Source organism: Sceloporus undulatus, chromosome 2 (assembly GCF_019175285.1).
Source record: "Sceloporus undulatus isolate JIND9_A2432 ecotype Alabama chromosome 2, SceUnd_v1.1, whole genome shotgun sequence".
Taxonomy (NCBI): Eukaryota; Metazoa; Chordata; class Lepidosauria; order Squamata; family Phrynosomatidae; genus Sceloporus; species Sceloporus undulatus.
The window spans coordinates 49,566,955-49,639,043 of NC_056523.1; the positions used below are offsets into that span (position 1 = coordinate 49,566,955).

The following is a 72,089-nucleotide window of genomic DNA, read 5'->3' on the forward strand; positions in this document are numbered from 1 at the left end:
AGTAAGCCATGATTGTACAATGGATGTGGCAACTGTCATCTCGGCCTCAGAGGAAGCCATCAAGCAGACCCAGCAACATCGAGGACTGCCTGAGGAGGAGGGCCCCTCCTCTTCAACTGTCATCTCGGGCCTCAGAGGGGCGCCATCGGCAGACCCCCAGCAACATCGGGGACTGTCTGAAGGAAGGGCCCCTCCCTCTTCAAACTGTCATCTCGGCCTCAGATGGAGCCATCGGGCAGACCAGCAACATCGGGGACTGTCTGAAGGAAGAGGCCCCTCCCTCTTCAACTGTCATCTCGGCCTCAGACGGGAGCCATCAGGCAGAGACCCAGCAACATCAAGGACTGCCTGAAGGAAGAGGCCCCTCCCTCTTCAACTGTCATCTCGGCCTCAGAGGAGCCATCAGGCAGAACCCAGCAAACATCAAGGTTCTGCCTGAAGGAAGAGGCCCCTCCCTCTTCAACTGTCATCTCGGCCTCAGAGGGAGCCATCAGGCCGCCCAGCCAACATCAGGGAATGCCCTGAAGGACAGACTTCTCCCTCCTTTAACTGTATTTTGTATTATATTCTGATTTTACTGTACACCGCTATGATCATCGCGGAAATAGCGGTCTTAAATAAAACGTATTATTATATTTATTAATAAGATACAATAAGCACAATAGATGTAACTATATAATTACATTAATGAGCACGCAAAAAAAAAAAAAACAAAAGACAGTTCCAGAGTGAGAGGAAAATTTACTTATTATTTTGCCCTCACTCATACGGTGCTGGGGGGTGGGAAAGTGGGAATTGCTCTCTCAGCTGCCACAGACTATTGCTATTCTCTGTTGCTGGAATTGATGATCTCAATATGAATTATGATAAACTGTATTGCCCCTCTTTTGAACTTCTCCATAACAGGCTCCATAGACTTAATGAAAAATTACCTTCTCTACATTTGTACCTCAAAAATGATCTGATTCTGAAGGTTTGCCTTGGTCAGACAATACAGCTTGTAGTCTACACACATTATAAATGCACACATAGTCGCAGATTTCTTCTGAAACTGTACACACATCCGTTGATAAGTCCTGAAACCTGCCAATACTCATATGATATGCTTCTGTAAACATATGCGCATTCCACAACAGCAACCCACTACTTTTTTCGGGTTCTAGATGTAGTGATTACTGCATACACCTGCATGTCCACTGCAGATGAGTGTGTATTGTCTTCCACCATTTCATACCCAAGGGAGGATAACACCTTTTGCTGTTTCAGTTCAGGATTTCCACATATCCCATATATCTAAGCAAGCATACTTAGGTGATCTCACCAGCAACTGCATCAATCATTTCTTCATCTTCACTTTCGGCAATTCAGTCAAGAGATGAACTGATCGTTTTTGGAACTTGAGGAGCATCTGATGATTTCAAATGAAGGGGTACAATAGTTTGGCCTTTGGCATGAGGCAGGGGGGGCCACTTTTGAGCTCTGGAAGCAGGCAGTGGAAGAAAAGTCCGCCTCATCGAAAGGAAGGAATTTGGAGCAATGGGCAATATAAACCAGTGAAGGATTTCCTTTTGGTGATACCCTGAGCTATCCCATGTGAACTAAAAATATTCTTGACACCCCGTGGCACATGGAAGCCCATTTCTGCCATCTGAGCGCATATGTACCATCTCAGCCAAAATTCTTGGTGCTTTGGCTTTAATGTGTTCATATCAAGGTTTTTCTTTGTATCATCCTTTTGTTCATCCTTTTGCTCAGCTTTTGCTCGATTTTGGGGCATCCTTTTGTTCACTCTTTGGTTTACTCTTTTGTGTCACCCTTAGAGTCAGCCTTGTTGGTCACTCATGGGTTGTAGTTGATGCAAGGAGATCTAAAGAAGGAGGCAGAATGTTGAAAGAAAAGAAATCTCTGCAATTCTTTAAAATATTTTTCCGAGAGATAATTATGTTAAGTTTGTTTCACTATTAAAAAGAGGGATTCTTGTTGCATCTTAAAGATAACCCAATTGTATGTGACATATCCGGGGTAGCCATGTCTGGCATATAGCAAAGTACAGTAACATACAAAATCCACAAAACCGTTATACCATTTTTAGGCCTACCCAAATGCATAAAATATACATTGCAAGCTTTCAAATCTCTACTGGCTTCTTCATCAGCCAAATGTGTTAATAATAATAAAGGAAGAAACAAAATTGATGATGTTAGTCACAACTGTATGTTGAGAGGGCGATGTGGAATGTAACAGAAATGCAAACAGACTGGCATTGGTAACTGAGTGAACCGCACAGTTACCATTGGTCTTAGCCACAACATAGTTTTAAACGGACAAAGGAGGATGACACATTTACATCTGAGTATAGATGAACCGATGAATACATGTTGGCAGAGAGAAAATCTGTATATTGTTATCTGCTAATTGGTAGAGGTCAGAATAGAAAAAATAGTCAGACATAGCCACAACAAAGAAGAGAGTTTCTTGGAGATGGAAGAGAGGGGAATATACCAGTTATACACATCCTTGAATGAAAATCAGCATATTACTGTTGCTCTACAAGAGTTTTAGAGTCCTTAAAAAGTCCCTATCTCTGTTTAAAACCTATGTTTGAGAGACTGGAATTCTTAGTGCTACCCCTATTTATCTTCCTCCTTTTAACTTCCTTTGTTCCACCGCCCTAACATGTTTTGGCATTTCTAATCTATTCCACATTCTTCCCCCCATTTGCATTTGTATAAATGACTCTCTGTGTTCTATTAGGCTGTACTCCATGCATTGCGGATGGGATTATAGTCCACCAGATATTATGATGAAATAAACTGATTAATGTGCAGTTTGTTGTCACATGTTAAGCTGTCCTTGATCTTTCTTCATTTTTTAAAATCATAACTGGGCTTCAGCAGAGATACAATGTATTTTATTGGACTAACTAGAAAATTACATCTGTGCAAGTTTATGCATTGTCTTCTTAGATGACAGATGTATAGGAGCTGAGCTCTATATTATGATTTGGAGATTGCAGTATGCGATTAATGGTCCAGCTGCCAAAAAAAAAAAGAATAAAATGGTTGGGAAGAAAAGTGGGCTTTACATGCAGAGAGAGAAAGAAAACTTACATTCATTATTCTACCTCTTAAAATTCAGTATATAGACATATATGGATCGCCTCACTTTCTTAAAATTTCTTATATAGTACATTAATGGATTATGAGACCCAATTCTAGTAAGCCAGTAGCTCCTCTGAGTTTCACACTTATTACTTCTGATATTCTTTAAATAGGTTAAAAAAGAAGAGAAGCAAATTGAACCCTCATAAATTATTGCAAAGACTATGAGCATTCATAACATGAGATTTAGGGGGCCCATCTACTTCCCAGCACAGAAGCCCATGCCTGTTTTTATTGTCCCACATTCACAATGAGAGTATTAAAAACCGTCTAAGCATTCCAAGTGTAATCGGATAAATTACTTTGATTTACTTAGAACAGGCAACTGAACGCACTTTTAATTACAAAGTAAACTTTCAGATGGACTAATAAACTGCCAGTCTTAAGTTTTATGTACCGACTATTAGTTAAGAACTGTATGCCCCAAAATTGACCCTAAAATTTTGAGTAGACTTATATAAGGGCCAATACATCAGTCGTGCTTAGAAAGATTCCTAAAGCAAGGCAAGTCTGATCACCAATGCTTTCCCCCTCCAGCCCATTTTGCAAGCCTTTGCTTCCTGTTGGAAAAAACTTTCCATTAAATCCACTTGCTTTTTCTCTGCGTCCTTGCAACGACCTGGCTTCCTATGCAAAAACCTCTCCTTCAAATCCAGTAGCTTCTCTTCTGGTCCCTTTTGAGAGGACTGGCTTCCTATCAAAAAAACAACTCTCCATTTAAAACCATCTTCCAGTCCCTTTTGCAAGACCTTGCTTCTATGAAAAACCTCTTCATTTAAAACCCACTTACTTCTGTCTCCACCTTTGCTTCCAGGAAACAATGCTCCATTTAAATCCACTTGCTTCCTTGTTCAACACCGATGTTAAAAACCTCTCCTGCAGCACCTGGGAACGGTTGGGAAAGGTCCAGAGAAGGAGGCGGAGGGACGTAAGTGGATTTCCCCCTTTCCATCCTTCTCTAGCCCCCTAAGTTTTACCCTTTTGACTTATTGACAGGGTCATACCAAAATCTAGGATTTTGACCCTGAAACCTTCCCTTGCCTATACACGACATCGACTTGTACATGAGTATCTAGGGTAACGTTCAGTTTTTCTATGACAGGCTAGGGGCTGATATCGAGGAATGACAAATTAAGTTCAGCCTCCTCACATAAGTCGCTTGGGGAGAAACTGTTGCTTGTGCAGGCCTACCTTTGTTCAAGTTATTCATTGCTATTTCCATTCTCCTTCTTCCCTTCTTCATACCATACAAAACTGCTACCAAGAAAGCCAGCAACCTCCCATATGAATCAGTGTTTCAAAAAGATGTTCTCCAGATGACAGAGGCAGAGGGGATATTTTTTTTGGTCCTGACAAATGACTTCATGACTTTTTCTGGAAAGGAAAGTGTTCTTAGAGGTTGATAGCACTCCCTCTTTATTAGAAATACTCACCCCTTAAGTGAAGAGTTAAGTTGTGGAACCATAGAATAGTGGTAGAGTCCCAGCAGATTCCAGGTTCAGTCCCTGGCATCTTCAAATAGGGTTATAACACTTTCAGCCTGAAACCCTGGAGAACTGATGCCAGTCAGTGCTAGGGAATACTGACTAAAGGGACTAGAGATTTGACTCAGCTATAAAGCATCTGTTTCTAATAACTAGAATTATTCACTGTGTTGCAAATATCATAAAAACAATCATCCAAAACCAGCTCAGCTCAATTTCAGCAGTATGTTCCAAAACATTGCGGCCTATTGTTATTCAGCCTAATACACGAACTGTGCTATAACATTCTAAAGAGTAGAATATATGGTTAACTGTTCTTATTTACTCTATTCCTTGACTGCATTTTTTAAAATTTGGTTGGGGGGTGAGGGGGAATTTGTTTCAATGGTAAACTGATATTTTACTCTATTCCCAATGTATGGTTTTCAAGATGATTGTAACCTGCCTTGATTCCTTGAGAAAGGCCGCATCCCAGACTATACACTAAATCATATTATTATTATTATTATTATTATTATTATTATTATTAAGAGTTACTGGTAAGGGCTATGGGAGGACCCCATTTCAAATCCTCACCCAGCCATGGAAAGCACTGAGTGACCTTGGAGTTCGTTACTACTTCACAGTTTACCCTACCTTGCAAGAAATTAGAACCCAACAAACACTCTGGATTAGTATTTGTTAGTTATCCTGAGACGACATTGATGTGTTTTTGGATGGTGGAAATCTCTTAGATAAGAAATCCCATCGACACACAACCATTGTCCACAACACCTGACAGGCCAACATTTAATGGTTCTCTTCCACTTAGGAATAATAACATGGACGATGTCTGAATATACATGCTCATGCCCATGCACACACACACTCAAACCTATCTGCACTAGGGTGATTTTTTTTTTAAAAAAAGCTAAAGTAAATAACCCCTGTATCAACGATGCTTTTATTGGAAAAGATGTAGATATCTCACTATCACCACAGATGCTGTTTCACACATTAGCAGATGGAAGTTGTGTTGGCAATGTGGCATGTCTCTAGATACTGACCATTCTTCTGTCATAACAGGAGAAAACCTTCTAACTTGGATCCTTTCGGGGACAGAACTTTGTTCATTGGGAGATTCAGTCAGACCTCTGAAGGGCTTTAGCAGCTGGAAAAGGGAGCATCTGAAGCCTGAGAAGTTCTAAAAAGCAATTTCCCCCAATTCTTGAAAACTGACTTAACAAAACTGAAATTTACACCGGAATACTAAGGAAACATGCAATGATTATCTCAGGAGATTGTTGAGGGGCTGCAATTCAGTGGTTAAAGCATTATTTTGCACACTGATTATGAAAGGTCATATCCACATACAGCTGTTTCAGTGAATACTGAAAGCTATGGTCTGATCTGGTATGAGAGAACCTGTCCTGATGGATTTTTTTTTTTGAGGGGGGGGGCAGCTGTTTAGTTTGGCAGTTCCCATATTCATTCCCTAGCACCTCCAGGAAAGTTTGCATAAAAACCCACCTCTGAAACATTGAAGACTTCTCCCAGTTAATACAGACCAGGGGTTACCAACATGCAATCCCGGGGCGCAAGAGTTCATAGGTCCGTTTCATGCAGCCTAATTTCTAAAGCACCTTGACTCAGCTAACAAACAATCCGTTCAAACCTAATGCCTCCCACCCACTCTCATAATGTTTGGACAGGACACAGTAGCAGCATTACAATCCTGTACCAAGCTTACTCTAAAGTCTTATTCTTCAGATTGTGAGTGGTATTCCATCCCCACTAGTCACAGGCCTCAAATGACTTTCATGAGCGGTCAACAACCATTTGTACCAAAAGGAATCCCTACCCCTCCTATACGAGATTCCATTGAAAAATATGCTTCCTCACATAGAAGCTTCCTAGCTTCTGTGACTGTGTTCTCTCTTCTTACCCGGACATGACAAAGAGAGGTCTTAAAAAATCAATTTCAATTTCATGACTGTTTTCCATTTGATGCTCTTATCAACTGAATGCAGCTACTCTTTACATGAGTGTCAAACTCAAAACCCCACGACATAAAACTGTATTCCCATTTGTGCATAACATTAGTCACACCATCTGCTGCCATCTACTGGACGTAACTTTAGTACAGTTTTAGGACCAAATGCCCACAAGGACAGCCTTTCTATTATATTAATATAATAATAATAATAATAAATAGTAATAATAATATAATAATAACCTTTATTTCTAAAGCGCTGTAAATTTACACAGCGCTTGTACATACATCTAATTAATTGATGGTTCCCCGCCCTCAGGCTACCACTCTAAAAAGACACGACCAAAAGGAGAGCGGCAGTGGTGGTGGGGAAGGGGCCTGCTACGTAGATAATACCATATAAAATACATAGCCATTACCGGAAATGATTCAATTAAAAACAGACAACAAAAGAACATCAAATAGCAAGTGACAATTATGCAATGCCTGGTGGGAACGCTTCTCTGAACAGGAGGATGTCTTCAGCTCCATTTGAAAGCTGGTTTTTAAGGAAGTGATGGCTCTTGTTCGCAGGGGAAGATGGTTCCAGGAGTAGGGGGCAGCAAGTGAAAGTGGGCAAATCCCGAGCTGGGGCCAGAGGAATCCTGGGCTGGGACCGCAGACCTTGACCTACCAGAACAGAGGGCCCCTAGTGAAGGTGAGGGGAAATAAGGTCTGATAAGTAGGGAGGGCGCCAGCCTGGAGGGCTTTAAACGTTGACAGCAGGAACTTATTACTGAATGTGGAAAGGGAGGGGGGGAGAGCCAGTGAAGGGATTACCAACCAGGACGATGTGGCAGAGCAGTGGTGGATGTGATAATGCGTACAGCTGAATGCTGAACAGAGATTAAAGGACGGAGGTTGAGAGAAGAGGAAGCCATCCAGAGGAGACGTTACAGTAATCAAGTCGTGAGACCCATAGGGCTGGACCAGGATCTTGGCAGTAGAGGCAGAGAGATATGGTCGGATTTTGGCAATATTGTATAAAAAGAATCGCCTTCGCTGTGGTCGGATCTGAGGGATTACACGACAGAGACGAATCAAGATAAAACCAAGACTGCGGGCTTGCTGGACTGGTTGACATAGAAATGTTGTCCACAGAGACAGAAAAGGAGTGTTGAAGGGTGGGCCTAGGAGGAAAGACAAGAAGCTCCTCTTGGACATGTTGAGCTTCACACGCCGATGGCGCATCCACTGCGAGACAGCTGTGAGACATGACGAAACTTGCTGTTCAAGCCTGGAGAAGAGGTTCGGGTGGAAAGATACAACTGGGTTTCATCGGCATACAGATGGTAGGAAAACCAAAAGAGCTAATGAGTTTTCATAAGGACCAGTGTGTGAGAGAGAAACACAGAAGGGGACCCGAACAGTAGCACTGGGGAACTCCTACAGATAAGGGAACGGAGATGAAGTCTGACCACCTGCAACTACTGCAAAAGATCTGCAGTCAGTAAGATTAAACCAGTCGAGAACAGAGTCTGAGAACCCAGGTCAGAAAGTATATCCAATTAGAAGCAGTGATCACAACGGTGTCAAAGGCTGCAGACAGATCAAGAAGGATGAGAACAGAGTAAAGGCCATTAGCCTTGGCCTGTAAAAGGTCATTGGAGATCTTAGTGAGAGCTGTCTCTGTGGAATGCCTTGGGCGGAAACCAGACTGAAAGGGATCGAGGATGGAGTTTGCTTCAAGAAACTCTTTCTCTCATCTCTTGCGCTAATCTGGCCAAAATTTTTAGTGTATTCCTATTGGACAGTTTTAAATGTGGATGTTTAATCTCTTTTTATGGGTTGATCACTGTTTTTATGATTGGGAGAGGGTTGGGATTTTGGGGGTTTTGAACTGTAATTTTTAATTGTTTGATGTTTTATGTTGGAATCCACTTTGATTCCTTTGGGGAAAAGTGGAATACAACCACCACCACCACCACCACCACCACCACCACCACCACCACCACCATAATAATAATAATAATAATTTCTCAAACATTTTATTTGGGGTGGGGGGAACCCTTGACATACTTTTCAGGTTTCACTGAACTCCTGCATAAGAGTATTATATTTACAGTTAAAAAAATTTTTTTTTCAATCCCAATCTCTCAGAGAACTAGTGACAACTTGCGGAATCATGCTTGGAAAACCCTGGAGTAGAGCAAGTGTTTAGGGAGTGTTTGGGGATTAATTCTTGAGCAGAAATGTACTCTTGACCAAAGGTCCCCTGACCTGCTAAAACTTTGCAGGCTAAAATCAACCTTATCGACATAGTTCACTCTAGACCTATGAAACAAAATGAGTTCCTGCACATAAACTCCAAAGCAGTAAGATGTGACTTATGGTGACCCTAAGGTGAGCCTACCATGGGGTTTTCTTGGCACTATAGCCCACCACTCGTTGCTGTTGTTTGAGATCAAGAAGAGCACTCAACACTGTTCCCTCGTCCCCACTCTCCCTCACTATTCTGAAGTGCCATAATTACCTTTTTCTAAACAGAGTTACTTTTAAAAAATGAATTTGGGGCTGCAGAGCTCCAGAGATGTACAGAAAAAAGGAGAGGAACCAAAACAGAAGCGCTAAAGGCATGCTAGTTAGGGCATAAGGCAGGGAGGTGGATTCAGGAAGATAGGGTAGTTGCCCCGATCATGAAACTTCATGAGGTGCAGTGTTGGCTGCCTAGAAAACAATTAAGTTCCCATTTTTTATTACAAGCACAACAGCTGTGAGAATGAGTCTGTGTGCAGTAATGCAGTCACTATCTTTTGTCTAATGAACAGAGGCCCTGGTAATCCAGGAGTCACCAAAGCAGCTCTGATGGCAAAAGCAGAAGACTCATGAGACCTGTGCAATATTTTTTTTCCAGTCCCTTAACCAACCTCTGGTCTCTTTAAGCATGGATAAGATGCAGCTTTAATGTCATCACTTCATCCGGCAACAAATACAATCTGGAGCTGTCCCTTACCACAGCAGGAGGAGCCCATTCCCCTTCCATAACATCTGCAAATACTTCATGGAAAGGTGCAATTGAATGCTCTGGCTTACCCTTAGCGCTGATTTCTGGAACCTCTTCCACATTAATATCAGAAACGTTGCTGATAGAAGTCAACCCAAAAGATTTCCCCATCTTTCAAAGAAGGACAAAATACTGTTTAGATTCAAACAAACAGGGAAAAACATGCTCAGGACGAGAATTTCCCATATCCAGAGATAATTCTTCTTCCCCGTCTCTGGGGAGACAGAAGACTTTGCATCTACCAGAAAGAGGCTTCGTTTTTCTTTTCATTTAGTGAGATGGGAGGGAAATCATCAAAGGTGTCCTCTTTACACATTCTCAGCTTCCCTCCTGAGAGGAAGACCAAAAGAATCTGAGGCATGATGCTTTCAGGAACATTTTTCACTTTGGGCCACTGGAGGGCCTGCAAGAGTTGGAGAACTCTTCTTTAATGAGCTTGGATCTTTTTTTCTGTAGTTTTAAAATGCCACTAAGTTAAGACTTGCTGCCACTTCCCCCCAACACTGACACCCTGAGTCCCACAGCCTACCTGGCTATGGGGAAAAACCAATTACATATCTTATGGGGGAACTCTTAACTATTGATAAGCATTGAGGTAGGAGGTGAATGAGATCATCCAGCACTTACCAGCATGGCCCAAGCCAAACTTGATAGCTCTCCAGCATGGTCAGATCTGCAGTTCAAACTGATGCCCTGCTCTCCAATTGCCTCCATGGTACAAACAGGGACTGGGCCATGCCTCCCAGTATGGGCGGATTGATTTGTTCCTTCTGCGTTCCCCAAAGGTACTTTCTTCATCATACAATCAACTACTGACTCCTCATTAGAGGAGAACTTGTGACTGTGATCCATCTCTATAAAGGTGAGACTGTCTCTGTTGGGGTGGTACAGCTCAATACAAATCAACGTCTCCTGACCAACAAACCAAATAAATTCTCCTCAGAAACTAGTCCCCAAAGCCAAAGTCACAGGAGTGCAAAAAGCCATATCCTGAGTCAAGCTGAGGCAGGATGGAATTGGGAAGATGGGAATGGCTGTCCCTCTTATAATGGTAAGGATGGTTGACAGATTAGAAGCCCTGTCTGTGAAGCACGAGGAAGGAGCCAGACCCAACATGGAGAATTAGCTAAAACTGCAGGAAAACAGAAACTCTTTAACACATTTCAATTAATAGTCCCCAGATGCCAGCATGGCATAGTTGTTTGAGTGTTGGACTAGACATTGAGAGACCACGGTTCAAATCCTGAATATTATGTTAATACACTAGTTCTAACTTTTACAAGCTCTGCCTGAGGGACAAGGGGATGGATGCAATGTGTTTCTAAGCAACACCCTCAGACGGTGTGGATTTTTCCTTCCCAAATTATTAAATACAGTACGAACAAAGGATTAATAGTGGTCATGTCCAAGAGACTGGGTGTTCTTAATACAGGTACTTAGATCTTGGCCAATGTATTTATGGTGACACAAACCGCAAGGGTAATGAACCTCATTTCAAGAATGACAGAAACATAATATCACCTTTAAAACAGAAACTTTTAATAGCAGTATTGACAGAAGTAGCATGGTTTTTGCAGTAAGACTAAAAGTATCTCAGAGCAAAGACATTTTATATCCGTCTGAGCAAGGCAAGCATTTAATGAGAGCAAGTAGTCAGAACCCTAAAGAAAGTTCTCTACTTCATCTATACACTATTGGTATGATTTATATCATATGTAAGGCTCATGTCACTTGTTTATAGTAGGACAGCATATCATCTAAACTTTGGTAAGTTGGCTTTTGATTTTGCGGGCTGCTCTCATATGCCTGTGTGGGCTGGAACTGATTGCTCTGTGAGTTATTGTTGAGAGTTTCTGTTGAGGAGGATGGCAAATTTCTTGTCAGATTTTGTTCTATTGTTTCATATGAAGATCCAGGTTTGTTCCAATTCTGGGTTTTAAAGTCACAAGCTCTTTTCTGGCCCACAAAGTAAGCAGAAGGTGGTGCAAATTCTGGGTCTCGTTCATTCCTTAGTTCTGTCTGCTTTTTTGACCACATTCCAAAAGTGAATTCTGTTAGTAGAAAGGAAGAGAGATCAAATTCAGTTGTGTTGTTGTTGTAATTATTATTGATTTATATTTCACTGTTCTCCCAAAATGAAGTTTGCATCTTCATATTTGACTCAAATCAAAGACAAAGGCAGAACTCGAGTAATCCAAATTTTAGAAACATGCATTTGTTAGCATACATATTCATTTTTATTGTGGCCTCTAGCAGTCTTAGAGCAGAAACATCAGAGAACAGCCACAAGTGGAAATAAATTCTTACAGTAAGCAATCATTTTTCATCAAGTCCTCGTGGATTTCAAGCAAGAGCTATCACAACATGCTCACGCTAAGTTTATTACCTTTGCCTTTATCCCATTCTCGAACATAGGGTACTCCAGGCTTAGTATCTTTTCTTTCCTGAATGACAACTTCCACCTTTCTACTTTCTGTAGAAACCCTTGGCACTTCAACAGGCTTGGCCTCAGCTGGGACTGGATCAACAACATCTTCTGCTTTAATAGAAAAACAGATTGTACTTGAATCACAGCATGAGATGAAGACAAACTATTACTAAGACAAGATCAAAGCCTCAAGTATTATCTTCTCAGAGTACGTTACATTTTACTGGGGATGTTAAGGACCCTCAAAAGTAATTTGATTAAGACAGCAAGAAAAATAATACTCCTTCCCTGATATCTTAGCTGCTTAGCGAGACTTTATAATGAAGGTATTGATGTGTACTGTTTGCTGACTATCCATTCTGTTGACTAAGTAATGCATTTTATTGTTAACTTATATAAAATAATATCAATAACAAAATCTCAAAACCTGCAACGCAATAATTTTGGATTGAAAGTATGACTTTGGATTCTGAACACTGGAAATGAAGTGCAATATGGCATATGATACAGTCACATTCTGGTTCTGTTCAATGTAACTGAGTCTCTATCCACATTTCATTTTTATTAATAGGAATGTATATCTTCTGTTTCTTACATTTTAAGTATCTACAGAACCATTACCTCCATTTTCCTTTGTGTCGCCATCTCTTAGTCGCTTCTTTGCTCTAATTTTGGACAGCCTAGCCTCCAGAACAGCCTTCCGTTTCTCCTTTAAATGTTCACGTTTTGTTCTCTGGTCTGTAGTCTTAGAAAGTACATACAAGAGCAATTCACTCCAGTTGCTATTCCAAAGTTTCACTCCTTATATCACACAGAATGTGATTTATTTTTATGATTTATATCCCTCCTTTCTTCCAAAATGGGACTAAAAGCAGCTCACAATATAAGTTATATAGAAATATTTATTGATTAGCCCTTAGGCCATTTCAAAATAACACAAAATAACACTAAAACAAGTAAAACACACTATAAAATCCTATAGAAATTCTATAGCAATTAGAAAAGAGCTAAAATGTAACAACAAAGAATCTGAAATACACAAATTAAGTTGAAACAAAACAGCTAAAACAGTCTAGCCACAGCAATAATCCAATTAAAACACTAACTTTAAGATATTAACTATTTAAAAAATGAAAATATGAAACACATATTACATATTAAACCAGAACACCTATTACATGTCTCTTTACCCATATCAGTTAGACGGAAGTCTTGTTTAAATAAGGTCTTTGCTTGCCAGAAAAAGAGGGCTCAGAGGGAGTCAATTGAACCTCCAGGGAGGGGGGAATTCCATAGCCTAGGCACAGCCACTGAGGCTTTTTCGCAGGCCATTCCCAGATGAGCTTGGGAGGGTGGTGAGATGGACAGAAAGCCCTCCCAAAGATTGTAAGAACTCAGGCAGGCTGAAATGGGGAGACAGGGTTGTAGATAGTTTGGATCTAAGCCATATAGGTCTTTCTAGGTCATAATCAGGAGTTTGAATTGTGCTTGAAAACAGATCAGTAACCAGTGAAGCTGTTTCAACAAGGGAATTGTGTATCTTCCCTCTAAACATCCATAGTCAGCAGTCCAGCCATAACATTTGGGACCAGCTGAGGTTTCTCAACAGAAGATGAATTTGTATCTCAGTGATTACTGGGAAGTCTAAATTGTCATTACTTGTTTTACTTGCCACTAACATTATACATTTTTTAAATTTTATTATCATACTTTGGTAGACCAAGGAGACTATAAAGTTGCATTGAGAAGAGGAAGGAGGGGTGAGGTCAAGATTACAGCAAAGCAGAGGATGAAGCATTGTTACTTGGTGCTTCAGACAAATTGCTGATGACATCACCACAGCCAAAGAGATCTAGCTTGTGAAGGATGGGAGGATTCCACCCCACCCACCCACAACTAGTTCCCTATCTCAAGACAGTCTAGACAACATCTAAGGAGAAGTTGCAATTGCAAAGTATTTCTCGGTACAAATTTAGACTGATTAACATCTTACCTGTTCTCTTAGCATTTCTAAAGTTTCCATTTGTTTTTTCCTCAAAGCTTGATCACGGGCAAAGGCAAAGTAACCAACACCAAGCTGTCTGGCCTCTGAAGGAAAAAAAAATACCCTATGAATTATAACTACAGAATCATAAGGCACTGCCTTGCACATTATCCTACCACTCACCCATCTGGCTCAGTATTGTCTACATTGAAGTGCACAACTATAAAGGAGTTGGAAACAAATTCTGCCTGGGTCCCATGGGACACCCACACACACATACACACAAACAGAACTCTGCCAGCAGCATCTCAGCCAAAATGGTGATTGGAAGTAAGGTTGTGTCATTTCCAGTCACCATTTAGGCCATGATACAGCTGAAGGAGGTATTGGGGGTCTGGGGGCTTTGGTTTGAGGTTTTTTTTGTTGGTTTGTTTGCGTTTTTTTTCCTTTTGTTCTTTGGTGCAGGGGTTTCTTTTAGTGTGCCTGGAGTTGTTCTGACATGGTTTTCAGTCAAAAATCACTTCAAAATCACACAAAAACAAGAAAATGAAATTTGGGGAATTCAGGGAGCTTCAGGGGAGTGGGAAGGGCTTCAGGGCCAACATTTTACTACCTCTAGTCTACGCAATCTGGAAGCAGCTCCCTATATTTTGAACAGGGATCTTTCTCTGCCCTCCTGGACATGCCAGAAACTGAATCTAAGGCATTCTGCATGCAAAAACTGTGTTTTGATAGTGAACTATAGCTTTTCTCAAAGTATATATATTAGTGAGGAGGACATATCTCTCATGTTGTTCTTCCAAATTAATTTAAGATGCTTTCTGATTTTAGTACTATAAAAATACTAAGATAGGTTTTACAGTAAACCAGAATATATAATAATCTATCACACTTGTAACTATCACTTACATCACAACATTTTAAACCACTTTTACTGGATACTTAGGGATAAGATTTGGAATTTGTGCTGTGATTCAATATGGGAAACAATGGGATACATGACATAAGATTAATTGGCTTCCCAATTTATTTCCCCATTAACTCAATGTTTTATTACAGCAGACTGGGAATTCTACATGGCCATGATCATCGTGTCAGAAAGGGAGAATTAAAGTTCAAAATATAACCTTTGGTAATGATGTAAAAGAAACTATTTCTGCACTGGGAATAAAACTGCACTGCATTTCAAAAGGCAAATCTATGTATTGTACTGTGATTACATACCATTTTCTCGAATGTCTTCATAGTGTATTGGTCCCATTGGTCTCCTTAGGGCTTCTTCTTCCTCTTTTTCCCATTCCTGACGTTGAAGCTCCCTTCTCATGTCTTCAGACAACAAAGTCTTCCCTTCAGTCATTTGCCTTAAGTGAAACAGAGAAGAGCATCACTTTAAGAGCTGGAAAGTAATAAATGATAGAAAACCCCAACTCTACAACCATTCTACCATGAAAAGGCTATTTCAACTAAAAGTATAAAAGCAGTGTAAGACCAGCACCTAGAAAACCAATCTGACCAGAAAAGCATTACAATGTTTCTGCTGAGCTACCAAGGCAATCACAGGGCAGCCACCATGTCTCTTGATTTAGCTGTTTTATATGGGCTTGGAATAGTAAAAACACATTCATATGATCTTAGATAAGGGGCATACGGAAGACACATGCAAAACTTCTGGTTATCCTGAGCACTCCCCAACACAGATACATAGAGAAGGTTTTGAAATAAATTGAAAGGGTTGTGGTGGTCACACTTCATGCCATACTTACTTTCTCTTAAGAGAATACTTGATTTTTTGCCATTTAAAAAATGGGGTGAGGTCAGGAGTTAGTTTAGACACAAAATAAAATGTAGAAAAAAAATAATTTCATAATTCCTCTCTAAATCCAGCATTTGTCTGGAAACCAATCAAAAACATACATGATCACAAGACTACAGAGGGACGAGTGTACTATAATCAACCAGTAATGCTTCTTTCAAATGCTTTCAAACTGACATTGAAAGTAGGAACATTATGTTAGAGAGAACCAGAACTGTATTTGAGTTGTTCCCAATACTGTAGTATTTTACATAGTTGTTACAAAGTATTTGGATAGCATTTTGAATGTAGCTAAGTTCAGCTATTACAACAATGGCATGAACACTACAGACAATGGGGAAAGCTCATGGAAGGAAAATTCTGTATCCTGGCCTCTCACCTGAAGCCATATGTGCCCATAAAAAAACCTGTTGAGGGAGAAAAGTCCCTTCTGAAGAAAGTGGGATGGGGCCCAAGGGGTTAATGAAGGGAGAGACTTGCTTTCCACAAACTCTAAGTTATCATAGCATCCAAGCCAACACTGTAGAACCCTGGCTTAAAAACATTTTTTATTCATTACACAAACTATTCACAAGAAGTTTTTCAGTGAAAAAATAGGAGTAAGTAAGCTTAAAAAAACAGCGGAATTATGTTTTATTCTAAAACATTGGCTATGCTGAAAGCAATATTCTGATAGGAAGGGAAGATGGAACAGAATAAAAATTAGCCAATAATCTATTGGGAATGATAAATTTACATTTCACAGTGCTTTATTTCTCCTGTTAGCTTACAAAAATGTAATCAATGAGCCAATTACTCAAGTACTACTCTTTGTGACTATTTTACCTAAAACATCCATTTTGCCAGGCTTATTACAAACTTTAATGACTGGGAAAGAAACCAAGTGTTACCTAACAGAACACTGTGTCCCTGACTTTTGTCAAAAAGCTTTAAAATCCATTCATCTAAGATATTTGGGGGGGGGGGGTTACTGGCTTCATTAGTATATATTAAAATGCAGTTCTACAAGAGAAGGGCCATTTCTTAGAGCACTGTCAAGCTTTCACTAAATTGCTAAGTTAATTGGTCTGCAAATAATACATTGGCCTGTTACAGACAGGCCAAAATAAAGCTGCTTCGAGTTACTTTTCAGGTATGGTATTTCAACGATGCATGCATCCTAAGAGTCCAAAAGTCACACCAAAGCCACGCTCTGGTCCTAAGGACTGGAGTGCAGCTTTGGTGTGGCTTTTGGACTCTTAGGATTCATGCATCATTGAAATACCATACCTCCAAAGTGACTCGAAGCAGCTTTATTTTGGCCTGTCTGTAACAGGCCTACAAGAGCCTTTTCCCTACACTGAACTATTCAAATTTTGCCAGCATATTCCTCCCATTCTTGTGTAAGTGTGTTTTAAGACATAATGGTAATTTTCAAAATGAAGTGTGGGCAGCCATTTTGTACGCTCTGTTGAAAGATTGCTTCTTTTACAAATTACTTTCTTTTCTTTTTAAAATGCCAGCATGTAAAATCTAGTATCTGCACCAAGATGACATCCTGTACTACAAAGTTATTTATTTTACTGATGAGAAATTACTTATGAGAACAAGATGAAAGCCATTTCAGCCAATAAAGTTTTGACATAGATGATTTTACTTAAGCCACTATCAGTACCTAAGTAAAATGCATTATCTGAAGAAGAATCAAGTGCCCTCTTACCTCCATGTTACAAGACTTTTCAAGAACTTTTGCAGGCCCTTTCACATGGGAACTAAGCATGGAAACTGAACAAACTCTCCTGTGACTAGCTGTACATATTCAGTCAAAACTGGCTAAACATTCATTCCTTCCAGTTGGTCCAACACTCTGCTTCACTCTCCTAAAAACACCCTCTTATACCCACAAGGGCAACCATTTTCTTTAGAAATAAGCATCACCTCTTCCCCTGGAGCTCTTTATCCATTTGAAGTAGATGTGGCAAATCTTTCTTCATACAACGTCTAGATCGACCTAGGGAATCCACATAGTCAACCCTAAAATTAAAAGTACAATCAGCTTTATGGAGAAGAGAGGCTCTCATTTATATCAAACCAAAAAATAAAATTAAATATGTAAATATTGCTTATACAGACCAATCTGTTAGTTATCCCATCCTAAATACCAACTGTGAGACATTTTTTAAAAGAGAAAAAGGGAACAGTACTGTATTCAACATTCATTTAATGATTAATCAAATGTTAAAACGCTCATTCTGATACAGCCATTTGCTTTTGTTATAAATCAGACAGAGAACGAGTAAAGATCTACAATAGTAGAGAACTAAATAATTTCTGATTCCTTGGCACAATAATGTACCATTGAGTTCCCATACAAATATTAAATTGAAAAATAATATACCGGTATCTCTATCACACTGAGACTCATTTAGTGACAGCCTTTACATTTCTTATGCTATTTTAATGAAAGCTGAAGACAAACGCCAAGCAGGACTTCTGCCAAAGTTATTTTTTAATTAAATGACATTTCTTACTTCTACCAAAAACTGTTCAAGATCCAGATAAATAGCAGTTGGTGCTGCTCATTAATAGTGAAAAAATATTCTTCACAATGAGCTTCAATTATTTATTTTCCAGAGACATAGTTATCTAAAGTGCTGGTGGTATCAGCATGTGGTGCTAATTATTAACCAATAACTTATGCTTCCACTAAGTTATTTTTAAACAAGATTGTTAAAGACACAGAATTGGATGTTTTGTAATTGATTTTTTTCCAAGGGATCCTACTGTTGGATACACAGTTCACACATTGATTAATTCTGTTCTTATTTTTCTTCAAGATCTAAGAACAAAGTTTAGATGTTTTTCATTTTTCCCTACAAAACTTTTATTCTTATTACAATTATTGATTGTACAAAAACTGACTGTATAAAAAAAAAAGCTGTGAACTGTTTGTTGTTCTCAAATTATTGGGTTTATAAGATGTATGTTTTTACCATTCTGAAAAGAATCATTTTTAGAAAAATTCAAGAAAAGCCAGCAAGAGACTAATTGTGGTTTTGGATTATCAAGGAATCATCATTAAGACAGACTGAAGGGAATTCTAATTATAGAATTATAGAAATATGGAACTTTTTTTAAAACATGAATTGCACTAATGACACAGGTAATTGTCTGGTTAGTTTAGAAGTTTGGTATGAAACAAGCAGGAGAGTACTGCACAGAATCCCAGCTGGCTGATATGTGATTCCTGCACACATTAGCTAGTTGTTTTGAAAAATATTACCAGCAAATTGAATCAAGAGCAACTCCTAAAACATGTAAGCCAATAATTCAAATTATCCTTAACATGAAAAAGCATATTCTATTGGTGAAAAGGCAAGCATCATGAATGTTTCCTGATGAGAGAGTTAGACATTGCAAAATAGCAAGTTTCTCAATACAGGCTGCATGCATGCATATGTCTGTGCACCCTTGTACCATAGTTAAAACTGCATGTGTCATCTCATCACCATACTCACAAGTTTTGACTTTATATGACCAGATACAGTCTGACTATAAAGGTTCTTCCTGGCAACACTTCACTCCACTCATATTTGCAAGCTTATACCCCAAATTCTTTCACACAGTCTCAAAGGTGCTACAAAATCCCTTTGCATATGGATATCTCAGACTAACATGGCTATATCTCTGAGTTCTACTCCCTGTTATTTAGGTTATACAAGATTGCATAATAAAGATTGTATTATTGTAGTACCATTCCTCAGTGGGATCCTGTGGAGGTGGAATCTCTACTTCTGAGACTCTTTCTTCTTCCTCTTTGTCCTTTTCTGCAGCCTGCCTAGCAGCTTCATTTGCACACAGTTCTTGTACTTCTCGATGTTTGTCTATGATCTTCTGAGTGAAATCCACAAGGTACAAATCCTCAGTTTCTTCATCTACGACAGAAAGTCAATTTCTAAATAACAGACATCAAGAGTACCCAGCTGAGGTAGGAGTCAATGTAAAATTGCAGCAATCAGCACTACTGCTGCCAACAGTGTCCTTGACTACCCTACATGACAACGTACAGTAAATAAATCCACTCAAGTAATCTTGGAGCATTTTTCAGCTTTAAGCATAATTGTCGGTTTTGTTGTACATAAAAGAAAAGTCAGAAACTTTTTCTCGCCTACACCCTACATCTTGTAACTCTTTCCCTAATTGCAACAAGCAACCAGATATGCCTCGAGGTCAGACTGAGATGTTATGGGAGATGTACAGCTGCTGTCAAGATTAGTTCACATCTCTTCCCCTTTTCCTTTCATGCAACATTTATAAAACACAGACAAGGCTATGAATTTCTCTGTACCTAGAGCCAATCAGGTTCAGCTGGGACAGGCAAGCTTGCAACATGTCATGATTCTTCATGCACTAGATGTTATAGGAAGAGGGCTGGTAATGGTAAGAGAACAGGTTTGGAGCTGCTGTTTTCAATAGCAACCAAACCCTTCCCATCTTGTGTTTTTGCCTCAGCTACCTCTTCCAGGAAAAGGAAAAGACACGTGCCATAAATAAGAGTAGAATCTTTCCCAGAGAGTTATATGTTGTTATATCTCGTTTTGAATCAAGGTTCATTAGGCAATATTTTTTAATTAGATGCAACTTTCATCTCAACAGTGTCTAAATAATATTTTCTGAATTACTTTTTCCCTCAACACTCTCGTGTAGATTCACAGAACTATAGTACAATTTGAATCACTATTAACTGGCACACAATGTAATGTCCATAAACACTGTTACTCTTTTCTTTATTGCCCCCAGCACATTAAATGCAATGGCATTTCTTCTAAAAATGAATGCTGACAGTGTGAGAGAGCAAATGGTGCTACAGAGAGGTATTTATCAGCATGCTGACTCAAACCTCTAAGCATACAGACAGACTAGACATTAATGAAAAAAGAAAAGAAAAAAAAAGAAAAGAACTCAAAAGAGAAAACCAACAGGAAGGGGAATGAACTGCCATGCTTAACCTCTGAACAGCTTGTGGTATCCTGAGGGACAAAATAGTTGGCAGAAAGAGAATCTGATCGTTTAGAAAAATAAGGTCAATTCAATCTAGGACAGTGCTTTAAACAATAATTGTTCAGCATCCCTTTTCCTATAGAGGAGATAAAATCCCAGTTTTTAAATTGTATTTCCTGCAGTGGCAATCAGTTGTCAAGCTGGTGGAAAATGTCATTTGGCTTTGGAATAGAGAATACACTGAAAATACTTTATCACATTTAGCTAAATCAGTGCTTTCTTTCATGTCAGTTTATGTCCTAACCAGTTTTGGCTGCCTAGTAATATTCCATCAGAGATGGAAGATCTGTGCCTTCAACCAATGGAAGGTACTGTGGAATTTGTTCTGAGCTTTTGAAACAAATGCAGACATACAGTGGGTCCTTGTTATACGTGGAGGAATTTGTTTTGGACCCCTCCCCCACATATGGAAAAAAAAACGCAAGAATCACTTGATTTTAATGGTGGTATGAGCCATTTTGTCCCTCCCAGGCTTGCCTTCTGAGTGAGCTTAAGTCCATGGATGGCAAGTCCATGTATGGCACAAGCGGACTGTACATAACCTGTGTTACATAAATAGTAAAGTGTGTGTCTGTGTGTGCATATTTTAAAGCAACAGTTAAAGCAGGTAGAAACCAGAATAATGAACTTTATGGTACTTGACTGGCAAGAGTCCCCTATCTCAAAATTAAAATTAACAAAAGTATTTTACTTCATAGAATTGGAAGAGACCACAAAGGCCGTCCAGTCCAACCCCTGCCATATAGGAATACACAATCAAAGCACTCCTGACAGATGACCATCCAGCCTCTGTTTAAAGACCTCCAAAGAAGAAGACTCCACCATCCTCGGAGAAAGTATGTTCCAGTGTCGAACGGGTCTTACTGTCAGGAAGTTCCTCCTAATGTTGAGCTGACATCTCTTTTCCTGTAGTCTGAATCTATTGCTCTATGTCTGCTCTGGAGCAGCAGAAAATAAGCTTGCTCCATCATCAATATTCAGCTTGGAAAGTGTTCCTCACAAATAAATTAGCACTTCTCCATTAATAAAGATAGAAAGATATCCAAGTAAAATCGGGGGGGGGGGGGGGGACAATGCTAGTATATCCTGTGAACCATCTGCACTATGGAGCAATATTGAGATTTTATATAGTGCTATTCCCAAATGTTCACATCCCTCATATGCACTCTTTCAATAATCCTTACAGTAATTCTCCGAAGTAATCACACACCATCCTAATTTCACAACTCAAAGGATGAAATATGGCCATCCAATGCACCCAATGAATTTCCAGCCTCCAGGATTTGATTCAGGACCTTCCATGACTGCAGCACATTCTGTTAACTGCTATGCCGTCTGTGCTTTATTAAAACTGAAACAGGTATAGAGCTACTAGTATAAGGGCAGTTCTTGCAAACACACCTGTCTCTACATAAGCTTCTTCTTCAGTCATTGCTTCTTACATCAATCAAAAAGAAAAATATATTGATCCAAACCTGAAGTTCAAAGTCAAAGGAAGAACAAATTCAAAATAACTATTTTGCTAGGGCACTGTCAAAGTACAGAATACTTATTATAATGCAGCTTTCATTTTGTGAAAAAGCTTAACTATTTCCTAAGAAAATACAGTTTGCTAAAATGAGATGACCTTGAAATACAGTCGCCCCTTCTAACTCGCAGATCTGATCTCATTACAAGGAGGAGTGACTTCCGCTACTTGTAATGGCACATGTGCCTGGGTCACTCACCAGGGGCCACACCCCATTCAAGCCTATGGGTCTTGAATAAGCATGAGCCTCTATTTTTGCAGGGGGCAGAACGGGTCCCCATGAAAATGGATGGCCAACTGTACTTCAAGGCAACAAAAGCAGTCAGATCACATACAGTGCACCTAGGCCATATGCGGGCTTTCAGTTTATGCTGAAGCTGCATGGCAAAAGGGAAAATAGTGTGCACACCCATGTCACACGCGCACGGCCGCACCATGAGCACGAGCCCCATTATATCCAATGGGGCTTGAGCATAGGTGTTTTGTGCATTATGGGGGGAGGCTGGAATGGATCCCCGCATAAGGTAAGGGCCCACTGTACTTGTAAACCACCCCAAAAGCATATTTACTCAGAAATAAGACCTAACAAATCAGCAAACCCTTCTTCCTAATAGGAATATTTAGTGCTGAAGCATTAGCTTTTTCAAGATTTAACACCAGTTCCCTAGAATAAGTTTTATTCACCTGGAAAGTCTCCTTTGGTCATCTTTTCATAGAGCTGTGCTTTTTCTTCTAGTTTCTGTCTAAAAAGACAAAATCATATGAATTTCAGTTCATATATCTTTCTGCCATTCTGAATCAATTCTATGATTCTATGAATCAGGAGAAAATAGCCCATCTCTTAGGATCATCACATGTAGACAGTGATGCTTCTTCAGGTCTGCCTAGCCTGTTCTCAGTGACCACAAGGAGGCAAATCAAAAGGGTTTCCAACTATGAAAGGTAATTGTGACTCTAGAGAATGTGGTAGCTTCACTGATGGGTCTCTGAAGCTGTATCTGTTGAAAGGAAAGGACTCACACACCGTCATTCATGTGTCCGAGGCAGTATACTAAAGTCTGCGAAAGCTCGTGCTTCCAGCTTCACTCTTTCTTAGTCTCAAAGTTGCTACAAGAGCCTTTTGCAGTCAATCCACACTTTGAATCACTGCACATGCAAAACAGATGGAGGGAACTTTGACTGTATAAGCTTTCCAAGGAAACAAAAAACTACTAATCAAAGCCACAGACCATTCTCAAAGCCAGGAATGCTGATGAGATTTCTATTTTACAGAGTGAAGGATTAAGGCTCTCATTCTGAGTAAAGCAAGTCCTGTTAAACTCAGTTTAGTGAGTGAGCACAAATGTTACCCTGATCAGCATAATAAACTGCTGTTTATTCCAATGACATATACCTGAGTTTGAGGTCTCGTCTCTAAATGCAATTGGTCTGATAAATCACACATTTAGAAGTTGACATTGGTTGCATTGTAACCTGAGATTCAATAATAATAATGATAATAATAATAATGATAATAAATACTGTACTAATCATAATTTACAGTCATATGCATTCTGAAACTATAAATATTCAAACCAATTTCAGAAACAAAGAGCAAAGAAATTGAGAACACATTATATTACATCAACTCTGAAGGATATAATTCTATTTTGCATTAATTTTTAATCATATCAATTAAACTTGAAATTTGCCCTTCTTAAAACTGAACAGTTACCTTGATTTATCCAATGTTTGCTGCTCTTCTATCTTCTGCTCAGCATCTTTCTCAGCTCGATCTGAAACACCTTTGTTCTGCTTAGTCCAAATGCTTGGTTTCTACAGGATCAAGTTCAAAGCAAAGGACAAAGCCAGAATTCAGCTTCAGTTAGGTATCAAAATGGCTGCAAAGTGTGCTTAAAAATTATAGCACGTAACTATTATGTTGGAGAAAAATTAGTCCAAGCATAGGGCATGTTATTTAAGCATGAAGTACCAGCTGGCAAATTAACACATATCAATATCAACAATTCAAATTCAATTCATTTTTAGCTCAATAGCCCTGAAAGTACTATATTTCTTGACATAGCTGATCAATATTTCTGACAGCTATTCCATAAGAAGGTATCTTATGTATCAAAATGCCATTAGGTTTAGACATAGTTTGCTATCCTACACTCACTTTCTAATGAACCGAGCACACAGTACAGTAATAGAATCAGACTGCATACAAACTCTTACCTTGCTAGTTGCTTTTGGTTTTACAGGGGCTCCAGCATCTTTCAGAAGTTTTTCTTTTTTGAATTCTTCCTGTTTTCGGAAAAGTTCAGCCTTCAAGTCTACCAGCTGGAACAAGAGCCGCAAAAAAGGATTAAGAAAAAACACAGAATAAGTAACTTTTGAAGGAGCTCTGTGGAGAAACACAAGTTTACAAAAAATAGTGCAACAGCAGCACTAACAACTTTATAAAATTCTTGTTGGGTGGTCAGCACAAAAACACACGTGTTGAGTATACATACTGAACATACACATACGTGACGTAACTTGATCTTACTTTAGGTTTAAAAAATGAATGTAGTGCAACAGTGACAAAATACATTACCGTTTCTAACCCTAACCCTGATAGAATGGCTTTGATATTTTATCAAGCACTAAAGCATCCTCAAGTTTTTTTAGACTTAAAAAAAACCCAAGCCACATAATAATTATATTTCATACTGAAGAGGCTGCGAGAAGAGAATTGGATCGTATGAAGTGGGATCATTTCTGACACAGAGGTCTGCTTCTCACAATGACTAGTAACTTCTTGCTGAATTAACATGCCCAGTATCTGTCTACATTTACAGCAGACAACTTAAACTTATGGTTCTTCAGATAGATAGGCTTTTGTTAAAACACTCAAAGTACACTTGTCCCTCTACATTCGCTGGGGTTAGGCTAGGGGCACAGGACCCCTGTGAAAATGAAAAACAAAATGCAAATTAATAGACAGTACTTTTTTAACCTGAGAGAACACCTCTCTAGGAATTTCTAAGTCCTCCAGCAGAACTCTGTGGTCAACAGCTGCCAGAATCTCATAGAATCATGCTGCAGGACTACAAATGCCTCGAGAAGTGTTTTCTCTAGGAAACTTTAGGACGGTCCTCCAGTGAAACTCTATGGTCAACTTCCAGCAGAATTTCTCTGGAGAACCTAGAGATTCCTAGAGAGAGCATATTAATCAAATTCATGGATAATAAAATCTGCAAAGGCCAAAGCTGCAAATGTGGAAGGAGAGTGTACTGTACAGGCTGAGTCTCCCTTATCTGGCATTCTTAAATCCGAAATACTCCAAAAACCAAATCTTTTTTCATGGGTGGCTGAGATAGTGACAGCTTTCCTGTCTATTGATTGTATAAAAATACTTTAAGCCTATGTGTATAAAGTGTATATGAAACATACATGAATTTTATGTTTAGACCTGGATCCCATCTCCAAGAGGTCTCATTATGTACACACACAAATATATCCAAGACACTTCTGATTCCAAGCGTTTTAGGGATGGGAGACTTGATCTGTATTTCAAAAAGATGAGGTCCAATATTTCACAACATTTATTACGTTTCCTCCCACCCATAGAAGCTTTTATTAAAAAAAATACAGGGCTGTACTGGGGAATGCCATTAAATTATACGGCCATCAAAACTTGTGGAAAGGACCCTGGAATTGTCATCATTTTGCGATTTTCTCATTTGGTGAGAAAAGGGAGAGGACCTAAGGTGACCCTATCCTGGGGTTTTCTTGGCAAGATGAAGTATGACGTGATCATCGGTCATCCCCTTGAATGTCTGTTGTTGTTCTTGTGTGCCTTCAAGTTGTTTCTGACTTATGGCAACCCTGAGGCGAACCTATCCTGGGGTTTTCTTGGCAAGATATATTCAGAGGAGGTTTGCCCCTGCTTTCCCCTGAGGAGGCCGAGAGAGTGTGACTTGCCCAAGGTCCCCCAGTGGGCTTCAAGACCAAGTGGAGTTTCGAACCCTGGTCTCAGAGTCCCAGTCCAACGCTCAAACCAGGCTGCCTCCACTAGGCTTCACTAGAGGTCCTTAGCAGCTGGTGCCTGCTGGCATTACTCTTCTTCCTTAAGCAAAACAGACTTGGGCTCATCAGCATAAGCTTTAGCTGCGTTTGACAAGAGTGTCTGAAAAGACCCAGTGTGCCCAGGCCATGCCAAGGAGGGCCACTTTCCACATGCATTTTCAACATTGGTTTAATTGATTTGTATCCCACTTTCCTCAAGAGAGAGGAAGGGGCGGCCCTCTTCTACGGTCCAAAGCACACTGCAGAAACAACCTAGTTTGAGACTGCTTTCACTGCCCTGGCCCAATGCTAGGGAATTCTGGGAACTGTAGTTTCGTCATTGAGCCTCCTCTGTCAGAGAGAGAGAGAGAGAGAGCTCTGATGCCACAATGAAACTACAATTCCCAGGATTCCCTAGCACTGAGCCAGGGCAGTTAAAGCAGTCTCAAACTGGGTTGTTTCCTGCAGTGTGTTTTGGACCAGGTTGCATCCACACTGGAGAGATAACCCGGTTTGGCACCGCTTTAACTCTTGTCTGGCTCAAGGCTGCTATGGAATTCTGGGATTTGGAGTTAGTTGTGGGCCCAGAGCGGAGCCAACTCACAGAGTTCCATAGCAGCCTTGAGCCAGACAAGAGTTAAAGCGGTGCCAAACCGGGTTATCTCTCCAGTGTGGATGCAGCCAGAGAGAGAGAGAGAGAGAGAGGGCTCCGCCACTCACCGAGGCCACAGTCACGTCCAAAGGCTTCTTTTTCCTGTCCATCGTCCCTTGCTTAAGCCGACAATCAGAAACCTAATGATTAGGCGTCTCCTTGATAAACAGAGCTGCTTTGCGGCACATTTACGACAACGCCTCCTTGGCCTGCCTGCGCATTACGACAGCGCCGTAAAGCAAATGGGGAGGAGCGCGAGAGAGAGGGGGGGAGGGGGAAGGAGGAAGGGCCGCGCGAGAGCCAAGCGTTGGTGCGCATGCGCTTTTCAAAGAGAGAAAAAGAGGGAGAGAGCTGTTGAATGTTCCAGGCGTTGTTTCTGTTGTGAAGCCTCCTCTTTTGGAGGCCTTTAAACAGAGGCTGAGTGGCCATCATGATCTGTCACAGGATTGTGTCTTCCTGAATGGGGTTGGACTGCATGGCTCTTGGTCTCTTCCAGCTCTGTGGTTCTTGTTTTACAATACACACTGTTCTCCAGGAAATAAAATAAATAGAAGCCACACAAGCGAATTGTTATTGGTGTTGGTGTTACGTGCCTTTCAGGTTCTTTCTGACTCATGGCAACCCTAAGGCAACCCTATCATAGGGGTTTCTTGGCAAGATTGCTTCAGAGGGTGTTTGCCATGGCCTTCCCCTGAGGCTGAGAGAGTGTGACTTGCCCAAGGTTACTCAGTGAGGTTCCACGGCTGAGCCAGGTTTCGAATCCTGGTCTCTCCAGAGTCGTAGGCCACCGCAATGGCACCATGGAGGTTTGACACTACTTTAACTGCCATGATGCCATCCTACAGAATGCTGGGATTCCTAGTTTTGTGGGGCAGAGGAAACTATAGACCTTGTTTAAACTAGAAATCCCAGGATTCCATAGGATGGAGCTGCCGCACTACAAGTGCTGTCAGGCTGCATTATTTCTACAGTTGTTTGGCAGTGAAAGTGAAAGACCTTGTGGGAAAAAGGCAGGATATAAATATTCAAAAGAAGTATATAAAATTGTGGAGGAACAAATCCCAGGATTACATAGGATGGGGCTACAGCCCTTAAAGTGTAGATGTAGATGCACCCCACGCCACGCTGGCTCGGTTACTTGGGAATACATTCCTCTTCAGTTCTGTGGGAACCTAGCAACTTCAATTTTACATAGAACTGAAATTATAAAGATAAGTTTTGGACACTCTCTCTATAGGAAGCTGGATCTAAACCTTTGGGCCAAAGTCCTGGGATCTCTAAATAGCCACTCAGAGACTGGAAGATGACAATATTAAATAGTGTTTAGCTGTCCTCAGTATTATCCTCAATACCCTCCAGTTTTAAGCTTCTACACTGGGGAAGGCCAACCAGGATTTTGGGCTCAGGTTCCATCTCTTAAAACTGTTGCCATGGAGCAGTGGTCCCCAAACTGTGCTCTTTAAGAGATTGTGGACTTCAGCTCCCAGAAGCCTCAGCCATGTTGGCCAATAGTCTGGGATTCTGAGAGCTGAAGCCCAAGATCCCTTAAAAAGCACAGTTTAGGGACCACTACCATGGAGCATCAGTAGAAGTCCTGAGGCAGTGAAGGACTGGATGTAGATAAATAAACTGAATTTCTCAGACTAGACAAGCTAGGCCTGAAACAGATGGGCCAAATAGAGTGGCTTCTGGCCACTTCGGGGGGCATGGTGGTTAGATGACACATGCCCCCAACGCAGCCAGAAACTACTCTGAGGCCGACCAAGGTGGCCCAAAGCCACTATCAAAAGGATTGTGTTTAATCTACTCCTGCCAATGGCCCATTTGGGACCACAGCAGCAACCCACTTTGGGTTCGGGCTGTCTGGTTACCACAGTCCCAGAGCAATTGTGGCCAGAGCAATCTCTTCCCACACCTTTTGGGCCCCTAGATGTTTTGTTGATCAGTAGGAAAGCAAAGCATGTGCACTTCTATACTGCTTAATAGTGAACTCAGCACTCTCTAAGCAGTTTACAATCTGTAAGCTAACTGGCCACAACAATGGTACTCATTTTACCGACCTACAAAGGGATGAAACTTGGAGGCCTCTGGGATCAAACACAACCTTGTGACTGCAGCCCCAGCATTTAACCAGAGTTCTGGGCAAGGTTGCACTCCCTCTGAAAGATCAGGTTTGTAGCTTCATGTGGAATTCAGTGCTGCTTCTGGCAGGTCAAGTGGCTGCTGTGGTCAGGAGTGCCTTTGCCTAGTTTGGGTCAGCTGCACCCTTCTATATGGAGTGAAGAGCTAGTCATATTCAAAATTTTGCAGCAAAGACTCTTAGCATTTATGGAGTGAAAAATTCCAGAGGTGCAAGCTGGACTCAGGAAAAGGAGAGGCACTAAGGACCACATTGAAAAGATAGCAACAACATTTGTTTCTTACCTGCTTCTCCCCATGGATATTGGGGGGGGGGCAACAATTTACAGACAAATAACATCAGTTATACCACATCAGTTAAAACACACACTAATTTAAAAGGACAAATAAGATGTACACATTATAAACAATCCACATTTAAAATTCATAATTTAAAAATCATCTGGATAACATGATGGATAATGTAATGCACCAGGGAATTCCAGAAGACAATCAGAATGTGTTTTATAAACTCCAGCAAAACATTTGACTGCATAGATCACAAAAAAACTATGGATTGTTTTTAAAGAAATGGGTGTACCATTACATTTGACCTGTTTTCAGTTTAGGAGACTACAGTTAGAACAGAATATGGAGAAACAGAATAGTTTCCAATAGGAAAGGTGGATCAGACAAGGCTACACTCTATCACCATTTTTGTTCAACTTGTATGCAGAAAATATGTGCAGAACAGGTTTAGATTGAGAGGAAAGAGAAATGAAGATTGGAGGAAGAAACATTAACAGTATATAGACAACACCCTACTATTAATAGAAAACAACAAAAACTTAGAACAATTACAAAGGAAAGACAAAGAAGAAAGTGCTAAGGCAGAGATTAATGGTGAACATTAAGAAAACAAAAATAATGACCATGAAGGACTTACATAAATTCAATCTAGAAGATGAGGAAATTGGAATAAAGATTTCCCATAACTTGCATCAGTCATTCATCAGAACGGAGATTGCAGTCAAGAAATCAGAAGAAAACTGGGACTGGGAATGGCAGCTATGAGAGAACCAAACAAGACTTTAAAGTGCAAAGATATAAAACTGAACATAAAGTTAGGATTGTATTTCTGATCATCATATATGGATGTAAGAGCAAGACAGCGAAAAAACTGATAGAAAGAAAATCAACCCATTTGAGATGTGGTGCCGGAAAAGAGTTCTGCAGCTACCATTGATGGCCAAAAAGACAAATGTGCTCTAGATCAAATCAGACCTGAACTCTCCCTGAAGCCAAGATGATTAAATTAAGGCTGTCATACTTTGGCCAGGTCATGAGAGGTCATGACTCACTAGAAAAGACAATAATGCAGGGAAATGGGGACAGTGAAAAAGAGGAAGATTGCACGCCAGATGGATAGACTCAAGGAGGCCACAGCCTTGAGAGTTGAATGGTTGAAGACATGGGGTCTCGTAGGTGTTTCATTCATGGGGTTGCCATGAGTCGAAGTCAACTTGAAAGTAGTTGGCAACAAAGGGCTAGCTATATTGGTTCATGTCCTAATTACCTCCTGATTCGACTACTCTAATGCCTTCTATGTGTGGCTTCCTCTTTAATATATTCAGAAGCAACAGGTAGTGCAGACTCTTTAGAGACCCTAAATCACCAGTCTCGCAATACGTGTACTGGCTTCCATTTTGCTTCAGAGCTCACTTCAGGGTGCTGGTTTTTACTTAGAAATCCCTAAGGGCTTGGGCCAAGACAGCTGAAAGACTACTTCCTCCCAGATGAGCTGCCTGAAATTTGAAATCCTCAGTGGACCCCTGTTGATGTGACAGGCCTTTCTCTGTAGGAGCACCCTGCCAACACAACCCCTATTGAGTTTCCAGCAGATAGCTATAACTATGTTGTTTCACCTTGCCTTCATTCTTTTCAAACCAGGTTTGGCTGCTTGGCTGTTTTAACTGTCTGTAATTTGTAAACTACTTCAAAGGGTTGTTTTATTGATTCATTACTAGAGAAAGGGGACAATACTCTGATAATAGGTATTGATATGTCTATTGATAAACTGAGGTGGTGTGTGTTTAAGAGACGGGGTTATCAGCCAGGAAGAGTCTTGAGCAAATGTTACCTCTACCACCATCCCACCTAAACTATGGGGATTTTAACCTTAGTGCTGACCAAGGTGTGGGTGCCATTTTGGAGGAATGTGCCAAAACTATTTTATGTGACTGGAATTAATGGGATAATATCTCTTGTTACTTAAAATCTAATTTGGTTTAAAGCCCACAGCTGTTCGGATTCACACTTCCATTATTTCAAGAATGTATGAGTAATTCTAATAAAGGAGAAAGGAGCCTTGGTTTGACACCTTTGAAATATGGTGTGCAACCAGTCAGTCAATTTCACACTGTGATATTGCATAATTTATGGGCTCAAGCCATGAGGATAACCTTTTGCTGGCATTCCCTTCTCCAATTAGTAGGGAAAAGACCAACAGGCAGTAATGAATACCTATGCCATTGATGAGCAAGCGAGAGAGTATGGAAATCACTCTTGCCCTCCTTGCTTTGCAGCTGGTCTGTGATTCTCTGCTTTAAGGAGTGTGCTGTGACAGACAGTTTCAAAGACTTTCCCTGAATAGCAGTTCAGTGCTTTCATCCTTACTGTCTTAAGAAGTGACAAGCACTTTACATACAATTTCATCAAGGAGAGCTGATCCTAACACAAGTACTGGAGGCTTCCTTTAAGCTTTGTAAAAACTCTAGGCAATTGATCAAAGTATTTTTGCCATCCAAGGGATGAAATGTTGTAACAGCCTTCCTGAAACAGTTGTGGATGATTGGAATCAGGAGTATCTCCATAGTGGTGTAACCATTTCCACAGTAGTTACAGGACCTAAGCAGAGCAATAGAAGTTATGGAGTCTTGGAGATGTCTCATCACCATGAGTCGAGATTGATTTGAGGGCAGTTAACAACAACAACATATAGTGGTAAGGTCGTAATTGCAGGTCCTCATCACAAGAGCCTCCATAGTCATGCTTTCACCTCAAGAGAATGCAAAAATGCAAACAGCTGTATTGATCTGTGTCAACAAACCAGTTCTATCAGCTGCCATCTCCATCAGGAGGTGGTTTTTTTGTAAAGAGAATGTCCATTCAAGACTCATTCACTCCAAAATACTTTGCGTTACAACAGGGCTAGCTCACAACAATCTGTTGTTGGCGGGAAAACCATTTTTGCATCAGCAACTTTGCAAGGAAAATTCAAAATTGGTGGCAGACAATGTCTTCATGGCTGCTAATCAAAACATCTGGGTGCTCTGTCCTGGTGAGCCCTGGTTTCACTATATCACTGCATTTCCTACATTCCGGAATGCCTCATTCTGTGGCATTGGGACAAATAGGGGAGAGTTCAGCCTATAAATTCCATCCAGACTGATTTCAAGCATGGAACTGCCATCATATGGTGTCATTACTGATTCCAAAGTGTGGGTTTGTGTTGGCTCAGTGTCCCACACTGGCAACTTGAGGGGCATACTGGTGGCAGCAGGCATGGTCCCATCCCTTGTGGGTTCAAGAGGAGTCAGTGGGATCCTCTACAATCAAAGTTACTCACCCCAGCATTACATATTTCTTTTCAAAATAAGTCCTACTGAATTCAGTGGGACTTATTTCTGAGCAAGCATGTGGAGGTTTGCACTGCGCACAAAATGTAATTGGATGAACCACTATAATTGGAAAAGGGGAAATAATAGTAGTAGTGGTAGTAGTAGTATTAAATTTTATTTATAGAGCACCGTAGATTTGCTGTAGGTTTGCACAATAGTGTTATTGCTTTTTCATATTCAATGCTGCTATCTCCAGCTGTGTGTTATATTTATTATTAAAGATTTGTGAGTGCTACGCAAACCAGTGTTTCTAATTTAAGGTTGCTGATAACCATGAACCTCCTTGGAATAATTAATTCAGTACTTCATACCAGTGTGCTCTTTGTTTTAGTAGAAAAGAACTGAGATGTATTTATATCAGTTCAATCTTAAAAAAACAAAAACAAGTGTTTTACTGCTTTCTGGAATGCATGAAAGGAAATTTAATTTAGGAAAGTGTTAGCAAGATGTAAAGGTATTTGATTTAGAAGAATTTTGAGATAAACTATCAGAAACATATCAGCATCTTAATTTTACGATGAGCTATGTGGGGGAAAAGGACTCCAAGTATGAGTGGGTGGAGGAAACACCACTGATTTGGAACTGGCAGCTGAAAAAATAATTTTAGCAAAGTATAATTTGATGGACCCGAGGCATGCTATTTTGAGAACAATACTTGTCATACCATCTCTAAGAGGGGGGGAAAAACCCAAATAGGAAGCCTCTCTCACTCTCTTAGTTCAACGCTGCTTCTCTCTTGAGACGGAGGAGGGAAGAGAAACAAATATTTAAGATTTGTGAAAGCCATGTCGACTGGTACTTCATTTCTTTAAGGGACGGAAGGGGCTTTAATGGAACGAAAGGGTATAAAAATGCATATGCCTTTTACATTTTTGTTTATAGATTCATAAACACAAATATTCATTGTATACTGATAAGTAAGCCATTGGCTTAATTTCTGCTGATAATTTTATGTGTAATACAAAGAGCAAAGTATGGATCTGTAAAACTATTCGGGGAATGTGAATGTAACATTTGCATTTTGCACAAGCATTTGCATTTTGCACAACTCTTCAGTAGAGGTTAATAGTCCAGCAGCAGGTTGCCATGGGGACAAAATGGTTAGTGAGTTGCATCTTGATGGTATACCATCAGAGAAAGAACCAGATTCTCACAGTGGGAAAAAAGGGCCTTGGGTTAAGACAGGAGACTTGAAAGCACGTACATATGGTCAGAAGAGAGGACACTTCTAGATTTCCTCCTTCCATCTTGGGAGAGGGAGCAAGGTTTCTGTGTTTAAGGAGGAAAGAAAATGAACCCATGGTTTGCATCTGAAAACTGATTATGAACGACTCTGTATTGACAGTATGGGGTGAAGGCTATGTCTAAAATGGAAGTAGTGAATGCTGGGTATTCTTTGGAGGGCTTAAACCAGGATCAGAGGGTATGACATCTCCAAGCCTGTTTTTGTGGCATCCAAATCTCACCAAATTTCCCCACCATCCCCTCCCCAAAACCAGGAGGTGGGGGGGGGGTGAACTCTCTTTCAACTTAGGTATGTGCACCACATTTTGAACAGTTCATCTACTGGGGATTGGTTCTTGGACCCCCTGTAAATAACAAAGTCTGTGGATGCTCAAGTCTCATTAAATGAAATGGCATAGTAAAATGGTATCCCATATATAAAATGGCAAAATCAAAGTATGCTTTTTGGAATTTATATATTTTTAACATATTTTCAAGCCATGGATAGTTAAATCTGGGGATAAAAATCTGTGGATACGGAGGGCCAACTGTACTTGCAGAAATCATTCCATGCTCCTAGCAAAAACTTAAAGTCATGACCAGTTTCATCAGATCGATTTGCAGCCCGAGGATCCAACCCTTGAAATTTCTTTTTTGTCAAAGAACTCCATGTTGTAACAATGTTTTGTTACAGTGTGCAGATGACAGCCAACTCCATGGCTCCATTTTATCTCAGTTCAAGGAAGCTATTTCAGTTCTAAACTAGTGCCTGTCATCAGTAATGGACTGGATGAGGGTAAACAAACTGAAGCTTAATCCAGAGAAGACAGAGGTGTTTCTGGTCAACGAAAAGCAGGTCAGGGAATAGGGATTCAGCCTGTGCTGGACAGAGGGGCACACATCCTGAATACACAGGTTTGCAGCCTGGGTGTCCTCCTGGATATGGTTCAAAGGAGTTTATCAGATAAGGGAAACTGGAAGTATAATCCAATGGCAATCCAAATGCAATCATGGGGTTTAATGTTATTGCATGATAGACTACCACATGCAATTTCAGGTAATGGGAAGTCAGTCTGAATGCAATCATGCGGTTTCATGTTATTGCGTGAGAGGTGATCACACGCAATTTTGGGCAGTGGCAAGCTATTTACGGGCAATGGGAAGTCAGTTCGAATGCAATTCGAATTCACGTAAATTCACTGAACTAGCGAATTCACTTGAATCCATTCTGGCCCCACTTTCTTTTCATTCGAAATTAAGAGAAATTCCTCCCGTGTGATAAACTCCAAAGTCTTGAAGTTCCAGAGTGCATTTAAGCAGTTATGGCTGGTGCTTCAGCTGTGCCTGTTCCTGGAGATGTTAGATCTGGCTATGGTGGCACATGCTTTAGGATTTTATCATACCAACCTGCTGTCCCACCACAATCAGGCTAGTTTAAGAATGAAAACATATTGGTTTGGTATAATTTCTTATCACAGTTTTCTCCAAGATAGCACTTTGGCAATCCATGGTTGTGTGATCTGTTTTTTACACTACCAAATCTGATTACCATTGAGCCAATTGCCCCCCCAAGCTGACTGCTGTGAGAATATACATACTGTTGGCCGTGATTTCTCTTCTTCCCCCTTGCTGAAGCTCAACACTGCTGTGTGTACAGCCACCTGATCTGTGGAAATGTTTCTTGGTGGTTTTCCAGGGGACCTGAGCTGCTGAAGGGTAGGGAAGCATGGGAGAAAAACAATCCAGTAACCTCACCCCAGCTTAAGGCATGCAAAGACAAGCTTTTCTAGCAACACAAGGAAGGAAAGGATGGTGCAAAAGGCCTGACAGCTGAAAAGGGCATAGAGCTGTCTGTACTAGAAAACAGCCTGTTTGGAAATTGTGCAGGGAAAAGGACAAAGGGAGAGAGGAGCAGATTCACACCCACTCATACCACACGACTGCCTGAGAAGTGGAATTGTAGTGGAAGGGACCTCTTGCATGAAGGCAGTCATGGAATAGCAGTGAGATTGATGAGTTTTGCCCATCAGTGAAATGGTATACTACAGTAACCAATGGAATGCAAAGCAGCAACAGGATGGACATAACATTGTAGCATAAGTACCAATCAAGGATGCTTTTATCTTGTTAAAATTCTGCTGTTTGAGCTACATGTGATAAAGTCCTTAGTTACATCCCACTTGGGTTACAGACATACCTCAGTTAACAACACTTCTGACAATTAAGCTCCTTTTAATAACCTTTTTACATCCCCTTAGCCTCCCTACCCTCTGTCTAGTTTTTTTTTTAAACATCACCACTGAAAGAATGTAGGAAGGATGGAGAAACATTGACTTTTAGTTTCAACTTGTGGCAGCATGATTGCAGTAAACAATGTAATAAAATTTGAACTGGGAAAGAATGAGATTGTACTCTAGCTGATCTTACTGTAGCTGTGTGTGCATTCCTACAACAGGTATGGTAAACAGAAGATATCTGCAGAATCAGTGGTGTAATTAGAGTTGGTGTCACCCAGTGCAGTAAATCTTGATGTCACCTCCATAAAAGCAAAAATGAGGCTGGCTATGAATAGCTGGGAATTCTGGGAATTATGTCCCCCTACCCAAATGCTGCCTGGGATTTCTAGAAGTTGAAAGTGGAAAGTGGGAATCAATCTGGGGGATTCTGGGATTTGTAGTCCTGACAAAAGTTAAAATAGATCTGGCTGGGGATTTTAGGTGTTATAGTCCACCTGTAAACCATTGGCACAGCAAAGCCAATCCGTGTTGTCATGTTTATCATCCGCACACAACCAAGGGATGAAGTTTTATAGATCAAGACACAGTGGCAGAAGGTGTGATTACCCTTCACCCTGCCTCCATGGTCTCACTCCTCCATTCTTCTCCATCTGTCTCACACTCGCTCTCACACTTTGCTTATGCCAGAGCAGTGCTGCTGCACCATTGCTTCCCCGACTGGGGCCAGAACTGCAGCCACTGCCACTACCTCCTCCAGTCTGTTTAGTGGGGGGAGGGAGGATCAGTGCCCCCCCCAACAGTGTGGCCTGAGACAGCAGCTGGAGAGGCATGAGTTTCCTTAGACTCCACAAAAAATTATCTAGTTATTTTTGGGTCACCCCTTCTGATGATGTCACCCAGTGTGGTATGCATCTCCTGCACCTGCTAGTGATGCTCCTTTCCAGAATCTCTTACTGAGCATGTATGAACAGCAAATCAGCACGAAAGAGGGAGAGGAGATAAGCCTGTCTCACTAGCTACTCTTGGCATGCTTTTTTTAAATAATAAAAATAAAAATGAAGATCCATAAGTTTGGCCAATTAAGTGGCAGGTTTGGTAATCATATGTAAAGACTGGTGAAAGAAAAGGGTGTCCATGGAAGCATTTTGGAAGAAACTTCCAGTGGTCTTTAGTTTTCAAAGATAATTGCCAATGGCTCCAAGATTACATTTGCCAGTTCTTTTAATACCCTTGGTTATAGTTCATCCAGTCCTGGAGACAAATTCATTTAGATTAACAAGGTATTCCTATACTACATTTTTACTTATTCTGTGCTGCATTTCCCCTATTGTATGCTCCTCTTTCCTCTAAAGATAAACTTTGTAGGCATAGTGGAAAAGAGTCTTGCAATTTGCTCTTAGAGCTCTTTATTCCCTCTCTTCCACTCTCAGCCATCTGTTTCTTTTTGGTCTGGACATGTGAAATTACTCCATCCTGACAGCAAAATTAGGTCCTGACTGATGCTTTGCAATGAGGTTTTCACCTACTGTGAATAAGAGTGGGATTTTTTCAGCCTTGGAGAATATAGAGCAGTCTGTTAGAGAATCATAGAGTTGAAATACACCATAAAGACCATCCAGTCCAACCCCCTTCCATGCAGAATTCAAGGTACAGGAAAAGAGATTTCATCTAAACATTAGGAAGAATTTCCTGAAGGTAGGAAAGAGCAACTTGACAGTGGAATATGCTGCCTTAGATTCATTTCCTCCCAGTTTTCTCCCTCATCTACTGGTACAGAAACAAAAGTTACTGTACCTAGACACTGTCTCATTGTTGTTGCTTATCTTTAATATATGAATGAGTTGTAACCTTCTAATACCAGACAAAGGAAGATAAGAAGACATATTAATTGTGCAGCATGGAGCTACTGAATGGCAGTGCACTAGCCGAGTTTTGTGAATTATGTGTGTAAATCACTGCCACTATATCTTATGTGCTACTTCCACTCAGTCTGGTGACGATCAAAGACCTGTCAAAATCCATTGATGATGGGACCAGCAATTTGCCTGGAGTGACTTCTCTCCTGGGGTGACGTTGGCAAGCCCACACTCCAGGCTGAAGTGCAATATGAAATGGACAGTGTCTGTGGACAATAATAGGCAAGCAATTTAGTGAGACAACAGTTTGAAGAGTTAAAAAAAACAACAGCTAGATTTAAAAATTACTGCTTTTCTGTCAAAAATGGTATTCAGTTTATTGGTTTCTACATCTACCCTACATAAATCTTTGCTGAGCAGAGTTCTAGTAAATTCCTGTCACCAAATGAAGTCAGTCTACAGGATATTAAGATACTGTTTCAGGTCAAGTCAAATACTACTTTGCAGCCAATACAGGTACATTTGGAAGGTAAGTTATGGTACTAGATTTATGTTCAGAAACCAAACTAAAATACTGAGCTCATAGTGGAAGAATAGACACTGTATTAAATAACTGTTATGCACAATTTAAATAAGTAGGTTTAAAATGCACAATGATGTAGTTTAAAATCTCTCTGTCCAGCTCCTATGTAATTGTAGAATCCTATGCAGAATAGATCTAGAAGGCATTTCTTCAAGAGATGTCATTTCAGCTTTGTCCAATTACCAAATTTTCACACCAAGTACTACCAAAGGACCTGATGTTTTAATATTTTTTTCTGCCATAGTGTGGTAATACAGTATAACACAGTGTCTCTTTTAAAATCAGCACAGAAGATTTACATAAATTCAGCCTAGATTGATCAGAATGGAGACTGCAGTCAAGAAATCAGAAGAAGATTAGGAATGGAAGAGTAACTATGAAAGAAATAGGCAAAATCCTAATGTGTAAAGATATGCAGCCGGACACTAAAGTTAGAATTGTTTTAGCCATTGTATTCCATATTACCATGTGTGGCTGTTGGAGCTGAGCAGTGAAGAAAGCAGATAGAAAGAAAATTAATTCATTTCAGAAGTGGTTCTGGAGAAGAGTGCTGAGGATATCATGGACAGCTAAAAAGACAATCAAATGGGGCCTAGAAAGATTGGAAGCCAATAACTAAATTGAGGCTTTCATACTTCGGCCACATCATGAGAAGGCACAACTCATTAGAAAAGACCATGATGCTGGGGAAGGTGGAGGAAAGCAGAAAGAGAGGAAGACCACATGCCAGATAGACAGACTCAGTCAGAGAAACCATGGGCCTGAGCCTGCAGGACCTGAGCAGGGAGGTAGAAGATAGGGGGCTTGAGATGTCTCAGTTACAGAGTCGCCATGAGTCGACTCGAAAGTAGCTATCAACAACAAACTCTTTTACAAAGACCATTCTGTTTCTTCCCATGCATACTATATAGGTATCATCTGAGTGAATGATGCTTGCCATTTTGGGTGCAACATTAGTGTGTGCTTGGTCCTTAGCTTTATTTGCTTCCTCCCTCCTGTCTCCTCTGACATGTCCATGATGAAGAATGTTTTGCTTTTGTTTTCAATGAGCCATTCTTTAGAGGTTAATCTTAATCATGGTTAATAGTTTGAAATCAGCTTGCTTAAGTAAACCATGGTTAAAACTAATCAAAGTTGTATCTCTTTTCTGATTTAATACTGAACTTCAGTTAGTTTAAGCAGAGACTAGGCTTCTGTAATCTTGCTTGTTTCTGAACAGATGCAAGGCTCATTCCCATAATGCTAAACCACATTTTAGCTATACATCTAAACAAAGCTGTGACTGCTGTTTTAAATTATCAAAATACTGTTTTAGATTATCAAAATACATTCACATACAATATTTTTGTGTTGTTATACTTATTCTAGAAACTGTTGTTTTGAATAGAGAAGAACTAGTACTACTATTTGAGCAAAAAAGAGGCTATGTCAATGTGTCTAAGTACAGTGCTCTGTATTTTAAAACAGCGGGGGTATATTGCAGAGGACAGAGGCAGTGTTGTGTAGTGGTTTGAGTGTTGGGCTACGACTCTGGATACCAGGGTTTGAATCCCAGCTCAGCCATGAAACCCACTGGGTAACCTTGGGCAACTCAAACACTCTCAGCCTCAGAAGATGGCAATGGTAAACCTCCTCTGAACAAATATTGGCAAGAAAACCAAATTATAGGTTCACTCTAGGATTGCCATAAATTGGAAATGACTTGAAGGCACAAAACAACAAACTTATTTCAAAGGAAGGGACTGCCAAAACTATATTTCAGTAATCCATGTCTAAGAAAACCTGATAAAATTAATGGGGTCACCATAAGTCATCTGGCAACTTTAAGGCACATACATGCACATGCAGTCTGATCTTACTCCTCTTATTCATATTTTATACGCTGCCTTGTATTTCCCCTTCACAGATGAATTACCCTCCCCCCCCCCCCCCCCCTGAAATAGCACCTAAAGAGTTTATTTTTGTGAAGTCGAAAGCTTTCATGGCTGGCATCCATAGTTTTTTGTGGGTTTGGGGGGGCTATATGGCCATATTCTAGTTTATTTTTGTTCCAGGCAAAGAGGTTATTTTTGTTTCTCAAAACATTCAAACTGAGTTGCTACATGTTCCAACAGCGTCTGGTTGATGTCTCAAAACTGTACCTGCCACTAGCACTGTCTACAGAATTATTCTGTTTACATCCCACTATGTTTGAGTTGAATTATTTTTAAACCTGTAAGCTGATGGCAGCTGGCACTAGAGCTCAAAACATCCTTTCAAAATGGTGGAAATGTTTGACTGCTGTCTAGCTTCTTTATACACTAAAAGTGGTCTGCAAATAACAACATTTTAAATGTTGAAAATGTGGGAATAAAGGATGCGTGACTTTGCCCAGATTTGAGAGAGCGGGTTATTTATGATAATGCTGCATTACTAACATTGATGTTGTTAAATATGTTGATATATTTCAATAAGCCCTGTAATTATTTTTTCTAGTTTACTTAAAAAGAGAATTATGAAAAAAAAACCAATATGGAATTTATTTCTAGTGTATTAATTACTGCTGTGTTATCTTCGAGGAAAAGGAAAATATGATTCACCCAATCCTTTAGACTGAAACAGGATTTAGGATATAGTGGCTGTGGCAGAACTGACTGAAACTTCAATCCTAGGCATATTTGCATGAAATTAAGACTCATTTAAATAAAGAGGAGTAACTCAAGCAAAAATATTTACCACTAAGCTATAATTGTGAAAGCAAGGAAATGCAGGCAAGCATTGGACATATTTACAGAGAACTGGGTATTATTTATTCAGTAATGAAATACTATATTTTATGATTTAAAACTAATTATGCTGTTTTCTTCTATCTGATTTTGATTATTTACCCTACTCTATGGAGACTGCTTGTTGACGTGTTTTAATGACTCACTCTCTTCAGGCTAATTGCAATCCCTCTTATTAAAAACAGTGCTGGATAAAAGAAAATCTGAAAAATAGTGTGGAAATATAACAAAATATTTACTTTCAGCGCTGTGCTGGCAAGCAGCTTACCTCTAGTAAGCCATGGACACACAGCAGCAAGAGAGTGGGGGTACATATATTGCTATAGCAGGAACAAGCCATTATTCCCTGGCTCTTTTTGTCAGCACCTGCAACTAGGTGACAGGGCATGAAGAAGATATTTAGAGGTGTGGTACGATTGGACAAACCTAATGTCTTCCTTTATATTACAAGAAAATTTGGGAAAGTCTGTATTTCTGAAATTATATGTCCAAGTAGTTTCTGAGCAGCTGAAAGAGAGGTCTACTCACAGGCATCCTGGACTTGGAACAGAATCTTGGACTTGATTGTCCTTTGATCTGGCCCTTCTTATGTTTTCAGTGGAATGAATGGCTTGATGGGATAGTGGTAGTTCCAAAGATCCTAGCAAATACTGTTCTGGAATAATTATAAACAACAACAATAACAAAAACAACCACAACAACAATTTTATTTCCTGCCCCTCCTCAAGGCTCATGGTGGGGTTACTGCTGCTGTGTGCCTTCAAGTCGCTTATGACTTATGGCGACCCTAAGACAAGCCTATCATGGGGTTTTCTTGGCAAGAGTTGTTAAGAGGAGATTTGCCATTGCCTCTGAGGCTGAGAGAGTGTGACATGCCCAAGGTCACTGAGTGGGTTTCATGATCAAGATGGGAAGTGAACCCTGGGCTTCAGAGTTGTAATCCAACACTCAACCCACTATGCCACACTGGTACAGCATGTTAAAAAACAAAACACAATTAAACTTAAACCCACAGTTAAAACACAACACTATAAAACCACCAAAATACACTCATAAGAGGTCATATAGACATTAAAGTTCATGATTTAAAATTGACCAGGTAGGAAGAGATATGTCTTTAATGCTGTTTTAAATGGAGTCTGTGTTTTCAGATGTCATAATCCTTCCAGCAGGGCATTTCATAGTATGGGGGCAGCAGACGAAATGCTCCTCTGGGAAACCGTTTCCAGTCTAGTCTTCTCTCTTTCTAATCTATCTTTCTGTCTATCTGCTCATAAAGCAGTCTTATTGAATTCACTGAGAATGACTCCCAGGAAAATGTGTTGTTGTTATAATTGTTGTTGTTGTATGCCTTCAAGTTGTTTCTGATTTATGACAGCCCTTAGGCCATGGGGTTTTCTGGGGCTGAAAGTGTGTGAGTCGCCCAAGAAAGTGTATATGGGATTGTGGGAATACATCAGAAGGATTTGAGGGCAGATGTCGGGATGCGTAGAAAGTAGGACTGTTGTCAAAATTACTTCCTTCTCATATTGTCCTGCCACCTCTGGAGTTAGTGTGCCTATGGCTTCCTGTGCCAAGCCAGACAGCCACAGCATCAGTATCAATGCCCACTGAGCTCAAGGCCGCTTGGCTATGGTTGCCACCCTCTCAAACATATTAGGAATGCCTTGGGGTTGTTGCCTGTTGCCCTTTCCAATACCCTTGTAGAAGCAGGTATACATGGGGTCTTCAGGAGGTCTTTCAGATGTGTTTGCATTTGAGTCTGGGTGGATTGTTGTGCAACAAACATCTGAAAGTTGTGCTTGATGAGTGGATACTTGTTGAAGTAATCACTGTTCATGTTCTGCAAACCAACTGAATAAGTTCTTGGGTGGGTGAGGAAGGGGCATACCCCCAGCCATTGTGCCCTCATTCTTCACCACTGTGGCCCCTTACTTGGCCCCAGGAAGCCCCAAGCTACCCCACATTTGAGAATTATTATATTATTATATTTATTTATAACCCACCCTTTCCTCAAAACTGGGACTCAAAGTGGCTTACGAGATGAAAACAGTATAGAATCCATCAAAATGAATCATAGTTAGCTGTCGAGATGCATAGAAGGGAGGTTTATTGTCATACAGTGGAGCATCTGACAGGCAGCTTACAGGGAAAGTCCTATACCTCTCTAACTGTAACTAAAGTTCTACCCAACCAGGTATATCTAACACAAAAAAGATTTGGTTTGGGGTGGCTCTTCCTTCAGATACTCCAACCCTTATCTTTGTACAAGAAATCTTTTTCTCTGCCTTCTGTCTGTCCTCTTGTTTCCCACCTTTCCTCAGCCACCCAGCCATGTCTTAACGTCCAGCTGTTGGGGGTGCTCACGAATGTAAGTATTGCTACTGCTAAGGGCCTGATATTTTCCCCCATTGTACTGCCACCTGGTTCATCCCTTGTGCCTTCGGCATCTAGTCTGTTTAATTCTCCAGCAGCATCCGCCCCTCCAGGGCTGCCCACCTCTACCACCCAATATTTTTCACTCTCCTCATGAGTACAGGCTAAAGCTTTCTCCCTCCCTTGGCTTCTTTGAATAGGGCTTGATGTTAGCCCCTCTTCCAGGCCTTTGTGTCTTTCTTCACCTTTACTCTCCCTGGCTGCATCTACTTCACATCTCCTCACATCAGCCAGCCTTCCCTCCTGTCTCACCCAATTCACCTTTCCTTGTTCCTCCTTTGGACTCTCTTCCCTCTATTCTCAGTCTCCTTGCCTTATCCAATCCCCCCTTCCATCTTTGGCCATCCCTCTTTCATTGCTGCTCACAACCTTTAGCATCTCAGTGTCCCTCCCAGCCCCATCTTCCTCTTTATTTCTTACTGCCATTGCCCTGCATTCTCCAACTCCTTCTATATTTCTTTCTCACCATGGTAGTGGTCCCTGTGTCTGCAAGCATCTCCTTCATCCCAGTAAGGCTTGGGTGTGATGGCTGGTGAAGGTAGGCACCCTGCCACTCCCCACTACAAGGATTTAATCTAAGATATGTTTTACATTCTTGTTTGTGGAAATGTCTTCATGGACCAATTACACCAGTCTCCTCCTGCCCTCATTGGCCCTTATCACATGTGGGGGGTTTGCAGCTCAGATCTGCAGTCACTCCTGTTCTAGCAATGCGAAAAGTGATGTTTTTTCACACCAGATTCATAGTCACTCTTGTCTAGCAATGTGAATTCATGTTAAAATGTGATGTTTTACCACACCTGGTTGCCTTTCTGTTACCCTTCCGAATTGAGGGGGAAGCGGAGTCAGTTCGATTCCAAGCAAGTCACGTGATGCGGATTCAAACAAAGCGGAGTGAGTGCACATTGTATTACCACACCAGAACATACCATACGGATTCAACTTGATTCGAATTGGGACCCTTGCACATGCTCACTAGGGGTCTGAACACATTCTGAACCTTTGCACATCCGGGGTGAAGAAGGGAGCCTGGTTCCACTTTCATGTGAATGACAACCTCACTTGAATGACTCCCTTCTATTTTCCCATCCCAGGCAGCCAAATTCAAACGGGTCCTCCAGCGCCCATCCATTTCAGCCACATCTACATCTATCCTCCTGTCGGTCTCCTCATCTATTTTAGCTATATCTACATCTGTTTTGCTGTTATTCTCCTCATCGATTTCAGCCACATCTATATCTATCCTCCATGTCAGAGCCCTCATCCATTTATTATTATTATTATTATTATTATTATTATTATTATTATGGAATCATTATTATTATTATTCACTGTAAAATAATCAGTGTAGAAGCTGCAGGTTCACTTGGAAGTAAATCCTTTGGATCTAAAGGAGACCCATTTTGGAAGAATGCAGAAATGATCCGGTTTCCCTTGTTCTCCATGCTCCCTAAAATATCACTTCCCTGAATCCAATCCACTCTCCTTCTCTTTGTAACAGTTGCCTTCTCTTAGGTTGCATCTGCACTGGGAAATAATCCGGTTTAACTCCACTTTCACTGTCCTGGCTCAGTGCTATGGAATTCTGGGAACTGTAGTGTCCTGAGACATTGGGCCATGTCTGCCAGAGAGCTCTGGTGCCTCAGCAAACTAATAACAATAATAAATTATTATTATTATTATTATTATTATTATTATTATTATTATTATTTAAAATAATTATAATTATTATAATTATTCTCCATACTCCCTAAAATACCACCTCCCTGAATCCAGTCCACTCTCCTTCCCTTTGTAACAGTTGCCTCCGGTTTAACTCCACTTTCACGGTCCTGGCTCAGTGCTATGGAATTCTGGGAGTTGGAGTTTGTTGTGGGGTCCTTGGCTCAAGTCTATGGAATTCTGAGAGCTGGAGTTTGTTGCTCTCCCCAGCCTCCCATCTCTCCCCTTAGCCTCCTTTACTTTGCATCCCTGTCATCTACCCTTCCGAGCAAAGGAAGCAATTGGGCAAAATTGCAGCGCAGCATCATGGGAAATTTGCCTCTTTGGAGGTTTGGGGGGGGTGTACTGGGAGGGAAACAAAGTTGCATTCCACACCAGACCAATTCGGAGTGAAATCAAAGTGAGATTGAATGAGAATTCTGTGAATTCACTTTTGTACCGAATTCACCAAAATGAGGAGTCACTTTGGATTCATTGCGGATGCGCCACAGAAGGAGCTCCCATAGAAATGAATTGCATGTGATAACACATTCACATTATGACATGAATCCGGATTGTTGGACCCGCAGTCACCCCGGATCTGAGCTGAAAAAGCTCCAAAAAGCTCCGTGTGATATACTCCATTGTAACCTGTCTATATGACACAGGACCAAAGCACCGATTTGAGTGTGGACTGTCTTCATGAGGGATGGCCACTTCCATACTGAATCCGCCCTATCTCTACCTATATATATTTAATTATTGTTCTATGTATTGTAATATAAATATTTTGTAGATCTCTTAATATGTGTATTTTATGCAGCTTAATATGTGTATTTTATTATTGTGTTTTAACTATGTTGTAACCCACCTCGAGCCATGAGGAGAGGTGGGTAAGAAATAACATTATTATTATTATTATTATTATTATTATTATTATTATTATTATTAAATCAGATTTTAAAGACTCAGCTTTTCTTCAGATTTTGCCAGTAGATCTGGAGCACTGTGCAGTGATGGTGGGCAACAGTTTACACACACATCCTTCTGTGGCACCTGGCACCACTCTGCTTGCATGAATTACTCCCTCTGAGGTCCCTATGAAGTACACGTCTATGTGATTGATGCTGAGCACTTCCTTTCTGACCTCAGAGGGAGCAACTCACATCAGCACCTGTGGCACCATGCCACACAATGAGATGCATGTGTAGTCATCTGTCCAGTGTCACTCCGGAGTGTGGCGATAACAGGGGGAATCCGGGGCAGCTCTGGGGCCAGAATATACTGGAAGGAGCCTAGACTTTCTGGCTGGTGCAGATGATATTTGAGAATGGACGTTCTTTCATGGTCTTGGTGTTTGTTTTGTTTTAAATCAGGACATACATACAGATCTTTTAAAACTTGAAGAAAGAAAACACTCAGAACAGTCCCAGGCACACACATAGCTTGGAACCCAAAATAAACTTTATTGATTGTACTTGGAGTAACTTCCAAGTAGACATGCACAGGATTAGCAATGGATTAGTAACCACCCCTGAAACAAACTACACCAACTGCTATAGATACACCCATGGATTTGGCACATTTTCTTGCTTATTACTCACTTAGTTGTTGTTCAGTGAACATGAGGTGGGCTGGCATAAGTAATCAGGCCAGAGCTCCATGTGTGATTAGATGATGCTCAAGAAGAGCTAAAGAGGTATCTTTAGGAACAACCTCATTCTGACACTGCTCTGTTGCATTCCTATTGTGAACACTCACCGAAACCACCGAAGAACAGATGGATAATGTGTTATTATTTTTGTTCATTTCTATGCCACCTTTCAGTATAAATACTCGAGGGCACTTCACAACAATAAAAGCAGCCAAAGTTAACAATCTTTTAAAATGACCAAGAATAAAACAGGAGCAACAGATAATATTATAGCTCAGGAATTAAAAGCTGGAATTTGAATTTTAAAAATAACAACAACTACTACTTTGCTTGGACTAAAAAGATAGGAGGCATCAGGTGAGCTCCCCTGGGGAGAGAGTGGGCACCACAAGTGAAAAATCATCAGTCACTGAAGTACCTGCTCACCTGGGAGAGGGTCTCTTCTGCTGGTCTGAATATTTGGGCATCACAGTGGGGGGTGGGTGGGTGGATGTGAGCACACCTTCTGGTACCCCTGTCTGAAGCCATGCAGAGCTTTAATGGCCATTTTGAATTGTGCTTGGAAATAAACCAGTAACAAAAGAACAATTCAGACTAAATCAGCACTTCAGTAGGATGTACATACATGTGTGACTCCGTGAATAAAGGAGGCTGTCCAAAAACAGACTGTTGTTCTCTGCATGTGAAAGGTGATGGAGTGTTATTTATTAGTTAAACTTCTATTTTGCTTTTACTCCTCTTCTCCTCTCTTTCATCAAAATAAAAACCCTGTGGGGTGTGGCACAGAGAGACAGAGAGAAAGAGAGAGATGAAAAACAGAGTTTCATGGTGTAGTGTGGATTAGAATTTGTGTCTCCTCATGTTTGGGGGATAGTATGTATATATTTTTAAGTGTTCAGACAGACCATGTATTTATGTGTGAACAGTATGTGTGTACCGAGCTGCATCAGATCCAGGCAGGTAAATAAATAAAGTTATAGGAATAGCTGGATAAATGGCTTATTCTTATGAACCATAATTTTCAACACAATTTCTTGCATTTAGATGTAATGAAGAACTGTGAAGAGGAATGTGCTGGGCTGCAGATGTTGAATTCCACCTCCCAGTTGCCCCAGCCAGCGCTCAGAAATGATGGATATTTTGATCCAATGTCTTGCGGGTAACAGGCTCTCTACCTCTGCTTAATGCCTTGTCCCATTTAGTGTGGAATAAATAATAGAGCCCAAGAAGAGAAGCCATTAATTTCTGGAAAATTAAGAGAAAGAATGTCAGCATGTCAAGCTATAATATGCTTGGTTTTCGATGTTTTTATTTGCCTTGGTCCTGTCATTTTAACATTAGATCAAAATATTGAAATGAAGCAAATGAAGCTTTTCATAGCAGGGAGATGAAATGATGAAGGGGGGGAGGGCTTAATAGCCTATATTTTTGGCTATTGCTGTACTGTTGAAATCTATTAACAAAACTGCCAAAGCTAGTTGCACGCTACCAAGAACATGAGAATCATCCTTGATATTGAAAGACACAGAAATTCCTCAGTGAATGTGTAAAAACCACTCTTTGAAAACTCAAGGATGCCAAGTAATTCCAGGTACTCAATTCAAACACCCAGTTTGAATTAAATTCTTGCTCCCCTAAGAATGGTCATTGCCTCAAACTAGATTTTCTGCAGTCACTTCAGTATGGCCTGCATTAGTCTCAATCAATAAAAAGTTGAGGCACCCATCATCCCTGGATTATACGATTGGAAGCCCTGAAACACCCAACTCAGGTTTCTGGGAATCCTGGAACAGTAATGCATAGAGAGCATATTCTTCCTTGATTTCTTTCTAGCACTATAATGCTATGGATTAATCTTCCTACTTGGAATAGGTATTCTTTCAACAGATGGCAGTAAAAGACTATCGTTAAAGATTCACGGTTCACACAGCTCAGCAGGGTGGCAATCATTTAGCAAAACATCCAGCTTTTTAATGAGAACATTTTTCTCCTCAGCCTATCCTCTCTCTCAAATTGCTATACTGTATTGTGAGAAATAAATTGATTTTGCAGTTTTATTTTCAGAGTGCCACAGGCAGGGTTTAACTTTGCATTTAAAAAAAACCCTAAATACAGTGGGCCCTTGGTATCTACTGGGGTTTGGTTCCAGAATATCCCATGGATAACAAAATCTGTGGATGTTCAAGTCCCATTAAATACAATGGAATAGCAAAATGGTTCCAAAATGGCAAAATCAAAGTTTGCTATTTGGTATTTATCTATTTTAAAAATAGATGCTTGAATCCATGGATAAAAAATCCGTAGATGCAGAGGGCTGGCTGTAGAACAAACCACCCCTCTCCCCTAGGCAGAAGGAATGCTGGACTTGGGGTTTTGCATGTGGGAATAAGAATGGTCAGTGTCACTGAGCCTAACCTTTGGCTCCAGTTATGAACTCCTGGTCTGGTTTTGAGAGGGCAAGCACCCTCCAGTGAGCAAGTAAAAGTGGCCAGATTACAAATAACACCTATGAACCACTGCAGTGGGTACAGTTATCACGCTTGTGACAAGAATTCAGAGCAGTCAGAGGAGTCAGAGGATTTCATTAGGCAGAATCAAATAGTTTTCCTTCTTTGATTTTAGGTGTCATGAAAGGGCAACAAATCATTGTTTATATTGCTGCTGCTGCTATCTCTCCCTTCCACAGTTTGTTATGTGTTAACTGAGTGGAGTTTTGGAATCTTGATAATTCAGATTCTATCCAAGACCTAGGTATGCTTATAGTATGCTTATATTTGTTATTGTTTTCTTACTATGAGGGATTTGGAGAGGCCTTTGTGGGATTTTCTGTCTTAGATGCCAAAATAACTTAGCTGATCGTGGATACTATCCTGTCTCTGAGAGGTAGGGATACTATTTCCTGCTTTACCACATGCATTAAAATGTTTTGGGCCAGCCCTACTGTTATATGACTTACATTTATACAAGTTAAGGCTGAGAACGTTTGGCTATTCAGATACTTTGGCTACAACATTCTCATCCCCATTATTATGGCCAAAGTTAGGCAACTGTAGGAGCTGTAATCCAAACTATTGAAGGGAAACTATTAGAGGAACATTCATTCTTTTTTTATCTCACAAGAAAATTCAGCTTAGGAAGAATCAAGATGCTCTGGTGCCATTTTAATGTTCGATTGTCTCAGCCAAAAAGGTTTTGGTTCTCTTTGTCCGATTTCAGTGTTCATATTGCTACTTTAGGCATTCCAGATATCTGGCCTAAGATGTTTTATTTATCTTTAAACACTCCATATAGAAAATTTCATCACCTATGGAACCACCTGCCACTACAGATATGATAACAAATGCCCTACTAGGTGAGCTGCTCAGCATGATTCATCTTAGATAGTCATTCCCTACATTATACAGAGACAAATCTGGATTTACCACACATATGCACACAGTGTGATACATGTATTAGCCCCATTCATGCTTCAAACATTTAGGTGTACACTTAAACATTTTAAGTGTGTAACCCAAAAATGCAACATGTAAACAACCACATAAAGATTAAGGATTATTCTGAAAGTCATTACTTTGGCAACTTTCAGTGAACAAATATTATTTCCAATGCACATTATGGTTATTCATCAGAAAATAAGTGACTCTTCTATAAGCACTGTGTTTCTATAATAAAACATTTGTTTACAGAATGAGCAGGAGATGTCAGTATGATTTTGCCCCAGGCTGTGTAAAATGTCTCAGGTGCATGCAATGGGTTAAAGAGGAAATGCTGGCTCAGAGGAAGCTGATGCAACATGAGCATGGAGATGAGCCATAGCAGTTCCAACTGCACTGTCGCTGTGGCTACATGATAGGAAGTTGATGAAACACTAGCAGGGTTTGGGATTGCAGGGTGTAATGCAAACACAAGGTAAATGAATAGCAGAATAGGCTCCAGGAAGTTGATTACTCTTATACCAAGCAAAAAAGAGGCAAAAAACTGGGAGCAGAACTTACTTAACCAGTAAAGGTGATAAGCATATTGTCAGCTCCAGAAGTGCTATTGAAGTAACTGCATCAATCAAGAACATTACTCTGTGGGTTCCACATGGTAATAATATTTTAAGAGAAGGGAAGCAAGAATGATAATAGTCACAACATTGTGGTATATTTAATGGAGAACATGTTGCATTGCAAATCATTCATAACAGAAAGAGCTTTAAAATGTTTTAGAGCTATTCCTATGCAGCAGATGAGGAATCAGATCAACAGTGAATATTTGATTAGCCAATATTAACAGTCATACAATTTGGAAACAAAGTGTTGTTTTTAAACTGAGAATTGTAGAGCACTATACAGATCCTCACAAAGTAAATAGCCAGTTTGGTCAAGTGCAGAATGGATTGAATGCATGCCATTGGGGTTAAGTTTTAGAATAAGATGTCACCAGTATGCTGATGATACCCAGCTCTATCACTCCTTTCCACCTAATTCTACAGGAGTTGTTCCTGTGCTAAACTGGTGCCTGGCAACTGTAATGGATTGGATGGAGAAAAACAAATTGAAGATTAATCCAGACAATACAGAGATGCTCTTGGTCCATCAAAATACAGATCTGGGAACAGAAATTCAGCCTGTGTTAGATGGAGTTACACTCCCCCTGAAAACAAGTTCGTAGTTTGGGGGTACTCCTGGATTCAGTGCTGCGCTTTGCACAGTTGAAACTAATGCACCAACTTCACCCATTCCTGGAGAAGTCACATCTGACAACAATAGTACACACCTTGGTTATATTTCATTTAGACTACTGCTTTTGAAAATTATTCAGAAACTTTAGTTGGTCTAAAAATCTGCAGCCTGGTTGTTAACTGGAGCTTGCTACAGGGAGTACACAACAGCTCCGTTGGCTGCCAGTCTGTTTCCGGGCTTGGGTCCAGGTTATTTGAAGGACCACATCTCCCTTTACAAGCCCATTAGAGCACTAAGATCACCTGGAGAAGCTCTACTCTCTACCCCATATTATCTCTGAATCATTTAGTGGAAGCAAGAAAGAGAGCCTTCTCAGTAGCTGCTCCCAGGCTCTGGAACTCCCTCCCGAGAGAGGCCAGGGTGGCTCCATCCCTGCTCTCCATTCAGGGGCAGGTTAATACATTTTTGTGCCGTCAGGCCTTTTCAAACTAATGAGGACTGGGCTTTTAAATGCTGTGTAATTTAGATTTTAAGGTATGAATAGTGCTTTTAATACTTTTAAGCTTTACATGTGTAATGTTTTTAACTTTTTAAAATTCTTTCTTAAACATTATATCTACATTTTGGTGCTTTTGTATTGTTTTTAACTTGTACTGTTTTAAATTTGTTGTTAGCTGCCTTGAGTCCCTATATTGGGGGAAAGGTAGGATAATAATAATAATAATAATAATAATAATAATAATAATAATAATAATAATAAACCATTTAATTTTCTAGGCAGTTTTTCTTATTTCTTGAAGAATAAAGTACACATTTTTTTTGTTTGAATTTCTTTCCTCATCCTCCATTTAGACTTTAGAGCTTCTGAATGATGAACACAAAACTAGTGACAGGTTTCATTTTATACATAAGCATCATCAAATTGTGTGTGCGTGTGTGCGTGTGCCTGTGAGTACTGGGATGGAAGTACACACACACATAAAAATCAATTTTCCAACAAAGCAATCTAAACTTGAATCTTGCTAATAAATTTGGTATCTGTAAAAGTTTACATGGAAATGAAAGTGGAAATGGAGTGGAATGGAAAATGACTGAGCCTGAATGTGTTTTTCTTACGTCTCAGAATTAGACTTTTGTTTTGTTTTGCTTTTGTAGGAGACTGAGAATCATTGGTTCAAAAGCCAATTTACAGATTTTCATGTTAAATGTAATTCATCTCATACTATTTCAAAGGATGTTTAAGGATGGAGTGCTCCTATAAAGGGTTTCACTATATGTGGTGGAATATATCTGAGCTAAATCAGCACTGGAAGACAACTGCATCACCTCTGCAGTGGTATACCCATGACTGAGACACTAACTGCCAAGATTTGGAACTCAGAATTGATCTGGTCAAAATGAATAGAGGAACAGCTGTTGTCTCTTGTGTTATACAATTACATGCAAATGTTAATAGCATGAAGTAATTGTGGAAACCACTAGGGCTCCAAACACTTTGTTGATGTCTTGGAATAGGAGACTGCACAGGACTAGACTGTGACATGGTCAGTCGTATCAGTAGATTGAATTACGAACCAGAGTTTCTATCAACAGATCAGAAATCAATATGCAGCAGCCGTAGCAGAACCTGAAAGCAGTCTTGGTAGAAATGTTAGAATGTTAGTAGGGAGGAAGGCACAACACCTGGTGTGTCTTGCTCCTGTCTGTTGTGGATAAACAGCAAAGGATAGAGTGCCTTAGGTTATGCTGTGTCTGACCAGGAATAATAGAAGAAAGAAAGACATGCTCTAGAAGATAGCAACAGATTTATTAACAGTTTCTGGCCCAGTCCCTTCTGTCACCTGCCTAATAGATGAATTACATCAGGAAATGAACATGGGGAAAGCCACTATGTCAATTCTTCTTCATTTCTCAGTGGGCATTCCGTATCCATACTCTCCAGCTGTCCCAATTTGACAGTTCCATTTATTCTTCTGTTGTCCCACTTTTCTACTGCTTTTAAAATGTCCCATTTTCCCCCTCTACCTGTCACTTCCCTCCTTGTCCTCAGCTTACTTCAATTGCTGCAAACTGGATTCAAAGTGGAAAAGCACATTTTGCATAGTTGACTCAGCAGGGAGGAGAGGAAAGAAATGTTTATGTTTAAACATAAAATAATACCCATTTAAAAAAAACAAACAGATGCAGTCTGTAGCCACTTGTGTTGTGCTCTTTTGGTCCCCTCCCTGTTTAGCAGCCCATGGGGCATCCATAGGGTCCCAGGGCAGAAAACTGGTCCCTGAACTCACTGTTGTTGCCCACCATCTTACATAATGTCAGGCACTTCAGGCTTGAAAGTTCCCCGTCATGGCCTATCTTTTTGGAAATGGGGTGGGATATGTGTTTTTCCAATTTTGCTCCTCTAATTATTTTCTTCTGGTTTCCATTGTAGATTATTATGTGGCATCAGCTGCAATGTATCCCTTTTAATCCCTTGGTATTTTCTAGTTTACACAATAGTAGGGATTTGGATCTTGGTGTCTGCTAGAAATGAACTTTTAAAATAATAAGTGAATTAATGATAACCAATTAAATCATTTCATTTAATGGTGCTGGTGATAATGGAACATTTTCCCAATTTCTAATATTGAATGTTATCAAATCGCTTCTCAAACTTAATATCTAATCAATGGCTGTGTTGGATGGCTATATGGAGGAGTTTTCATTCCTGTAGTTTAGAACACAATTAAGAATCAGACAGTGTCATTGGTTTTGTCCTATTCCATGGTTATTGCCATTCCACCAATAAGAATTGTCTAATTCTGTCACCATGAAGTGAAGGCATTGAGACTTCCTTTTCATCTATTTTGGATGTTTTGTAACTACAGTGGGCCCTCCACATTCATTTGGGGTTAAGGGCATAGGACCCTTATGAAAGTGGAAAAAATGCAAATTAAAAAAAAAAACACTATTTTTTAAGCCTGAGAACACCTCTCTAGGAATCTCTAGGTCTTCCAGCGCAACCTATGGACATCTGCTGGACATTGAACCTAAAATTGTATTGGAGGACCTACAAATGTCCAGAGAAGTATTCTCTATAGGAATCTCTAGGTCCTCCCATGCAACCTTTGGTGGAAGTTGACCATTGAGTCATGCTGGAGGACCTAGAGTTTCCTAGAGAGAATGTATTTATCAAATCCATGAATAATCAATCCACAAAAGCCAAATCTACAAATGTGGAGTGCTCACGGTGTGTCCTGTTTTTCTTTCTTGTTCTTGTACTGTAGACAGTGTTCACGATTCTTGGAGTTTTATTCACCATAATGACAAGTGGGATCTGTACTAGCAATCTGTGACTTCCAGAGGCCAGCAAGCATGCACACTCTCATTGAGATTGTTTTTTGTTACTTTTTGGGTTCTGCTTCAGGGTTCACCCTAGGTACCTTCCCCCTTCCCTGCTGCTTTGGTTCTGATGCTATTGTCATACAACCACCTCAGTTCACTGTTAGAAGAAATGATGAGGCTGCTTGCATTTCCAAATATTTTATACCAGTAGCAGGAAGGAGAGGTAATTCTGCCACATGCAAATTGTCATGAAGGACAAATGCTACACTTCATGACATTTCCTTTCCTCTCTGTTCTGTTCTGTTTTAGGCTTTCCTAGAATCTTAGCCAAAAGTTAGGTGTCTGTGTTTCTTGGTCCAGAGCAAGTAAAATGAGGCCGCATATGCCAGATGTGACATAGTGTCTATTAAAGGACAAAGGATAGTTTCATTTATTTATTACATGGTTGCTATTCTAGAATTTTCTTTCTCTATTGTTGGTAGTGTCAGAGTATTCCATGTTTACCAACATTTGCTAAACCGGAGCTGGGTGAGGGTAGTACAACCTACACCATAAATAAAAGATTCTGTTTGTTTAACTTAAACCTGGCCTTTTCCTTAACATGGGACTCAAAGTGGCTTAAAATAGATTAAAATGAAAATTCAGGTAAAATCTTTAATATAGTTGTATGTGAAAAGGTTTGCATGTAAAAGATTGTTTATAAGCAGCACATTAAATTACATGTAAAAATAGGATTATAGGGGATAATTTCAAGATCATTTAATTCTTGTTAGTTAGAACTAATCTATTCATTTGCTCAGGTCAACTGAAATTAAAGAGCTTGTTGCTGCTGTGGCTGTGTCCTTTGATACTGCTTTTTCTGAAGTGCAAAACATCATAGTATTTAGCAATATCAATATTAATTTTCTATTTCTCTTCGCAAAGATGAAGCATGTTTGCCACTTGTATTGTTGACTACTTTCATGCTGTAAAGAAATGGTATTGTTATTTACCCGTACTTCTTATAAGTCAAAATTAACATTAAAATTCTTACAGGGAATTCAGGTACAAAGGCCTTTCCGTGTCTTTTTCTGCTGGTGGAGACTCAGTGGAGACAAGAGAGAGGGTCTTCTTAGACAATGTATGGGTGGTCATGGGTGAAGGTTTTTTTTTTTTTTTAAATGTTTTACTGGGTTGAACATGAATCAACACTGTGATGCAGCAGCTTAAAAGACCAATGGTGGGGTACATACTGCCACTTTGCGGCACTCTGCCGCCACCGCCGGTAGGTCCGCGGGGGAGCCGGAGCCTTCAGACGGCGCGACTCCCGCGCGGACCGAAAAAGAAGCTCCAAAATGGAGCTTCTTTTTCCGTTGCATTTGCGACGTAGCGAGGCGCCAGGGGCGCACTCGCTACGTCACAAAGGACGCGACGCGTACGGACGCTCAGCGTCCGATACGCAAAGATGGCGCCGGCCATGTAGAAGGGCCGGCGCCATCTTGTACGGACGGAGTCCGTACTAGGCCCAGGGGCGTCTATAAGAGACGCCCCTTTTTTAAAATGGGACGTCCTCCGGACGTCCTAAATGGCAGTGAAGAAAGCCCCTACGTGATTCTAGGCTGATTGGGGGAAGTAATAGCACCACCTTATTCAGCTTTGGTAAAGCCTCACCTGGAATACTATGTCCAGGTTTGGGCACCACAATTCAAAAAGGATGTTGAGAAGCTGGAGTGTGTCCAGAGGGGAGTGATCAAAATGGTGAAGGGTCTGGAAACCATGGGATCGTTCCCACTCGCTTATACACCGGTTTACAAATCGAATCCAAGGTGTATCATTCCCACTCAATCCCGTATTAACTCTAGAACAGTTCTAGATTAACCCGCAATCATTCCCACTGCGATTCGAATCTGATTCGATTCGTAAAATTTAACCCGGATTAGAAGCCTATAAACCAGCGTAAAAAAATACTAGGGTCTACCCTAGTATTATCCCTTGATCCGAGATAGGAATTGCTGTATTTAAATGGGGACGTTTCAGCGTCTGATTCGGGTTCCACAGGATGGGAGGAGCAGCGCTCAAGGGGCTGGCCTGGGAGTGTCACCCTCTTTGGTTTCTTTCTGCATTGCCAGCGCCATTTTCTTCCATTCACATAATCAGTGGATTGCAACCCTCCCCTCTGCTCCTCTTTGATAGACCGAGTGTGGGAGAGCCATTGAACACCAGTTTTATCTATTCTTTTTTTCATTCCTGCCTGAGCACCAGATGGGCTTTGGAGGACAGCCCAGAGATCAATGGGTCAGGCAAAGCAAATTTGGGGAACCGAGGCTCTTTCCAGAGGAACTATGGGATGGGTTTTGCAGGTCATTCCTGCTTCATGGCTCCCAAGACAGCCCAGGGAGCAATTTCCCCCCAAAGATTCTATCTCCATGGGGCAGCCAAAGCAAATTTGGGGAACCGAGGCACTTTCCAGAGGAACTATGGGATGGTTGTGTTTGTTGTGTTTGTGAGACATTTATCCTCCTCTGCCAGGGAGTGCTGGTGCCATAATAAACTACCATTCCCAGGATTCCCTAGCACTGAGTTATGGCAGTTAATATGGGGAGACACAGAAGAGCCTCCTGATTGGCTCTTTTTTTAAAAAAACGTGAAATTTATAACCAATTAAAAATGGCCAGGTAGTGGGGACGCAGGTACAGGCTACATTGGTGTATGTTACTCCGAATTAATGTGACGTCACGATGACGTCGCTTTGATTGACAGCTGAAACAAGTGAATGTGAACGAAAAAGTAACCAAACCGGTTTAAATATACACTGATTCATCCTTGAATGGGAACGAAACAGGGTCAATTACAGTGAATTAAAATAAAACATTACGTAAATGAGAACGATACAAATAAAGCGATTTGAAAAGCGGGATAACACTCGCTTTATTTTGAATCGAACCGCTGTATTTAAATTCGTTTTGAATCGCAAGTGGAAACGCCCCCCCTGTCTTCTGAGGAGCAACATAGGGAGCAGGGTAGGTTTAGCTTGGAGAAGAGAGAGTTAAGAGGTAATATGATAGCCCTGTTTTCATATTTGAAGGGATGTCATGTTGAAGATGGAGCAAGCTTGTTTTCTGCTGCTCCAGAGGACACAGAGTAATGGAGACAAACTATAGAAAAAGAGATTCCACTTAAATTTTAGGAAGAACTTCCTGACAGTAACAGCTGTTTCACAGTGAAACACACGCCCTCAGAGTGTGGCCGAGTCTCCTTCTTTGGAGGTTTTTAAACAGAGGCCAGATGGCCATCTGTTGGGAATGCTTTGATTGTGAGTCCCTGCATGACAGGGAGTTGGACTTGATGGCCCTTGTGGTCTCTTTGAACTATATGATTCTATGATTCTATGGTGATGGTTATCTGATTACCTTGTTTTACCTACTGAGCCTCCTTCTATTTTTATATGCTATTTCTGACTGTATTTTCTATCATTTTATTATTTATTATGAAGGTGTGTTCTGAATTATTGTAAGTGGATGTGAATAATGCATACACATTAGCAGTGTGTATTAATTCAGAATATGGGTGTTGACAGAAATTGAGTCAAAATGGTGCCACTAAAGACTGGAGTGGACATGACAATCATTCATGCTATTTGGCCACACATGGTGTGACAATGAAACAAAACATCAATGTGTTGGGGGAAGAGGTGTATACTGACCATAGTACCCCGGCCATAGTCCCAATTTGATTTGGAGGCTCTGCTATTCACAGTCAAAGGGAAACTCCCACCAATGCTGCTACAATTGGTATTGGTACTGCTATTTTAGAGACAAGATGTTTTAAGGGTGTACACACACACACACACACACACACACACACACACAGAGTATGCAACGATTGCTGAAAAGATCTTCAAATTTGAAACTGTCAGTCATAGTAACTTTCACTGTCAGTTCTTCTTGAGCATCCTACTTTCCAGTCTGCCAGCTATACACATATCTCACATATGAGGAATAGCCAGCAAAAGTGAGTGGCTAGGATAATTTGGGAAAGCAATCCCAGAGACACAAACAGCAGACATTCCTTTCATTCTTCTGTCCTCCTTAAATAGAAATGAAGGAAATATTATTTTGGGGAAGGGGGGAAGGGCTCCAGAGCTAAAATGAAAAAAACGTCACACATGTTAATTTACTTCCTTATTTGCTAGTTACATTTGTATCTCATTTTTCATCCAATGTGATCAAATATGGCTCCAGTCCCACACTTCACATTCACAACAACAAAATATTTAGATTCAATATTTATTTAAAACTTTTGTATACCACTCTTTGTCCTATCATATTATATAGGCAATTATAATATGATTTAAAAATTACAAAGCAGCGAATAAGAGCCTTAAGGAAAGAATAAAACAGGGAATCCTTTGGTTATAGCCAATTAGCATTCAGCCAATTAACTCTCAGTGTCAACTGTCAGAGCAGCTTCAGTCAGTGGAGGGGGGCAATTCTAGATGTCCCACCCAGTCTACTCTGAATTGGGGAACTCAGTAAATTGGGGGCAAAATGCTTGTAGAGGATGAAGAGTTCCCCTGTGTAAGTGGATATCTGTTTGCATAATGTTGGCTTACAACCAGCCAAAATATTTGTGTAAAAAAGAATGTTTTTGCAGGCTGTCAAAAAGAATACTTTATACAGATGCCAGGTAAGCTTGCATAGGACTGAGAAAGACTGCTGACAAATCTCTTTCTATGGTGATTGTGCAATTTACTTGTGACGAAAGTGACACCTGAGGAAAGGCCTTGGCAGAACATTTTAAAGCACTTGTAAGATGATGTGGGAAAAAGTAGTCTTTTGAGTATTAGTGTTTCTTCAAGTATTTGTGTTCCAAGCTGTTAAGGACTCTAAAGGTAAGCACCAGCATCTTAGACTAGGCCTAGAAGCAAATACACAGCCAATGAGTTTTTTTCAGGGTAGGAATAATAATAATAATAATAATAATAATAATAATCAAAAATGCTATTAACCATATGATGCACCAGCCAAAGCTTTCTGACTAATTTTCAATGAATTACCCATGTACAATACAGTGAAGTAATCTACTGGGAATTTGCCAGAGCAGGGATCAGTCACTGTCCAGAAATGATCACAGCTGGAGAACCAACTAAAGCTGGCTAAAGGCATTCAGTTTTTACTAATAGGACTTCTAATTATAAACCTTGATCTAGGTATGCCCATGAAATGTGTACCGTATATACTCATGTATAAGTAAACCTTATGTATAAGTCGAGGGCAGTTTTTGGATCCAAAATAATGGATTTTGATATGACCCATGGATAAGTCAAGGGTCAAACACTGGAGAATGTTACAAAAGATCTAAACAAAGCACCACTTCCGTCCCTATATCTCCCTCTCTGGACATCTCCCAAGCATCAGTCTCGGCATGGAAAAGGGGAAACAAACCTCAGCACACACACACACACGCTTCCCCTTATAAAAAAGGAGGACAGACCCCACTCTTTCTCTGCTTTCCACCCCAAGGACCCCCAAGGATCAGGGCTTGCCAAAAAAGGAGGACAGACCCCACTCTTTCTCTGCTCTCCACCCCAAGGACCCCCAAGGATCAGGGCTTGCCAAAAAGGAGGACAGACCTTTCTCTCTCTTTGCCTTTTTTTTATTGAAATACTACAAAAAAGTACATTGTAAACACACTACAATATCATACAAAAAACAGTAATAATACAATAATAACAATAAAAAATAGACAAATATATATATATAAAAACATCACAACATGAATACTGAATCGTTGCTAATAACAGATAAGCTAATACACTTCCATTAGACCGTATCTCTTTGCCTTTCAATCCCAGGATTTCCAGGCAAAACGGGGGACAAGCCAGGGCATACAATGTGTTTGTGTCCTTTGACTCAACAGCAGCTTGTTAGCTTTGGCTGCGTGGGAAGGCTGAGAGGGAAAACAAAGACACACACACACACAGAGGGAGAGAGGAGGAGAGTGGGCGCCAGGGAGCTGTTACAAGGCTACAGAGGAAGGTGGGCACTTATTATTTCAGGAAATTTATAAGCATAAACTCATTGACCCTTCCATAATTCTACCCATGATTTTGGAGTCCATTTTGGGACATAAATTTTTCGACTTATAATCAAGTATATACGGTATCTGTTCTTTCAGAAGAAGTGCAACCATATCAAAAAGAGGAGAAAAGGGATTTCCAGATCCAAGAACCATCTACCCATGGCACCTCCATCTTGGGATTCAGTTCAGTCTATTGGCCATTATCCATGCACCTGCCACATCCAAGGAGTAGTTCAACATAGTTGCAATGACCTATTGAGTCATGGAGAAACACAGTGGGATTCTTCAAATACCCTTATCACTTAACCCCCATAGGGGGTTTCTACATGACTCAATGGGTCATTTGCATATATATATATATATATATATATTAGGGTGTGCCTTTGGGCAGAGCTGTTTTATTGCTTTTGTACAACATCAGATACCAGTGATGGTACTATATAAATCATCATCATCATCATCATCATCAGGGAATCATCATCATTATCATCATCAATGTCAACAGCAAGGATTTGTTTATTTATTTAAATATTATAAGTGGTGTGTTTGGACTTGAGTCCTCTCAAGGCAGCAAGAAAACTACAAATATAAATATAAATGGTAATAATAAAAGAAGCAAAGGTGTTCTGTGGTTAAGCTGATTCTGTCCACCTATACGCTATTGCCTTCTCAAATGAACCCTGCAGGTAGAAGTGTAAGCACCATGCCTCCTATTTCCACTCCACAGAATCAGTAATGAAGGATCAGTACCATGGTTGATGGTATCAAAATCCAATGAGAAATCCAGAACTAACAGAGCCACATGCCCCCAGCTTCTACTGACAAAGATCACCCCTCACAGTATCTACTACTATTTCAATGTCAAAAGCAGGTCTGAAATTAGATGAATAATGCGTCTAAATCCTTTTGTTTCATTCAAGGGTGCTTGGAGATGAACTGTCACTTGCCCACAAAAGGAGTACAGTCATCCCTCCATATTTGCGGCTTTGATATTTGCGGATTTGATTATTCACGGATTTCATTAATATGTTCTCTCTAGGACTGTCTAGGTCCTCCAGTGCAACTCGTGGTCAACTTTAACTAAAGTTGCACTGAAAGACCATTTGTAGCTACTCCAGTGCCATTCTATGGTCAGTGTATGTTGGACATTGACACATAGTTGCACTGGAGGACCTAGAGATTCCTAGAGAGGTGTCCTCTCAGGTAAAAACAGTGTTTTTGTTATTTGCGGTTTTTCCATATTCACAGGGGTCTTATTCCCCTAACCCTAGCGAATATGGAGGGACAACTGTATTTGCAACTGGATGATATGTATTAAAACTTTTGTGCCTAGAGATGGGTTTCTTAAGGTGAACAAAGATCTCTGTCTTCCAAATCTAGATATTAGTTAAGAAATCTGCTTGGCTCAGAGTGTGTAGTAGCTGAGGGGTGAAAGAAACTGCTGAACTACATGGCACAGAATGGGAAGCTCTGCTACTTCCTTAAGTCATCTTGACTGATCTGGATAAGTTCCTAATACTGAGAGGGGCAAGTAGGCACACTGGAATTGGGATGTTTATCTTGCTGGAATTTGAAAGATCCGGTGGTTCAAGAGTCAGTTTATATTACCCAACCTACGGCAGCTGAAGTTTTCATTTAGACTGCGTTGATACTTTAGCAATGCCTTGGGCTATGCACATGTTGAATCTGATGCCACTGGCAGAAGTCAACATAGACTGGAGTTAGCACTCAAAGAAAACTACTTGAAATTCATGGTTATAGTCAGCATGGTATAACTAGGAGGGGGTATCATAAAGTTTCAATCACCTTTAAAACAGAAAGTTTGTTTTGGTTTGTAGTTGTTAACTTTTCTCTATGTAGTCACCATCAAGATTTACACATTTTCCCCAGCCTTTTTTGGCCCTCCGAATACCGTTATTGTAGAAGTCTGCAGATTGCTCCTTAAACCACTTTTCCACTTTATGAATGACATCATGGATTTTTCATTTTTTGGAACAAGAAAGAGTCACTTGGTGTGAGGTCGGGAGAAAAAAGTGGATGCTGCAATATCTCAAAGTCACATGTCCTTGCTTTGTTAACTGCAATTTGGGATGAGTGAGCTAGTGCATTGCAAGAAGAATTTAAAAAGATAAAATGTATACAGTCCTGTAGACAGACTGACTTATATTGGTCTGTGTGCAAAGCCCAAATGTAAAAAAAGAGCTAATGTATAACACTAGCCCTTTTTTTACATTTGGGCTTTGCAGACAGACCAGTATAAGTCAGTCTGTCTGCAGGATTGCATACATTTTATCTTTTTTAATTATTCTAGCATTCCACTGCTTCATTTTGTTTTAATATAACTACTGTGTTTTTAAAGATTTCCCCCTAGACTTTTTTGCTTTCAAACCTGTTGTTTTTGGGTTTAGGGTATCACCTTTTTGTTTTCTTGAGCTAGTGCATTGTCAACTAGGAGTCGAATGCCTCTGGAGAACATACCATGGTGTTTCTTTTTCAGAGCACCTCACAACTTGTCCATAAGATTGCTGTAGTATGAGTCAGTGATGGTTTGGCCCTTTGCAAGGTAATCTGTGAAAATGACTCCACAACAGTCACAAAAAACTGAGAGCATGACCTTCCCTGCAGACCTTTGCACCTTTGCCTCTTTGGGGGAGGGGAACCGGCATGCTTCCACTCCATGCTCATGGTTTTGGTCTCTGAATCATACTGATAGATCCAAGATTCATCCATGGTTAACAGATGACCAAAAAAATCATCTTCATCCTGTCCCAACAGTTTCAATATCTGTCTTGAAAGGTCAAACCATGTTTGTTTCTGGAAAGGGTTTAGCAAACATGGAACCCCAGTGTGCAGTTCATCATGAATAATTTTCCACATTCTACCACTATCATAACTGAGACCAGTTTCGTTCATAATAATTTGGATGGTTGCTCATTTGTCTTCCAGGATTAAACACTCCACTTTCTTCACTGTGGCTGCATCATTCATCAGTGATGGTCTTCCAGGTCTTGGCTCATCTGTGAGGGACATGTGACCAGTTTGGAAATTGCTTTTTCACTTCACAATAGTGTCATAAGATGGGCAATAGTGTCATAAGATGGGCAATTGTTTCCATGAACTACCACCATCTCATCATGAATATGCTGAGCACTATTACCCTTCAAATGCAGGAATTTTATCATGCTGTGAGCCTCAATCTTTTCCATCATACGCTTTAGTCAATTCTGGCACAACCTGTAACAAAATACAGAACACAATGAGCTGATTTTTTCAACAGCACGCACCTAGGTACCAATGATGACACTGACAAAATTTTATCAATATACCATAATAATTTCTGGGTGATCATTATTACTTTATGATACCCTCCCCCAAACTCCCAAAGCTGTGTCTGAAGAACTCATTTGACTTGTAAAAATAGTTCTACAAGATCTGACAAATTAAATAAGAGGCCATATAAATGACACAGGCAATGCTGAAGTGTCTAAGCTTCCATGTATTGTGAATATGTCTGGTTGGCTGTTGATGGGAAAGGAAACAGAGAGGAGGATGAGGATGAGGAGGATGAACCACTGCTTGTTCTGCCATGGCTGCTGCAAGAATCTCCTTTAGTGTTATCCTCCAAACAGATGGGACTTGATGTACAAAAGTCCCAAATACAGGTACCTGGAGGCCTCTAGTCACACCAAGAGGCCCCAATGTATATTTTTGCACATATAACGCATATTTAGGGACTCCTAATAATCTGAGGCCTTAGTATTTATTTAGCTTGTGCATAACTGCATCACCATTTTCTGTATGGGGGTCCACGTGTGGTGTCCTCATCAACACTCAGTTCCTTCTGAAAGTAATGGTAGCACATAACTAGTTGTGAACCAGCTGCATTTTTTTTCCTTAGCTGTCAAAGGTGAATTGGATAGAAAAGTGTCTGCAGTGAAACGCAGGCAATCTACAGAGTGCTCTTTACTGTCATGAAAGTGAGAGATTGGTTCATAACTCAACAAAGGTTATCTACCACTACATACAATGTAATCATTACTACAATGGACACACAGCCATATTGATACAGCCAGGACTAAGAGACTTTGCCCCCAGGAAATGAAAAACGTGAATATTGTAGCATGCACAATAATAATCTTTGTTATCCCTGTGTTAAGACTCTGGCAAAATACTTAATTTTCATTGCCAGAGGCACATTTTATTAACTCTTTGTGGACATCCATCAAAAGTAAAAACTGTAAATCTATGACACATTTCTGCAGTCTTGCTCGTGTGTGTGTGTGTTATGTGTGTTCAGATAAGACGCTGTGACAAAATTGTGGTCTTCACTGCAAGTTGTATGCCCACGTCCAGTTCTGTGCCTACTTATCTGGGAGTTAGCTTCACTGAAATCAATGGGACTTACTTTTGAGTGGGTACATATACACTTGCACTGTTCATTTGCTTCTGTATGCTGTAAAGCAAACCCATTTTCCAGTACTTTCAGTGAAGGAATCTTTTATGATCTTTTATCCTTCTCACAACAGTATCTGTTTCTTTCTTCAGTCTGGACCATGAAAATCAATGATGCATGCCTCACTTCTGTCTATAGACAGTTTTACTTCAGGCTCCCAGTTATGGCTGAAAAATGCTTATTTGTTTAAAACCAAATCAACCGTTTTAACTGGATTTTTTTCCTTCACCTTGTAAAGCAATCAAGTGATGGAAGCTTTCTTTAGGTTCTAGGTCATCCAATTAATTTAATCTGTAAATATATAAACATTGACTGACATTCAAAGAACCACCGCCATATTTACCATTCATTTTTCATCATGTTATCGCTGGTTTCAAAGAATAAGAGGCAAAGTAAAAATAAATATGACATCTTTTGGTGTTTTTGGACACATAGTTTGCATGGGTTCCCAGCTCACTTGAAGAGCATATGATTTCAACCCTCAGCCTCTGCAGTTAAATGGTTGTGGAGGAAGCAATAGAAAATACTTTTAAAGGCCATAGAGCACTGTTACCAGTCAATCTAGGTGGACTGATGGTCTGGCATTGTATGAAGATGCTTCAGTGTCTACATGTTCTTTTGCTAGCTAGGGATAGTGGGAGTTATTAATCAAGAATCGTTAGAGTTGGAAGAGACCGCAAGGGCCATCCAGTCCAGCCCCCTGCCATGCAGAACCCTCATCAAAGCATCCCCGACAGATGCCATCCAGCCTCTGTTTAAAGACCTCTAAGGAAGGAGACTCCACTACACTCCAAGGGAGTTTGTTCCACTGTCGAACAGCCTTTACTGTCAGGAAGTTCCTCCTAAGTTGAGGTGGAATCTCTTTTCCTGTAGCTTGCATCCATTGTTCCGGGTCCTAGTCTCTGGAGACAGCAGAAAAGAAGCTGTTCCCATCCTCAATATGACACCCTTCAAGTATTTTAAACAGGGCTACATATCAACCTTATCAGCTTCTCCAGGCTAACATCCCAGCCCTAAGTCGTTCCTCATAGGGCATGGTTTCCAGACCCTTCACCATTTTAGTTGCTCGTCTTTGGACATGCGCCAGTTTCAAACATCCTTTTAAATTGTGGTGCCCAGAACTGGACACAATATGTCAGGTGGGGCCTGACCAGAGCAAATACAGTGGCACGATTAGTCCCAAAACAAACAAACAAAACAAACAAACAAACAAACAACAAAACTCTCCTCCAAGCTCTGATTCTTCTTCAACCTGCCATATACTGTAAAAAGTTTTTCTGGAAGTACTTTTTTTAATTAGCAAAATGGAAATGAAAAGTGTTCTAAAGTGGTAGATTTAAAACAAAGGGGGAAAACATCTAGTGATTTTAGCAATTGGGAATGTTTTTCTTAATCAAAATATTTCCAGACATTCTTCAAAACAACACTAAACATTTATTTCTTGAGATGCATGACAGTAATGAACAGCCACATGCTAATCTTCATACAATGCCCAGACCATCAGACCATGCTAACAAATAAGTACTTAGTGTCTAAATAACTGGATTGAAATTTTTTTATAAATTGTGTGTATGTTATATTTCAAGTGGCAGGCTCACATGATTTTGACATCTTTTTTTCTTGTGCATTGAAAGTTGTTACAATCAACTGGTACTAAGGGAATAAACATAATATACACATAGAAAATGTGCCCTTCCCACCAAGACTAAGGAAAGTCGGGTGGAATTCTATTTGCCATGTGCGCTGAAGAAATTTATGTGCTATGAGGTACCACCAATCTGGAATCAGCCTTAGTCACAAAAACTCTGTTAGCTTCAGCATATGAATTTAAAGGCGTGGGCAAATAAAAAAGTCTTTTCAGCTATTTTAGATATGATACTAACAACAAGGATGACTTGGTTAATGAGGTGCAAGTGGTGGGATCATTAGTGAAGTGACAATTATCCTGGAGTTTGTAATACAGTGGAAAGGAGAAGCCAGGCTAGTCCAGACAGCATCTAGACTTTAGGTAGAAGCGGTATTTCAGTAAACTTAGAGAAGTATTGAGGGCATTCCATGGTCAGAAATACTAAATAAATAAAGGAGTTCAGGACGGATGGGATTTCTCTAAAGGAGATACTGAAGGCAAAATTCAAAAGTTACCATTGAGAAAGAAAAGCGGGATTGTGTTATAAGAAACAAGGATGGATGACTAAGGAACTTTCAACAAAACTAATGTTTGAAATGGAACATGTATAAGAAATGGAAAAGGTGGGAAAATACAAAAAAGGGAATTCAAAGAATAGCATGCATGTGTAGGGGTAAAGCAGAAAAGCTAAAGCGAGAATGAACTCAAGCGTTGCTAGAGAGGGTAAGAACAATAAAGGGCTTTTTTGATAGTCCGCAGCAAAGGAAGAAGAAGGAACGTAGGAAGGGCACCGCGTGGAGAGATGGCAAATGCAACAAAAACAGAGAAAAGGCAGAAATTTACTCAACACCTGCGTTGCCTCAGGTCTTTCGCAGAAGGCAAAGGGTGCTCAACCTGAGGATAGGGAGCAGAGTAACAGAAGGAGGAATGTCAGCTCAGAATAAGTAAAGAGATGGAGAGGAAGACCTTATAATCTAAAATGAATTTAAGTCTCCCGGACAGATGAACTTCATCGAAGGGGATTAAAATAAACCTTGGCAAATGTAATATCGGAGCCATTTGGCAATAATCGTTTGAAAACTCCTGGAAAACAGGAGAGATCCCACAGACGGGCTGAGGGCAAAACGTTGTCACCATCGTCCAAAAGGGGGAAAAGAAGGATCCCAAAAATTATCGTCCAGTTTAGTCTGACTCAGTACTAGAAAGATTCGGAGCAGATCAATAACAGAGATCTCTGAACATCTAGAAGGCAATAGCAGAACCAAAAAGTCAACATGGGTTTCAGAAAACGTCATACCATACCAAACCGAATCTCTTTCATTGATAAAATTACCAGCTGGTAGAAAATGAAGGAATGCTGATGATATAGGTATATCTCCCTTGATTTTCAGTAAGGGCCTTTGACAAAGTTCCCCCCCCATCACTCTGCAAACAAGCTTGTAAAATGTGGGCTAACAAAGGAACTGGTAAATGGATTAGTAATTGGTTGACCGCCGAACCCAAGGGTGCTCACAATGGCTCCTTTTGTCATCCTGGAAAAAAGTGAACATTGTGGTCCCCAACGGCCTCTGGTCCTGGCCCAGTCTATTCAACATCTTTATCATGCCTGGATGAAAGAATGGGAGCATACTTTACAATTTGTAGATAGATACCAAAGTAGGGGAATAGGAGCTAATACCACAAGAGGGGGGACGGATCAAGATTCAAAATGACCGAATAGACTAGAAAGCCTGGCCAAGCTCAAAAATGAAATTCAACACAGAGACTGTAGGTATTGCACTTAGGCTGAAAAATAAAAGGCATCAGATATAGGGATGGGTGACCCCTGGCTGAATGAAACAGTAAGTGTGAAGGTATCTATGAGTCCAGTAGACCACAAGTTTGAACGAGTGAACAGTGTGATACGGCAGCTAAAAAGGCCAAGCCTTTATTTTCGGCTGCATCAATAGAAGTAAGTGTCCTAGATCAAGAGAAGTAAAGAGGGCCACCTGTATTCTGCTCTGGTCAGAGGCCCCACTGAATATTTAGTGTCGCAGTTCTGGGGCAGCCAACAATTTCAGAAAGGATATTGAGAAATGGAGGATGTCAAAAAGAGAGGCGAATAAAATGGTGGAAAGGTCTGGAAAACCATGCCCTATTGAAAGAACGACTGTAGGGAGAGCTGGGATGTATAAATAGGGCTGGAGGAAAAAGAAGGTTAAGAGGTGATAATGTTAGCGCACTGTTATAATATTTGAAGGGATGTCATATTGAAAGGGAAGCAAGCGTGTTTTCTGCTCTCCAGAGAACTAGTGACGACGAACAATTGGAATGCAAATCTAGCAGGAAAATAGATTCCACTAACATTAGGAGGAACTTACTGAAGTAAAGGGCTGTTCGAGCAAGGTGAAAAGGACTCCCTATGGAGTGTAGTGATAGGTCTCCTTCCTTAGGAGGTGCTTTAAACAGAGGCTGATGGCCATCTGTATGGTAATTCTTTGATTGGAGATTTTCCTGACATAGCAGGGGGTTGGATGGATGTGCCTATGGTACTCTTTCCAAACTCTAATGATTCTATGATTCTATATGACATTAGCTGTCTCATACAAAGACTGACACCAGCAACTTTCAGGTATGGCAATGGCTGACTGAGATCCCTCCCATGGGATCTATTAGAGACAGACTAATAACAGCACTGTCACTGGTTTGGAGGGAGTCTGAATAAAGGGATAAAGGGGGCCAAGGAGATCACCCACAGAGTCTGAAAACCTTACTGAAGTTGTGGGACTGTCGCAGTCCCCATGACTGAAGTATGTGTCTGGGGGACCAAGGGACTAATTTCTCAGCCATCACCTCTGCTGTTCCACAACCTACTAAGTCGGCACTTTCTTTAATAATCATGGGTTGGGTGAGTGTTCTGCTTTCATATTATTGGATGGTTATGGAGAATTAATTTTAAATTTAAGGCTGTAGACTCGAGAGTCCGAAAAATGAATGAATATGTGAGTAAAAAGGAAAGATAAGATTATTTGTGGGAAAGGACAAAGCAAAGTGGAAGTAAAATTCCAAAGGTTGAATACCAATGGTTTGTAGTAAGATCCTGGGGGGAATGCAGGTGAATAAGAATGGCATGGAGCTTGGAGAAAATGGGAGACCTTTGCTGGGGAAGGGGAGGGAGGGAGGGGGGAGGGATAAAGAAATGGAACCAATCAATATACATTCCAATCCACACAAAAAACAGGAGACACAAAAGGCTGCACAATTAGAAACTATAAGAAAAACATTATATCAAATACATACAAAATTTATGCTCAAATTCTACAGTACAGACTCCAGTCATATATGGAGAGAGAAATCCCAGAGGTTCAAGTAGGGTCAGGAAAGGAAGAGACACTAGGGACCACACTGCAAACATGATGGCTACTGGAGCACACCAATGAATTCCAAAAGAAGACCAGCATGTGCTTTAACGACTATAGCAAAACCATTAATTGCATAGACCATGAAAAAAACTATGGAGTGCTCTTAAAGGCAGGGGGTGTCACTACATTTGATAGTCCTGATGAGAAAATCCAGGAGGTCTATAGGGGGTCAGACAAGTATGCATCCTTTCACTCTTCCTGTTCAACTTGTACACAAAAAATATCATACACAGAGCAGGGTTAGAAGAAGCCCACAGTCGGGGGGATGGGCTGTATAAAGCTATACAGCAGCGCACTAAAATCAGAATCATTCATAGCCATTATCTGTCCCATTACTATGTACAGTAGGCATGAAGAAAGCTGACAGAAAGAATAATAAACTCATCTGTGGATCTAATGCTGGAGAAAAGTGCTGAGGATACTTTGGACAGCAGAAAGACAACAAATGGGTCCTGACAAGACCAGCCTGAAGTCTCCATGGAAACAAAGGGGTCAAGCAGACGGATGGTGCTGCTGGTCCCAAACGGGTTGCCAGGAAAGAGTGGCTTTTTGCCACACTTTGCAACTGGTTTTGGCGTGCCTCTGGGTGGTTGGGGGTGTTTCTATGACATGCCACTAATGCGCCTGGAGGTACTTTATTGGCCTGTCTGTTTCAGGCAAAGATGAATAACTCAGGTGTTGTACTTTGGCCACATCATCAGAAGTCATGACTCATAGAAAATATGAATAATGCTGAGGGAAGGTAAAAGCAACAAAAGAGAGGAAGACCACACATCAGATGGATAGACTCAATTAGGGAGGTCATGGACCTGAATTTGCAGGATCGAGCAGAGCCATGGAGGACAGAAGTCTTGGATATGTCTCATCCACAGGGTACATTATCAGTAGGGTCGACTCAAGGCCAGTTGACAACAAATAAAAACAAGAGAGGGATGACAGATTAAAACATTTTCGTGGAAGAAAGGGTTTTTTCACAGGTACTGTGTAAAGGAATGAAAAATGCCCACATTATTCAATTGAAGAGATTTGATAACATGCCTAGGGTGAAAATTAAGAGGATGGAGAGAAATGAAGGCTGGTGTTCTGGATTTATTTCTTATATGGGTTTTTCATATGGACATGGATTAAAATTTCACTAAGGATTTTTTATTTGTGGCTGATAGGTA

The 72,089-nt window shown here is 40.4% G+C and overlaps 1 protein-coding gene across 2 annotated transcripts; it reads right to left on the reverse strand.

The window, feature by feature from the left end:
• Nucleotides 1–11,177: 11,177 nt before the first annotated feature.
• On the reverse strand, nt 11,178–27,354 carry CCDC174 (coiled-coil domain containing 174). 2 transcript variants are annotated; one of them, XM_042454645.1, is made up of 11 exons: nt 27,206–27,354; nt 24,671–24,775; nt 24,168–24,268; nt 23,138–23,196; nt 19,619–19,799; nt 17,803–17,898; nt 15,297–15,433; nt 14,082–14,176; nt 12,710–12,833; nt 12,047–12,196; nt 11,178–11,711 (listed from the first exon to the last, which is right to left on the reverse strand). In XM_042454645.1, exons 1-11 carry the CDS (start codon nt 27,245–27,247, stop codon nt 11,383–11,385), a joined length of 1,419 nt encoding a protein of 472 aa, XP_042310579.1. In that variant the 5' UTR covers nt 27,248–27,354; the 3' UTR covers nt 11,178–11,382. The 2 variants fall into 2 exon arrangements, with proteins under 2 accessions (XP_042310579.1, XP_042310578.1); XM_042454644.1 differs by having other exon boundaries at nt 12,047–12,199.
• Between the last annotated feature and the right edge of the window lie 44,735 nt (nt 27,355–72,089).

Coding starts and splice junctions, on each gene's coding strand:
- CCDC174 (XM_042454644.1), bottom strand. CDS start 27,247: ATGGACAGGAAAAAGAAGCCTTTGGACGTGACTGTGGCCTCG. Junction 17,899..19,618: donor CAGGATCCCACTGAGGAATG/GTACTACAATAA, acceptor TTTTAATTTTAG/GGTTGACTATGTGGATTCCC. Junction 12,834..14,081: donor TAGAAATGCTAAGAGAACAG/GTAAGATGTTAA, acceptor GTACTTTCTAAG/ACTACAGACCAGAGAACAAA.